Below are 71,117 nucleotides of genomic sequence, written 5' to 3'. Positions count from 1 at the left end.
GTGGTAAATTTAGTAAAGCTTCTATGGACACTCGCATATTTAAGGACATTTTTTACCCCAAAACTTTAATTGACCCCATAATATACCTCCATGCCAATTTAGATTGTCTTACTTCACCCAAAACAATCAGTAATATTAAATACAAATCTGACGGTTTAATGTTAGCATTACCACAGAACTGTGCCCTATTTTAAAGCTCAAAAAATCTGTATATCCATCAGAAAAGTAATCTATAAGACTCAATGTGGTTAATGTATAACTTCTAAAGTGAGAGACTTTTTGCGCGAGTAAAACAATTACAATATTTTCAAAAAGAATTAAAGATCTATCATTTTTATTTTAGGTTTATTTTAACTGATAGAGACAAAATCAGGGGAATTTTTTGATATAAAGGTTAATAATGTTTTTTGCATTTCAGTCATGGAAATAAGTATTTGATCCCGGAGCAAAACCTAACTTGGTGGAGAAACCCTTGTTGGCAAGCACAAAGTACATAAGTCAGACATTTCTGAAAGTTGGTCACCAGGTTTGCACATGTGTCGGGATACATTTTAGTTTTACATACACAATAAGCTGATTTAGGAGTACTTTAATAAAGTGACAGGACTAATCTGTGGTCCATATAGGGACAAAACCAATCTGCCAGAAGTCTTGCTGGTTGGTAGGGGATCAAAAACTTATCTCACTGACTTTAATGCAAATCAATTTATAAACTTCATATACATTTTCCCAGATTCTTTGGTTAATATTCGGTTTCATTCATTCATTCATTTTCTACCGCTTATCCGGGGCCGGGTCGCGGGGGCAGCAGTCTAAGCAGAGATGCCCAGACATCCCTCACCCTAGACACTTCCTCCAGCTCTTCCGGGGGGACACCGAGGCGTTCCCAGGCCAGCCGGGAGACATAGTCCCACCAGCGTGTCCTAGGTCTTCCCCGGGGTCTCCTCCCGGTCGGACGGGCCCGGAGCACCTTCCGGGGAAGGCGTCCAGTAGGCATCCGTAACAGATGCCCAACCCATCTCAGCTGACCCCTCTCGATGTGAAGGAGCAGCGGCTCTACTCCGAGCTCCTCCCGGGTGACCGAGCTTCTCACCCTATCTCTAAGGGATCGCCCAGCCACCCTGCGGAGGAAGCTCATTTCAGCCGCCTGTATCCGGGATCTTGTCCTTTCGGTCATGACCCAAAGCTCATGACCATAGTAATATTCGGTTTCTATCAGTTAAAATAAACCGACCATAAAAATTATAGACCCTTCTTTTCCTTGTAAGCAGGCAAAATTACAAAATCAGCAGGAAATCGGAAAATGATTTCCCTCACTGTATACACTCAGCTAAAGGATTATTAGGAACATCTGTTCAATTTCTCATTAATGCAATTATCTAATCAACCAATCACATGGCAGTTGTTTCAATGCATTTAGGGGTGTGGTCCTGGTCAAGACAATCTCCTGAACTCCAAACTGAATGTCAGAATGGGAAAGAAAGCTTATTTAAGCAATTTTGAGCGTGGCGTGGTTGTTGGTGCCAGACGGGCCGGTTTGAGTATTTCACAATCTGCTCAGTTACTGGGATTTTCACGCACAACCATTTCTAGGGTTTACAAAGAATGGTGTGAAAAAGGAAAAACATCCAGTGTCCACAAAAAAAAGGGTAAAACACAGAACATGAATACTTTAACTTGTTATTAAAAAGACCTAGTAAATAATATCTAATGTCAGCAGTCTCCCGGTGGTTTATTTAGCATATTTTGCATTAAGGGAATGCTTGGCTGAAAAGATGCGTCTTTAATCTAGACTTAAATTGGGCGAGTGTGTCTGATCCTCGAATAGTGTCGGAAAGGCTATTCCAAAGTTTAGGTGCTACTTATGAGAAAGCTCGACCCCTTTGGTGGATTTAGTTATTCTAGGTATTATCAAAAGTCCTGCGTTTTGAGATCTTAGAGAGCGTGATGGGTTGTAGTGTGATAGAAGCTCTGTTAGGTAGGTAGGGGCTAAACCCTTTAAGGCCTTATAGGTGATTAATAGAACTTTAAAGTCAATATACGAAACTTAATTTTGGGTTGATAAAATTGGGGTTATGTGATCGTATTTTTGATTAGAGGCTTAATGACGGCCATCTTAAAGGGTCCTGGGACATGGCCTAGATTTATTGACGAGTTGATAATGTTATAAATGGGCTCAATTGCAACAGGTAGTAACTCTTATAATAATTTAGTTGGTATGGGGTCTAATAAGCAAGTTGTAGGTTTAGATGTTGCAATAAGTTTCATTAAATCTTCCTGTTTTATAGGTGAAAAACGCTGTAGCCTTTCTTATGGAGCGATGGTTGGTGCTAATTCATAGGACAGATTTGGAGGTCGAGTTTTTACTATTTTGTCGCGAATGTTTTCGATTTTCTTTGTAAAAAATATCATGAATTCATTGCTACCGAGGTGCGGCGGAATAGCCAGGTCGGTTGATGTCTGTTTATTTGTTAATTTAGCAACGGTGCTAAATAAAAACATTGGATTGTTTTTGTTGGTTTTTATGTTGCAAAGTTACGAAATATTCAATGTGTTGCTGACGCGGAGAAGCTTATTAATGAATTATGACCTCAAGACTTGACTACTGTAATGCGCTACTTAGTGGTTGTCCTGCATCATCAATAAACAAACTACAGTTAGTACAGAACGCAGCTGCCAGACTTCTAACCAGGTCCAGAAAATACGATCACATAACTCCAATTTTATCAACCCTTCACTGGCTACCCATTAAGTATCGCATTGACTTTAAGGCTTTATAGGTGATTAAAATAACTTTAAAGGGTTTAGCCCCTACCTACCTAACAGAGCTTCTATCACACTACAACCCCTCACCCTCTCAAGGATATCGTACAGTGGTGCAATTTTTTTCTCATGAATCTTTTTTTACTTCATAGGTGCGACAGCTTCTAATGTATTAGAGAAAATAGTTCCCAATTTCCTAGTCATGTCATCGAGCGATTCTTTGTTTATTGGTATGGATATTAAAAGAGTCAGATCTGGCAAGCTCTTTGTGAAACTTTCTTTAGTAGTGGAGGTAATTGTACTACCCTGTCGATAACGAGTTAAAGGGCTGATTCCTGCCGTGCGCAAAGTACCTGTTATAAGATAGTGATCGGTGACATCGTCGCTTTGAGGCATAATATCTATATTGGTTAGATCGACTCCGTGAGATATAATCCTATGGGATGAATTTCGACTCAAAATGATTAACAAATGCACGCACAGTCATACGTGAACGTGATACACGTTTCATTTGTATTTTACGATTCACAAACAAATGCCTTATGATTTGATTCTGTGAAATTTAGATTTGAATAAACACGAAGCGATTTGTACAAATAGAGGCAGATTTGTGATCGCAATGTTTTATTTTGTGTTCATGTATATTGATTTTGCGCATACCAATGAGAAGTTGTGCATTTGTGGATCCTGTGACGCGCGTTCATACATCCTGTTCTGTTCATTTGGATTTTGAGACTTTCTTTACGTGGTTTTGCATTGGACAATCCACACACAAACAACTGCAGATCCATGCGCAACCGTGCAGAAAATAAGAATTACCACTAGATGGCAGGCTTAAGGACACCATAGGTGCTGGTCATATCATTAGAATATCATCAAAAAGTTGATGCATTTCACTATTTCCATTAAAAAAGTGAAACTTGTAAATTATATTAATTCATTACACACAGACTGATATATTTCAAATGTTTATTTATTTTAATTGTGATGATTATAACTGACAACTAATTAAAATACCAAATTGATAAGGCGTTTTAATCTCAAAGACAAAGCATTTTCTCATGAAGTTAATAGATGTAGTTATTACAGTTACAGTGCAGTAGATGAGCTAATGCAGTTATTACAGTTACAGTGCAGTAGATGAGTTAATGCAGTTATTACAGTTACAGTGCAGTAGATGAGTTAATGCAGTTATTAAAGTTACAGTGCAGTAGATGAGTTAATGCAGTTATTAAAGTTACAGTGCAGTAGATGAGTTAATGCAGTTATTAAAGTTACAGTGCAGTAGATGAGTTAATGCAGTTATTACAGTTACAGTGCAGTAGATGAGTTAATGCAGTTATTAAAGTTACAGTGCAGTAGATGAGTTAATGCAGTTATTAAAGTTACAGTGCAGTAGATGAGTTAATGCAGTTTTAACAGTTACAGTGCAGTAGATGAGTTAATGCAGTTATTAAAGTTACAGTGCAGTAGATGAGTTAATGCAGTTATTAAAGTTACAGTGCAGTAGATGAGTTAATGCAGTTATTACAGTTACAGTGCAGTAGATGAGTTAATGCAGTTATTACAGTTACAGTGCAGTAGATGAGTTAATGCAGTACCAGTACACAGTTCTGTAGTGCAAAGGATGCAGTGTGTGTGTATGTTTATCTTGCCTGAATCAGAATCTACTGCACTGTAACTGTAATAACGGCATTAACTCATCTACTGCACTGTAACTTTAATAACTGCATTAACTCATCTACTGCACTGTAACTGTAATAACTGCATTAACTCATCTACTGCACTGTAACTTTAATAACTGCATTAACTCATCTACTGCACTGTAACTGCATTAACTCATCTACTGCACTGTAACTTTAATAACTGCATTAACTCATCTACTGCACTGTAACTTTAATAACTGCATTAACTCATCTACTGCACTGTAACTTTAATAACTGCATTAACTCATCTACTGCACTGTAACTTTAATAACTGCATTAACTCATCTACTGCACTGTAACTGTAATAACTGCATTAACTCATCTACTGCACTGTAACTGTAATAACTGCATTAACTCATCTACTGCACTGTAACTGTAATAACTGCATTAACTCATCTACTGCACTGTAACTGCAATAACTGCATTAACTCATCTACTGCACTGTAACTTTAATAACTGCATTAACTCATCTACTGCACTGTAACTGTAAGAACTGCATTAACTCATCTACTGCACTGTAACTGTAATAACTGCATTAACTCATCTACTGCACTGTAACTGTAAGAACTGCATTAACTCATCTACTGCACTGTAACTGTAATAACTGCATTAACTCATCTACTGCACTGTACATTAACATTTGGGATTTTAAAAAGTACAAATATGACACACACACATACATATATACAAAAGTAATTACAGGGTCACATCTCTCTCTGTTTAAAGGTCTGTGCTGATATATATATACATACATGCATACACATATAGCACAGATCTTTAAAGAAGGAAAAATGTGGCCCTAATAACAGCTTCCATGTCACCCAGCAGATGTAAAGCAGCATGTATGTCTGACAGCACAGCTGAGCTAACATGAAGCTAATGGTAAAATAAAATCCATGATAAACCAGCCTTATTGCATAAGGAATGTTTTCCAGCTTCTAGTCATTTATTGTGCATGCTACCTTATATTTACCGGTTCTTATTTTACTTTAATAAAATTTAGATATTTCATGCATGGCATTGGTACAATAGGGTTTAACCAAAATATAAATGTAGATATCAGCAGCAACATTATTTTGCATTAAGCTAGCATACACTTGCCAGTCAATATTTATATTTGCAAGCCTCCAAGTTTGGTAGCAAATCTATTCATGATTCCACGTCTGGTGCTCAGCAAGCTCGCTAGCTAACGTTAGTCTGTTAACATGAATATTGTATTTGCAAGAATAGACGTCACATTTTAAATCTAACCTGTTACCTTTCACCATTCACGTATTTAGCTGCTGTCGCATCCCTTGACAGGCCATATCCTTTTTCCATCTTTCTATTCTATTTTTAGCCCCCGAAGGCTTTTTTGGTTTATCCATCTTTTTCAAATTCAAATTTCAACGACAACTCACTGACGTTACTGCGTACTTAACGTAACTCACGGCGCCCCGCCCACTTGCGATATTACCCTTTGTCTAAATAAATTATATGATGGAATCTTATGAGGGCACCGGTGCCGCCTAGCCTGTTAGTCCTCTTAAATGTATATAACTTTTTATATATTTTATATATAAATTTTATAAAAATGTATATAACTTATTTCACATTTTTTAAACCATCGCGTTGGCGTCCCCGATGGTGCGGCGCCCCTATGCGCCGCATATAGTGCATACCCACTTTTTGCGCCACTGTGTAAACGCCACTGCTAATGCATCGTTAGCGCTATCTACGTGGATATTAAAACCTCAGACAATTAGTATTTTATCAACGTTAACCAATAGGTCCGATAGGAAGTCCGCGAACTCTTTCAGAAAATCAGTATAGGGACCAGGGGGTCTATACACCGTAGCCAATGTAAAAGAAAGCAATGTTTTTTTACTTTTTTTAGGAATAGTTATGTTCAACTCAAGCACTTCAAATGATTTAAATTATGCTCTGTTCTCTGAGTTACAGTAAGAACGTTTCTAAATATTGTAGCGACGCCACCACCCCGCCCAACCGGACGTGGCTCATGCATATAACAGTAACTTGGTGGGGTACACTCATTTAGACCGAAATAATCATTTGGTTTAAGCCAGGTCTCGGTGAGACAGAGTATATCAAAACAGTTGTCCGTGATCATTTCTTTTACAATAAATGCCTTTGAATTTAGTGATCTAATATTAAGTAGGCCGAACTTTATGAATTGGTTTTGGTTGTTAATACATTGTCTTCAGGTTTAATCACGATCAGATTTTTTCTCTGACTTTTGCCAAAATATTTACTTTGTAGTATTATTCGGGGGACACATACGGCCTTTATATATTTGGAAACATTTTGGTCACATTTATAGCAGTTGAGGAGCACAGACTATGATTTTAACCTAAGTTTTAACTTACCTGAGGGAGACTTACCGGAGGGAGACATAGTCAACAAGTGCGTAGCACATTCGAGATGTTGAAGGACAGGAGAGATCCTCCGATGCTGCTGGGGTACAGGCCGTCGGGGCGGAAGAGCCTAGGTCGCTCCCAGAACAGATCAAAATTTCAACAAAGAGCAGCTACTGTTCAATACAAAATGACATCAACCGTTGATTAAGCGAAAAAAGTCTACTGAACTTTTCATTCCCTCTTAGGTAGGTAGACAGCGGTCCTGATACGATGATCCTCGCTGCGGGCGATGCGTTGCGTACCATCTCGATGTCCCTCTTCAGGATCTCCAACTGCCGCATCCTGACGTCGTTCAATCCCGCGTGCAGCACGACAGCTCTGATGTTAGCATCGTCCTTCGTAATCATGGTAGCAAACATGCAAGCTTGTCTTTGCTCTTGGTTGGTAATGGAAATCCGTGAGCTATCCGCAGGCTCTCACAGGAGGATGGCACGTGACTCACGTTCAGCTGGAGTGCAGAGGAGGAGGGCAGAAAGAGACTAATTAGCGTAGCTGCTATAAATATATTTTAAGCAGAAGATAATATAATGTAATATTACTTTATCTGTAAGATTGCATAACATGCATCATGCGAATGCTTAAAAGGTCTTTAATCTAGTAAGAAGGAAATTATTTGTCATCCATTGTGTTATATGTTGGATAGTTTAGAAACTTCATCTGGTTTTGAAATATACTGTACAGCTGGGTATAATCTGCATAGCAGTGGAAACTAATTTTGTGATTTCTAATAATGTAACTTGGTATATAGAGAATAGCAGAGGCCCTAAAACCAATCCTTCAGGTAATGATAATCCTTGCTGTGGGCAATGCATTGCATACCATCTCAATCAGAGTTCTGAAGTCTTCAGGATTTGGCAGTCGAAGATCCTGAAGATGATGTTCACCCACGCTGGCAGTACGACAGTTCCGATGTTCCTAACCTAGTAGAGGAACCACATACGTTTCGCACGATTGAGTCTACGATCACCACAGCATTGCATTCAGTCTCGCGGAGGGGGGTGAAGCAGTTTCTGATGGTGATCTCAAAGGCAGGAGGTGGCTTATGTCCTGGCTCGCACCTTTCGCCGCAGACTTGTCACGGAGATGCAAATGTAAGACCAGGATTGACAGGTTGGGACTGAAGAATCCTGGATCATTAGACTATAATCTCTGGGGCGGACATGAAGAGGTCCGGGGGTCCTGAGGGCGGTCATCTGCATTATCTATTTGTTTTATCTAGGAATCTGAAATAAAAAAGTATATTGTCTGAATATTTGACAAGGACTACAGGTTTGACCTCACATTTCACAATAGACAACCAAAAGAAAAAAAATGCAGAATATGGAGCAACATAAAAACAAATCTTCTGCCCTTTAATGTTTTGAGGACATGTGTTCTTTCCCGCAGTTTTCTTAGTGGCTCATGCTTCAAAAATTGACTGGTGACTATATTTTTTCTGGGTGCGAGGAGTATAAACATCCGGGAAAAAAAATTAATAAATAACCTAAGCACACCCAACCAAAAAAATCACTGTCAAATAAATCTTAGCTGGTCTTAGGCTCAGTACCTCAAACCATTTGTGGAAAAGAACGTCTTTCAAACTAAAGCGTTGGTTTGGATCCTCCTGCAGACATGACTGGATCAAGCTGCAGCATTCTGTGTAGGAAGATGGAAAAGACAGTTATTACCTGAAATGTACCTGACTGCTCATGTTATTCCCTAAATCTTTTATCAAACAGCTTGGCAACGTTTAAGTTTTTTCTGCTATGTGTCTTTTTACTGTTTCATACAATTTGGAATTTCATTTGTCATGATGAAGATCTCACCTTTGGATAAGCCCCTTTTGGACCACTTATTATTTTTCATCTGGTCCAGGATGCGGAAGCCAGGATAGAACCCACACAGCATCGCAAACAACGACACCCCAAGTGACCACACTGTCGCTGGCTCTGCGTGGTACTGGAACTTCTCGTAATATTCAGGGCAGCAGTACTCCACAGCGCCTTAAGAAAACATATTTCATCTGATTTATAACTCTGCATTACCAAGGGATCGAATCTTAATCGGAATGGCGGTTCATAAAACTGTACGTGTGGCCTTCAGACATGTCTTAAGTGATAATACATACCTACGAACATCTTGTATTCCGATGTCTTCAAAATGTCACCACACCCAAAGTCGATGAGTTTGACATCTAGCGTGTCTGTGTTGATAAGTAAGTTATCCAGTTTTATGTCCCGGTGGAAAACGCCACGCTCGAAGCATACAGATGCAGCTATGGTTGCCTGCCACATGATAATCTGTGCCAAACCCTCTGTGACTGTTCCTCCTTTTCTGCGAACAAAGGTGTGCAAATCCTGGCATGGAGAAGGACATTCTAGGACCATGACATAGTGGTTAGATTTGTCCTCCCAGTCCAGAAGTTTGATGATTTCAGGAACTGGGCTTCCGTTAGTCGCGAGGATCAGAAGAGCGATCTCCCGTGGAAGAGGTTCAGGATGACAGGGCTAGAAGAAATTTTACAAAGTAATGCCAATAACTTTATAACTATATATGTCAATAAAACAACAAAAAATGTTTTTTAAACTATAAGTACAGCATACTTACAATGCTGATGTAATCTGTGGCCAATGACTTTTTGACCAATTTTACTGCCACCTAATCAAGAAAACAAAAAAAAATGAGAATTGAGTAGGAAAGATTGAAAATGAATTCACGCATCGTTCAAAACATTAATCCTGAACAGACCTTAGAAACATTTAAAAAAAGAATAAAAGCATAAGATACATTTCGAAGGACTGCAAAGGATAAAGTGAGATAATAAAAAGATAAGCACAAGGTGGAAAGATGTAAAAATCAAACCTTCAAGCCATCGCTCACACGGGTCCCTTTGTAGACAGTTCCATAACCTCCTTGCCCCAGCTTTCTGCCAATTTCATACTTGCAGGAGTTTACTTCCTCTACATCTGTTTAAAGATTGAATGTTTGAAAGACTATAATCAATATTGTATTTGAGAAAAAAAACACAGAAATTAGAATATATTCTTAACATGAGCTGTGTAATTATATACATTCTTGTTAAAGTTAACCAGAATTCTGTTACATGTATTCATAAATGAAAAAGTCAATCCATCCAAGTGTTTAGTAAAGATTAATGTATGTCTGAGCAGGGGCAAATATCAGAGACTCAGTACATTGTCCCTTTAGTAAAACTTCAGGATAGGAAAGACAGTGTCCAGAAGACATTAAAACAGGGACACATTAGTGCAGATACTCTATGAAAAGTGTGTATGTGTGTTATGTTTTGTCGGTTGTGATTACACTTGTAAACTCACTCTCAGCAGCCACATTCAGGTCAAAATCCTTGAGCGACACTTCAGAACTGACGGAAGGTTGGGAGACATCCCTTGAGTCGGACCCCGACTGCACTGGAGTCTGGATGCTGTCAATACTCGGGTCGGACACAGGTCGGACCAGGGACTGGGGGTTGCCGACAAGCAAGTCAGCCAGAGAAAGAATTGGTGTGTGGAAGCTATCCTCGCTCGAGTCCGACACAGACCGGACCGGAGACTGAGGGTGGCTGACAAGCAGGTCAGTGTGAAAAAGGACCGCTGTGTGTAAGTTGTCCTCGCTCGAGTCCGACACAGACCGGACCGGAGACTGAGGGTGGCTGACAAGCAGGTCAGTGTGAAAAAGGACCGCTGTGTGTAAGTTGTCCTCGCTCGAGTCCGACACAGACCGGACCGGAGACTGAGGGTGGCTGACAAGCAGGTCAGTGTGAAAAAGGACCGCTGTGTGTAAGTTGTCCTCGCTCGAGTCCGACACAGACCGGACCGGAGACTGAGGGTGGCTGACAAGCAGGTCAGTGTGAAAAAGGACCGCTGTGTGTAAGTTGTCCTCACTAGAGTTGGGCACAGAGCGGTCTAGGGATGGTAGGACCGCTACATGGACCTGCTGTACTGAAATCTCATCTGTAAAGGGCAAAGATATCCAACATGACATCAATCCAATCAAATAATATAGAAATATTATCCTTATTATTATTTATGGTGGAATTTGGTTCATCACAACATTATTCCCATAATTACGTATGTGAAATGTAATGGTTTTGATAAGTTTATTATAAAATATTAGGGAAAAAATATATTCCTAAGTGATCTGACCCTAAACTTTTACATACACTCATAACGTGATGTTATTTACCTTCGGTACTGTTGTCAGCGGGCACAACAGCTACTTCCGTAGCACTTTGAGGAGCTTTCCGGCCTTTCCTCCACTTCCAAAATCTCTTCTTCCTTTTCACTTCATCTCTGTTACTGCTTCCACCTCCATCAGGTTCACTGACAAGAGTTTCCTGCTGTACTGACCTCTCACCTGTAGAAGACATCAAACCCAAGTGATGAATGAAATCAAACAATATTCCAGAAATACTGAGAACTCACATAACTGGGCAAACCTATTGATTAAACACGTACAGTTGAGTTTTAAGGTGCAACTATTACACAAATTTCACTCAGAGAATATAAGAACCCAACATAGATAGAATAACGATTATTATTCATTGTTAAACTTGGCTAGTCACAACATAACTCAACACAACTGAGATGTTAATAGTGTTGATGATTTATACTAAAATATTAGAGCTACATTTCTTTTAGAAGTGATCTGACCCCATATGTTTACATACACGCAAGGCGTCATGATGTTTACCTGCGGTACTGCTGTCAGCGGGCACAACAGCTACTTCACTGGCACTCTGACCTGCTTTTCGACCTTTCATCCACTTCCAAAATCTCCTTTTCTTCACTCCATCACTTTTAGCAGATCCGTGTCCATCCGATAAACCGCCTGGCGGAGGTAAACAATCTCGCGAATTCGCGGTCGATCGTGCAGGTGTACTTTGGGTCGCTTCGTACACGCTATCGTCTGCGCTGTCAGCTTTAACGCATCGACAAATATTCTGACCCATCTTAACTTCAAGTCAACAGAAGTTAGTCAACGGTAAACAAGTTAGTCAACAATAAGCGCGCGAGTTGTAGAAGGAGTAAAGCGAGACGAGTTCTGTTTGACTTAAGATCAGATATGACCGTTACGTAACAGTGGGACGCCAAATGGAGAAACGTGATTGGCCAATTCCCACGAGAAGCACAACGCGCTCATTGGCCTGTTTGTTTTCGCGTTTTTAAAGAGAGAAGGAGTCTTGGATTTATTTGCTTTATTTAAAAGCGCTTTTTCTACATAAATAGACTGGAAACGTTGATTTATGATTTAGTTAAAAACAAGAAATCATTTTACATGATCATGGATTGCAAGTAACTTACAATACAGTCGAGTGAAAAATTGTGTTGTGTCAAGTTGTGAAAGTTACATTTTTAAAGTGCTTATCAGGCTAATATAAGACACACCTCTTACTATATTGGAATAAGCTTATAATATGATTATAATGTGACCGAATCTTGGTCCCATTCAAAATATATATATTTTTATTAAATGATCATACAACTAAATTCAACAAATCGTTTATTTACTAAAATTATTATGGACTGAAATCATAACATACAGTAAATTAGATATAAATAGTTATTATTAGACACTAGCCAAATACAAACAGGAAGTTAACTGGGGGTGATGCGCGCGCGCCCATCCGATGAAACGGTCTATAGACAAGACAAGCAACAGAATGAATAACCAAGTTGCAGTAGTCGAGAATAAAACACAGACATGTAGAAATTGTTTCTGAGATTTATTTGAATCATTGAACAAAACACCCTATGAAATGTTTAATTTAAACATTTTAATTTAGGGATGGTGAAAATAAAGGTTTTCTGAGCATTGAGGCTTTGCCCTCAAGTGTCTCATAAAATGGTTCGAAGCTTTTCAAAATGGTGCCCACTAGCGCTATTGTCTGGTCAAAGAGTGGAAAAGCAGTCTTTGTGTCCATTTATATTTGTAATGTTCTCACTAAAAGTTGTTAACAAATAATGTATTATTGTTTTATGACATTTTTAACTTAAACTTATAATAACTTGCTTTAAAATTGTTCGAGTTTTATGGTTTATTAGACATGCTTTTCGCTTAACACACCACTCTTGTTTGAATACAGTCTTTTTATTGTAATGGTTCTGTTATTCCACATGGTAGTATTGTGCGGTGTGAAATTTGGATGAATATTATTTTTCCAACAATATAAAATTTGTTTGTGGGATTTTGAACATGAATTTATAATTACAATGTAAAAACAATTTGGTTTTGGGGAAGGGTTTTGCAAGGTTATCAAAATGTTGTATAACAACATTTTTAGTTATATATCTCTTAATCCAGGTGTGACTCCTAGAATTGAGATTTTGCGTGGAGGTTGTCCAATCTCTCCAAGAAATGTGTGCATTTCTTATTTAATTTTCCCCAATTAAAGGGAATAACCATTTCAGATTATGAGTATCGAATAAATCAATTTGCGGATGACACAGCAATATTAACATAAACATTATTTCAGTTTTTTCTAGACCATCAGGACTATGTTTAAATAAAAAAGATGCGAACTCTTTCCCTTGATTTATGTGATGAAGAAATTATATCAATTTCTGTTAAATCTGAAGTGAAATACATAGGCGTTATATTGTCGAAGGAATAGGTACGAGAGAACAAGTAAACATTGAAGTGAAAATGGACAGTAGGAAAAAATCTTTAAATCATTGGCTTATGAGAGATTTGTCTATAGGCAGAATTCTCTTGACTAAAGCAGAAGGCCTATCTAAAATAATTTACCCATGCTACTCCCTTAATGTTTCTCCTCAACTGATAAAAAAGGTAAACTCTATTATGTTTAGTTCTATATGGAAAAACAAAACCTCTGAAAAGAAAGCCTCTGAATTAACGGTTGGAGTACTTTAACTGATATGGATCAAAACCTATTTAACAGTTAAATTCAATGTGGTTTCATATACCAAGATGTGTATTCAAAAAAGTCGGAAGGTTAGGGGCAGCTGAAATTTTACAGCTGAAACTTTGGGTAAACATTCTGGGCAAAACTGGATGATGCCTGGCCTGGGTAACTTGTTTGTAGCGGCGTCATTTCTCTTTCCTAAATGATGGAATCACCCGTGTTTTTCGTTTTCCGGAAGCCCGATCAGTCTAAGATCCCATCTCCTCTTGTACCTGGCATGCTTCAAACGCTGTTATCTGAGATGTTCTCTTTTCTCAAGTCCACTATTTCTTTCTTTACTTTCTTCGATTTAACCGTGTTTGCATTCTCCTCCATTGTCTTTTCAATTATTTTCAGGCGTTGATCTTGGTCATCAAATCTTTTAATTAGAGTTTGAATTTCATGGAAGATCTCTTAATTTGTTCTTTTGCCTGGTTGCCTTAGTCCTTAGTTTGTTCGTACTTTCTTGGGATTCGGGCTGGGCAATGGTGTATGGTCATATCTTGTTTTAGCAGTTTCCATCATCATAGCTTCAATTTCATCACATGCCCCTGTTAGAGTCATGATGATCCACTTGGCCGGTAGCGTTATCTGCTTGATTGGAGTTTGGAGTGCCATCACGGAAAAGGAGAATATATGTTTAGGCAGCGTTACAAACGTGAAACAAACGAACTTAAGTAGTTGTCTTTTAAATACTACTGGTTAAATACTATTTTCTTTAGAGCCTGCATAAACTCGACCACTCACTTCCCCATCTTGGAAATCCCCACACGCACCGATTTGAGCTTGAACATACCCCAGGTTTACTAGAAACGGCGTGCAACGGTGTGCATCAGGGTTTGAATAATTGTTTTCTTCTTTGGTGGGTGTGTCAAGAATATCAGCCCAATCAGCAGCAACTTGTATTTAACCCAGGGTATTAAAGAGACAGCTGGTACAAGTAAAGTCGTTTAGATATTTGTCCGCTGCAACTCGGTATACAAAAAGTGAAGATATAAGAAACCATAAAAGAAGACAAGTTGTTGTTATTCAAGCAATTAACGTGGTTATCCAGTATTCTGCTGTACTTCCTTAAATAAAAGTTTAGAGAAATGTGTTGTGTGTTATTCTAGGCACTTCTGATCTTTCTCTGTATGTTTTTAAAACTGCTCCAAAATTCAGAGTGTGAGTGTGTACCAGGTGAAACCTGCGGTATGGGGACAAAATGTCCTCTAAAAACATGGAATATCCAAATCAGTTGTTCGTGTGGGGACATTTTTTGAGGAAACAAGCCTATAAATCATACAGAATGATCTTTTTAATAAATGTAAATGGGCAGAAGGTTTTCTGTGATTATTGGGTTTAGGGGAGAATATACAGTTTTGTTAGTTCCATTATTAAAGACTCACCCCAACACAAACCGTTTAAATCTCTGCCCTCTGACAAGAGAAGTGCGAACTGAAGGACATTGGGACTGTTAAATGGGTTAAACAAGAACTGAAACTATAGCATATCATGTTAATCTCACTTAATTGAATACACTCATGCTAGTTTTAAAATAATAATTTAACTGTACAGGCAATTACACATATAACAATAAATGCATTGAACTTCAACTGCAGTTTTCATGTGAGGATTCATCAGAATTGATTCCTTTACAAAAAATGTATAGTTTAAAATCTTTTATTCTTATCAGTGTAAAAAAAGAAACAGTACATTACAGTTTTTCTCAGTCCAAATTGCTTAACTACTTTAACTATAGTTTAACCATGGTAATTTGTATTTTACAAAATGTAATCAATCCACTAAAATGAAAATATTACCACACTTTTACTATAATAAAATACGGTTTAAACAAGATACAATTTTAACTTTATTAAGAAGAGCTATAGAAACATAGAATAAAGATTAATCAAATTGTTTAATTACACAGTGCCTCACAAATAAAAAGCAGGAACAAAAGTGTTATTTTATGAAGCGCTGATTTGAATATAAACCTGTAAACAGATAAATATGCTGTGTTATGAGTTTACAGTCACAAACAAACAGTTGGCCGAACAACCTTGCTATATTTCTTTCATTAAAACCCTATAACACGTTCCTACGTGTGTTTACATGTTGTTAACACGTACCAATAGAGCCCGGTCGACAGAGCCGGTATTCTATCGTCTTAATTACGTGTTTTCAACCTGAAGAACACGTTTGTGTCTGCTTTGCCTTTATTTAACATCGTATGATTCAGTATCCTCCAGCTAATAATTTTTTCATTCATTTAATGTCTGGTTTAGACGTTTATATGATGTAGAATGCAGTGGTGTGCGGTGGACGTAAAAAATGAGGAGGCAGATTTCTACCCATGTAATTTTTGTTCATCTCTGCACTATTAACAAGTGCGATTGCCAGAAAACCAGTGTCATTTCAGTGTTTATGTGTGAAAAAATCATTTTAATTACTACAAGTTCATTTCAGTATGTACTTCAGATTTTTTTAGTTTCCCTGCTTTGGGAAAAGGTACATCAACACCACCTTCATCTTTTTCTGGAACATTTGGGATTTCCTATATAAGAATAACATCATTGCCAATACCATCAATTTAATTATTAGCAGTCCCAGAAATACTCAAAGCATTTAAGAGATCAAATCAAATAGATGTGACTTACTTTAGCCTTGCTGCTAGCCTGATCACAAGCAAAAGTTTTTGAACAAATCTGAACCACGTAATATTCTGTCAACAATCGATAACTCCTCTGCCTCCGCCATCTCCGACACGTTTTATTTTAGATGATTATGTTAATAAAAGTGGTAAATTTAGTAAAGCTTCTATGGACACTCGCATATTTAAGGACATTTTTTACCCCAAAACTTTAATTGACCCCATAATATACCTCCATGCCAATTTAGATTGTCTTACTTCACCCAAAACAATCAGTAATATTAAATACAAATCTGACGGTTTAATGATAGCATTACCACAGAACTGTGCCCTATTTTAAAGCTCAAAAAATCTGTATATCCATCAGAAAAGTAATCTATAAGACTCAATGTGGTTAATGTATAACTTCTAAAGTGAGAGACTTTTTGCGCGAGTAAAACAATTACAATATTTTCAAAAAGAATTAAAGATCTATCATTTTTATTTTAGGTTTATTTTAACTGATAGAGACAAAATCAGGGGAATTTTTTGATATAAAGGTTAATAATGTTTTTTGCATTTCAGTCATGGAAATAAGTATTTGATCCCGGAGCAAAACCTAACTTGGTGGAGAAACCCTTGTTGGCAAGCACAAAGTACATAAGTCAGACATTTCTGAAAGTTGGTCACCAGGTTTGCACATGTGTCGGGATACATTTTAGTTTTACATACACAATAAGCTGATTTAGGAGTACTTTAATAAAGTGACAGGACTAATCTGTGGTCCATATAGGGACAAAACCAATCTGCCAGAAGTCTTGCTGGTTGGTAGGGGATCAAAAACTTATCTCACTGACTTTAATGCAAATCAATTTATAAACTTCATATACATTCCCAGATTCTTTGGTTAATATTCGGTTTCATTCATTCATTCATTTTCTACCGCTTATCCGGGGCCGGGTCGCGGGGGCAGCAGTCTAAGCAGAGATGCCCAGACATCCCTCACCCTAGACACTTCCTCCAGCTCTTCCGGGGGGACACCGAGGCGTTCCCAGGCCAGCCGGGAGACATAGTCCCACCAGCGTGTCCTAGGTCTTCCCCGGGGTCTCCTCCCGGTCGGACGGGCCCGGAGCACCTTCCGGGGAAGGCGTCCAGTAGGCATCCGTAACAGATGCCCAACCCATCTCAGCTGACCCCTCTCGATGTGAAGGAGCAGCGGCTCTACTCCGAGCTCCTCCCGGGTGACCGAGCTTCTCACCCTATCTCTAAGGGATCGCCCAGCCACCCTGCGGAGGAAGCTCATTTCAGCCGCCTGTATCCGGGATCTTGTCCTTTCGGTCATGACCCAAAGCTCATGACCATAGTAATATTCGGTTTCTATCAGTTAAAATAAACCGACCATAAAAATTATAGACCCTTCTTTTCCTTGTAAGCAGGCAAAATTACAAAATCAGCAGGAAATCGGAAAATGATTTCCCTCACTGTATACACTCAGCTAAAGGATTATTAGGAACATCTGTTCAATTTCTCATTAATGCAATTATCTAATCAACCAATCACATGGCAGTTGTTTCAATGCATTTAGGGGTGTGGTCCTGGTCAAGACAATCTCCTGAACTCCAAACTGAATGTCAGAATGGGAAAGAAAGGTTATTTAAGCAATTTTGAGCGTGGCGTGGTTGTTGGTGCCAGACGGGCCGGTTTGAGTATTTCACAATCTGCTCAGTTACTGGGATTTTCACGCACAACCATTTCTAGGGTTTACAAAGAATGGTGTGAAAAAGGAAAAACATCCAGTGTCCACAAAAAAAGGGTAAAACACAGAACATGAATACTTTAACTTGTTATTAAAAAGACCTAGTAAATAATATCTAATGTCAGCAGTCTCCCGGTGGTTTATTTAGCATATTTTGCATTAAGTGAATGCTTGGCTGAAAAGATGCGTCTTTAATCTAGACTTAAATTGGGCGAGTGTGTCTGATCCTCGAATAGTGTCGGAAAGGCTATTCCAAAGTTTAGGTGCTACTTATGAGAAAGCTCGACCCCCTTTGGTGGATTTAGTTATTCTAGGTATTATCAAAAGTCCTGCGTTTTGAGATCTTAGAGAGCGTGATGGCTTGTAGTGTGATAGAAGCTCTGTTAGGTAGGTAGGGGCTAAACCCTTTAAGGCCTTATAGGTGATTAATAGAACTTTAAAGTCAATATACGAAACTTAATTTTGGGTTGATAAAATTGGGGTTATGTGATCGTATTTTTGATTAGAGGCTTAATGACGGCCATCTTAAAGGGTCCTGGGACATGGCCTAGATTTATTGACGAGTTGATAATGTTATAAATGGGCTCAATTGCAACAGGTAGTAACTCTTATAATAATTTAGTTGGTATGGGGTCTAATAAGCAAGTTGTAGGTTTAGATGTTGCAATAAGTTTCATTAAATCTTCCTGTTTTATAGGTGAAAAACGCTGTAGCCTTTCTTATGGAGCGATGGTTGGTGCTAATTCATAGGACAGATTTGGAGGTCGAGTTTTTACTATTTTGTCGCGAACAATTTTCTTTGTAAAAAATATCATGAATTCATTGCTACCGAGGTGCGGCGGAATAGCCAGGTCGGTTGATGTCTGTTTATTTGTTAATTTAGCAACGGTGCTAAATAAAAACATTGGATTGTTTTTGTTGGTTTTTATGTTGCAAAGTTACGAAATATTCAATGTGTTGCTGACGCGGAGAAGCTTATTCGTGCATTTATGACCTCAAGACTTGACTACTGTAATGCGCTACTTAGTGGTTGTCCTGCATCATCAATAAACAAACTACAGTTAGTACAGAACGCAGCTGCCAGACTTCTAACCAGGTCCAGAAAATACGATCACATAACTCCAATTTTATCAACCCTTCACTGGCTACCCATTAAGTATCGCATTGACTTTAAGGCTTTATAGGTGATTAAAAGAACTTTAAAGGGTTAAGCCCCTACCTACCTAACAGAGCTTCTATCACACTACAACCCCTCACCCTCTCAAGGATATCGTACAGTGGTGCAATTTTTTTCTCATGAATCTTTTTTTACTTCATAGGTGCGACAGCTTCTAATGTATTAGAGAAAATAGTTCCCAATTTCCTAGTCATGTCATCGAGCGATTCTTTGTTTATTAACTGCATTAACTCATCTACTGCACTGTAACTGTAATAACTGCATTAACTCATCTACTGCACTGTAACTGTAATAACTGCATTAACTCATCTACTGCACTGTAACTTTAATAACTGCATTAACTCATCTACTGCACTGTAACATATAATAACTGCATTAACTCATCTACTGCACTGTAACTGTAATAACTGCATTAACTCATCTACTGCACTGTAACTTTAATAACTGCATTAACTCATCTACTGCACTGTAACTGTAATAACTGCATTAACTCATCTACTGCACTGTAACTTTAATAACTGCATTAACTCATCTACTGCACTGTAACTTTAATAACTGCATTAACTCATCTACTGCACTGTAACTGTAATAACTTTATTAACTCATCTACTGCACTGTAACTGTAATAACTGCATTAACTCATCTACTGCACTGTAACTGTAATAACTGCATTAACTCATCTACTGCACTGTAACTGTAATAACTGCATTAACTCATCTACTGCACTGTAACTTTAATAACTGCATTAACTCATCTACTGCACTGTAACTGTAATAACTGCATTAACTCATCTACTGCACTGTAACTGTAATAACTGCATTAACTCATCTACTGCACTGTAACTTTAATAACTGCATTAACTCATCTACTGCACTGTAACTGTAATAACTGCATTAACTCATCTACTGCACTGTAACTGTAATAACTGCATTAACTCATCTACTGCACTGTAACTGTAATAACTGCATTAACTCATCTACTGCACTGTAACTTTAATAACTGCATTAACTCATCTACTGCACTGTAACTTTAATAACTGCATTAACTCATCTACTGCACTGTAACTGTAATAACTTTATTAACTCATCTACTGCACTGTAACTGTAATAACTGCATTAACTCATCTACTGCACTGTAACTGTAATAACTGCATTAACTCATCTACTGCACTGTAACTTTGATAACTTCATTAACTCATCTACTGCACTGTAACTGTAATAGTTGCATTAACTCATCTACTGCACTGTAACTGTAATAACTGCATTAACTCATCTACTGCACTGTAACTGCAATAACTGCATTAACTCATCTACTGCACTGTAACTGTAATAACTGCATTAACTCATCTACTGCACTGTAACTTTGATAACCTCATTAACTCATCCACTGCACTGTAACTGTAATAGTTGCATTAACTCATCTACTGCACTGTAACTGTAATAACTGCATTAACTCATCTACTGCACTGTAACTGTAATAACTGCATTAACTCATCTACTGCACTGTAACTGCAATAACTGCATTAACTCATCTACTGCACTGTAACTGCAATAACTGCATTAACTCATCTACTGCACTGTAACTTTAATAACTGCATTAACTCATCTACTGCACTGTAACTGTAATAACTGCATTAACTCATCTACTTCACTGTAACTTTAATAACTGCATTAACTCATCTACTGCACTGTAACTGTAATAACTTTATTAACTCATCTACTGCACTGTAACTGTAATAACTGCATTAACTAATCTACTGCACTGTAACTTTGATAACTGCATTAACTCATCTACTGCACTGTAACTTTGAGAACTTCATTAACTCATCTACTGCACTGTAACTGTAATAACTGCATTAACTCATCTACTGCACTGTAACTGTAATAGCTGCATTAACTCATCTACTGCACTGTAACTTTGATAACTGCATTAACTCATCTACTGCACTGTAACTGTAATAACTGCATTAACTCATCTACTGCACTGTAACTGTAATAACTGCATTAACTCATCTACTGCACTGTAACTGTAATAACTGCATTAACTCATCTACTGCACTGTAACTGTAATAACTGCATTAACTCATCTACTGCACTGTAACTGTAATAACTGCATTAACTCATCTACTGCACTGTACATTAACATTTGGGATTTGAAAAAGTACAAATATGACACACACACATACATATAGAAAAGTAATTACAGGGTCACATCTATCTCTGTTTAAAGGTCTGTGCTGATATATATATATATACATACATACATGCATACACATATAGCACAGATCTTTAAAGAAGGAGAAATGTGGCCCTAATAACAGCTTCCATGTCACCCAGCAGATGTAAAGCAGCCTGTATGTCTGACAGCACAGCTGAGCTAACATGAAGCTAATGGTAAAATAAAATCCATGATAAACCAGCCTTATTGCATAAGGAATGTTTTCCAGCTTCTAGTCATTTATTGTGCATGCTACCTTATATTTACCGGTTCTTATTTTACTTTAATAAAATTGAGATATTTCATGCATGGCATTGGTACAATAGGGTTTAACCAAAATATAAATGTAGATATCAGCAGCAACATTATTTTGCATTAAGCTAGCATACACTTGCCAGTCAATATTTATATTTGCAAGCCTCCAAGTTTAGTAGCAAATCTATTCATGATTCCACGGTCGGGTGCTCAGCAAGCTCGCTAGCTAACGTTAGTCTGTTAACATGAATATTGTATTTGCAAGAATAGACGTCACATTTTAAATCTAACCTGTTACCTTTCACCATCCACGTATTTAGCTGCTGTCGCATCCCTTGACAGGCCATATCCTTTTCCCATCTTTCTATTCTATTTTTAGCTCCCGAAGGCTTTTTTGGTTTATCCATCTTTTTCAAATTCAAATTTCAACGACAACTCACTGACGTTACTGCGTACTTAAATGTATATAACTTTTTATATATACAATAACTTATATAAATTTTATAAAAATGTATATAACTTATTATTTCACATTTTTTAAACCATCGCGTTGGCGTCCCCGATGGTGCGGCGCCCCTATGCGCCACATATAGCGCATACCCACTTTTTGCGCCACTGTGTAAACGCCACTGCTAATGCATCGTTAGCGCTATCTACGTGGATATTAAAATCTCAGACAATTAGTATTTTATCAACGTTAACCAATAGGTCCGATAGGAAGTCCGCAAACTCTTTCAGAAAATCAGTATAGGGACCAGGGGGTCTATACACCGTAGCCAATGTAAAAGAAAGCAATGTTTTTTTACTTTTGTTAGGAATAATTATGTTCAACGCAAGCACTTCAAATGATTTAAATTATGCTCTGTTCTCTGAGTTACAGTAAGAACGTTTCTAAATATTGTAGCGACGCCACCACCCCGCCCAACCGGACGTGGCTCATGCATATAACAGTAACTTGGTGGGGTACACTCATTTAGACCGAAATAATCATTTGGTTTAAGCCAGGTCTCGGTGAGACAGAGTATATCAAAACAGTTGTCCGTGATCATTTCTTTTACAATAAATGCCTTTGAATTTAGTGATCTAATATTAAGTAGGCCGAACTTTATGAATTGGTTTTGGTTGTTAATACATTGTCTTCAGGTTTAATCACGATCAGATTTTTTCTCTGACTTTTGCCAAAATATTTACTTTGTAGTATTATTCGGGGGACACATACGGCCTTTATATATTTGGAAACATTTTGGTCACATTTATAGCAGTTGAGGAGCACAGACTATGATTTTAACCTAAGTTTTAACTTACCTGAGGGAGACTTACCGGAGGGAGACATAGTCAACAAGTGCGTAGCACATTCGAGATGTTGAAGGACAGGAGAGATCCTCCGATGCTGCTGGGGTACAGGCCGTCGGGGCGGAAGAGCCTAGGTCGCTCCCAGAACAGATCAAAATTTCAACAAAGAGCAGCTACTGTTCAATACAAAATGACATCAACCGTTGATTAAGCGAAAAAAGTCTACTGAACTTTTCATTCCCTCTTAGGTAGGTAGACAGCGGTCCTGATACGATGATCCTCGCTGCGGGCGATGCGTTGCGTACCATCTCGATGTCCCTCTTCAGGATCTCCAACTGCCGCATCCTGACGTCGTTCAATCCCGCGTGCAGCACGACAGCTCTGATGTTAGCATCGTCCTTCGTAATCATGGTAGCAAACATGCAAGCTTGTCTTTGCTCTTGGTTGGTAATGGAAATCCGTGAGCTATCCGCAGGCTCTCACAGGAGAATGGCACGTGACTCACGTTCAGCTGGAGTGCAGAGGAGGAGGGCAGAAAGAGACTAATTAGCGTAGCTGCTATAAATATATTTTAAGCAGAAGATAATATAATGTAATATTACTTTATCTGTAAGATTGCATAACATGCATCATGCGAATGCTTAAAAGGTCTTTAATCTAGTAAGAAGGAAATTATTTGTCATCCATTGTGTTATATGTTGGATAGTTTAGAAACTTCATCTGGTTTTGAAATATACTGTACAGCTGGGTATAATCTGCATAGCAGTGGAAACTAATTTTGTGATTTCTAATAATGTAACTTGGTATATAGAGAATAGCAGAGGCCCTAAAACCAATCCTTCAGGTAATGATAATCCTTGCTGTGGGCAATGCATTGCATACCATCTCAATCAGAGTTCTGAAGTCTTCAGGATTTGGCAGTCGAAGATCCTGAAGATGATGTTCACCCACGCTGGCAGTACGACAGTTCCGATGTTCCTAACCTAGTAGAGGAACCACATACGTTTCGCACGATTGAGTCTACGATCACCACAGCATTGCATTCAGTCTCGCGGAGGGGGGTGAAGCAGTTTCTGATGGTGATCTCAAAGGCAGGAGGTGGCTTATGTCCTGGCTCGCACCTTTCGCCGCAGACTTGTCACGGAGATGCAAATGTAAGACCAGGATTGACAGGTTGGGACTGAAGAATCCTGGATCATTAGACTATAATCTCTGGGGCGGACGTGAAGAGGTCCGGGGGTCCTGAGGGCGGTCATCTGCATTATCTATATGTTTTATCTAGGAATCTGAAATAAAAAAGTATATTGTCTGAATATTTGACAAGGACTACAGGTTTGACCTCACATTTCACAATAGACAACCAAAAGAAAAAAAAATGCAGAATATGGAGCAACATAAAAACAAATCTTCTGCCCTTTAATGTTTTGAGGACATGTGTTCTTTCCCGCAGTTTTCTTAGTGGCTCATGCTTCAAAAATTGACTGGTGACTATATTTTTTCTGGGTGCGAGGAGTATAAACATCCGGAATTTTTTTAAATAAATAACCTAAGCACACCAAACCAAAAAAATCACTTTCAAATAAATCTTAGCTGGTCTTAGGCTCAGTACCTCAAACCATTTGTGGAAAAGAACGTCTTTCAAACTAAAGCGTTGGTTTGGATCCTCCTGCAGACATGACTGGATCAAGCTGCAGCATTCTGTGTAGGAAGATGGAAAAGACAGTTATTACCTGAAATGTACCTGACTGCTCATGTTATTCCCTAAATCTTTTATCAAACAGCTTGGCAACGTTTTAGTTTTTTCTGCTATGTGTCTTTTTACTGTTTCATACAATATGGAATTTCATTTGTCATGATGAAGATCTCACCTTTGGATAAGCCCCTTTTGGACCACTTATTATTTTTCATCTGGTCCAGGATGCGGAAGCCAGGATAGAACCCACACAGCATCGCAAACAACGACACCCCAAGTGACCACACTGTCGCTGGCTCTGCGTGGTACTGGAACTTCTCGTAATATTCAGGGCAGCAGTACTCCACAGCGCCTTAAGAAAACATATTTCATCTGATTTATAACTCTGCATTACCAAAGGATCGAATCTTAATCGGAATGGCGGTTCATAAAACTGTACGTGTGGCCTTCAGACATGTCTTAAGTGATAATACATACCTACGAACATATTGTATTCCGATGTCTTCAAAATGTCACCGCACCCAAAGTCGATGAGTTTGACATCTAGCGTGTCTGTGTTGATAAGTAAGTTATCCAGTTTTATGTCCCGGTGGAAAACGCCACGCTCGAAGCATACAGATGCAGCTATGGTTGCCTGCCACATGATAATCTGTGCCAAACCCTCTGTGACTGTTCCTCCTTTTCTGCGAACAAAGGTTTGCAAATCCTGGCATGGAGAAGGACATTCTAGGACCATGACATAGTGGTTAGATTTGTCCTCCCAGTCCAGAAGTTTGATGATTTCAGGAACTGGGCTTCCGTTAGTCGCGAGGATCAGAAGAGCGATCTCCCGTGGAAGAGGTTCAGGATGACAGGGCTAGAAGAAATTTTACAAAGTAATGCCAATAACTTTATAACTATATATGTCAATAAAACAACAAAAATTGTTTTTTAAACTATAAGTACAGCATACTTACAATGCTGATGTAATCTGTGGCCAATGACTTTTTGACAAATTTCACTGCCACCTAATCAAGAAAACAAAAAAAACAGAGAATTGAGTAGGACAGACTGAAAATGAATTCATGCATCGTTCAAAACATTAATCCTGAACAGACGTATGAAACATTTTAAATGATAGAAAAAGAATAAAAGCATAAGATATATTTAGAAGGATTGCAAAGGATAAAGTGAGATAATAAAAAGATAAGCACAAGGTGGAAAGATGTAAAAATCAAACCTTCAAGCCATCGCTCACACGGGTCCCTTTGTAGACAGTTCCATAACCTCCTTGCCCCAGCTTTCTGCCAATTTCATACTTGCAGGAGTTTACTTCCTCTACATCTGTTTAAAGATTGAATGTTTGAAAGACTATAATCAATATTTTATTTGAGAAAAAAAAACACAGAAATTAGAATATATTCTTAACATGAGCTGTGTAATTATATACATTCTTGTTAAAGTTAACCAGAATTCTGTTACATGTATTCATAAATGAAAAAGTCAATCCATCCAAGTGTTTAGTAAAGATTAATGTATGTCTGAGCAGGGGCAAATATCAGAGACTCAGTACATTGTCCCTTTAGTAAAACTTTTATATCAGGATAGGAAAGACAGTGTCCAGAAGACATTAAAACAGGGACACATTTGTGCAGATACTCTATGAAAAGTGTGTATGTGTGTTATGTTTTGTTGTGTTGGGATAACACTTGTAAACTCACTCTCAACAGCCACATTCAGGTCATCATCCTCGAACGACACCTCAGAACTGACGGAAGGTTGGGAGACATCCCTTGAGTCGGACCCCAACTGCACTGGAGTCTGGATGCTGTCAATCCTCGGGTCGGACACAGGTCGGACCAGGGACTGGGGGTTGCCGACAAGCAAGTCAGCCAGAGAAAGAATTGGTGTGTGGAAGCTATCCTCGCTCGAGTCCGACACAGACCGGAACGGAGACTGAGGGTGGCTGACAAGCAAGTCAGCCAGAGAAAGAGCTGGTGTGTGGAAGCTATCCTCACTCGAGTCCGACACAGACCGGAACGGAGACGGTAGGACCGCTACATGGACCTGCTGTACTAAAATCTCATCTGTAAAGGGCAAAGATATCCAATAATAAATTAAATCAACCTTATTATTATTTATAATAAATAATTACAACATAATTCCCATATTACGTATGTGAAATGTAATGGTTTTGATAAGTTTATTATAAAATATTAGGGAAAAAATATATTCCTAAGTGATCTGACCCTAAACTTTTACATACACTCATAACGTGATGTTATTTACCTTCGGTACTGTTGTCAGCGGGCACAACAGCTACTTCCGTAGCACTTTGAGGAGCTTTCCGGCCTTTCCTCCACTTCCAAAATCTCTTCTTCCTTTTCACTCCATCTCTGTTACTGCTTCCACCTCCATCAGGTTCACTGACAAGAGTTTCCTGCTGTACTGACCTCTCACCTGTAGAAGACATCAAACCCAAGTGATGAATGAAATCAAACAATATTCCAGAAATACTGAGAACTCACATAACTGGGCAAACCTATTGATTAAACACGTACAGTTGAGTTTTAAGGTGCAACTTTTACACAAATTTCACTCAGAGAATATAAGAACCCAACATAGATAGAATAACGATTATTATTCATTGTTAAACTTGGCTAGTCACAACATAACTCAACACAACTGAGATGTTAATAGTTTTGATGATTTATACTAAAATATTAGAGCTACATTTCTTTTAGAAGTGATCTGACCCCATATGTTTACATACACGCAAGGCGTCATGATGTTTACCTGCGGTACTGCTGTCAGCGGGCACAACAGCTACTTCACTGGCACTCTGACCTGCTTTTCGACCTTTCATCCACTTCCAAAATCTCCTTTTCTTCACTCCATCACTTTTAGCAGATCCGTGTCCATCCGATGAACCGCCTGGCGGAGGTAAACAATCTCGCGAATTCGCGGTCGATCGTGCAGGTGTACTTTGGGTCGCTTCGTACACGCTATCGTCTGCGCTGTCAGCTTTAACGCATCGACAAATATTCTGACCCATCTTAACTTCAAGTCAACAGAAGTTAGTCAACGGTAAACAAGTTAGTCAACAATAAGCGCGCGAGTTGTAGAAGGAGTAAAGCGAGACGAGTTCTGTTTGACTTAAGATCAGATATGACCGTTACGTAACAGTGGGACGCCAAATGGAGAAGCGTGATTGGCCAATTCCCACGAGAAGCACAACGCGCTCATTGGCCTGTTTGTTTTCGCGTTTTTAAAGCTCGCTTTATTTAAAAGCGTATTTTCTACATAAATAAACTTTCACCTGTATTGACTACAGGTAGGAACAATTGTATGTTTAGTCATGTTTGTCGTGTGTAAAAGTAATGTAAGTAGGTTCATGTTTTATCGAAACTGAATTTACCGAAAATGTTAAAGCTTTAAAAGTTATGAGTGTATTCATTTGAACACTCGGTATTTTAAAGAAGATAATATCTGTGTTCAGTAGATATACATTGAAAACGTCATCGTGTCCGCCATGTTGGGAGACTGGTTTTTCAGAATAAACAGCACAAAAACCTTACATTTCTCAAACGACACCTTCTGTTACTTATTCATGGACAGAAAAAAATGTGTTATGACTGGAAACGTTGATTTATGATTGATTTAGTTAAAAAGAAGAAATAATTTCACATAATCACGAATTGCAGGTAATTTATAGGCCTATCTACACACAGTCAAGTGACAAATTGTGTAGTGTCAAGATGTGATAATGTGAAAGTTTAATTTTTAAAGTGCTTAACAGGCTAATATAATACACACCTCTTACTATATTGGAATGATAAGCATTGCCACTTAAACTGATTTCTCCCGCCAAGTGTTTGCACAAAGACTTTCCTCAAAAAGTCATGTACACTGGTACATTGTAGGTGCTGATCTTTAAATGCCTACCAAAGATAATTGAAAATCTTAAGAATGGACAATCAGACATCACACTTCTGCTTAAACCAGTAAAGTTGTGTAACATTTCTGTTTTGATGGCTGATTCACTTCCTTTGACCACTAGTTTTTGGTTCCGTTTCAGTCCCTCGAAACAACAGGAGTTGCTTCTGCACATAAAACCTAGAACAACCATAAATGTAATTGTATGGCCGTAAGTGGAGTGGAATTATAATATGTTATATTTTAATGGGAATTGGTTAATAAAGTAGTCTCAATAATAGAGAATAACAACGAACAATAGCCAAACAATATGTATGCAATATAGTAAGCAGGATGTGAAGAAAAAAGATGTGACCATAAATTAACCCGTTAACCACCTGTTTATTTTTTATTTTTACATTTATGCATTTGGCAGACGCTTTTATCCAAAGCGATTTACATTGCATTATCCTATACATTTGTTTCTTAGTATGTGCAATCCCCTTGGGACGAACCCATGCTCTTACCACTGAGCTACAGGAAAGTGTTAATGTGTTTGTAATTATATATATAAAGATCAGACCAAAAACATAGATATCACATAAGAACAGGTTTATAGCTTGTAAACCTGCAACAAAAAGTCCAAGGTGATCTTAAAAGTAAAACGATCATCTTTAAATAAAAGAAAAATACTCTTATGCACATACAAAATGTGTTTGGCCAGCTCAGTCACAATAAGGTAGTGAGGAATAAAACTAGAATATGTTCCTGTTCCCAAACAGAAGATACATTTATGAAAAGGACAATATTGAAAAGTCTGTCAAAACCTTGTGAAGCTTTTATCAAGATTACAAATAACTTCAGTCTTACTTAAACAGATTGTGTGTCACATTTTAAGACCTGCACAATTTCACAGGATTTACAGCTTTAAAAGAAATGGTGCAATAAGTAATAAACATTGACTTTAGGGGAAATAATGAAACTGCATCTTCAATTTATTGTGGCTGTCAAACGATTGTGATTAACAGCATCCAGAATAAAAGTTTGTGTTTACATAATATACGTCTGAGCTTGTAAATTTTGTATTTATAAAAACATACCCATACATGCAAACATTAAATATATTATTTAAGAATGAATAAACATGTACGTATGGTTTAAATTAGTGAATGTAAATAAATACAAAGTGTACATATTTCTTAAATATATATACACATGTATTTATATGTGTTTATACATATAATTTATAAATAAATTAATATGCACATTACACAGACATATATTATTTAAACACAAACTTTTATTCAGGATGCGATTAATCACAATGAATCGTTTGACAGTCCTAATTTATAGATTCATAGTCTCCACATTAATGATTTACTTTTTTACTACTGTACATTAAGGCCAGAAATCATTTACATCTCCATTCAAATCTAAATCATTTAAACTTCTTGTGTCAGCATTTAGTTCCTAACTGTCTAGTATCAAACATAGATGTTTTATTCTTACTTTCTCTTTATACAAGCCTTGTTACTGTACATACAAATTCAATTCATAACTTTGAGAAATGACCATAACCTCATATTTCTACAAACATTTTAAAATTAAGATCTGACTTTATCATTCATCCATATGACAGAAGCACTCTGGTCCTTCTGTAAGTTGTACCAAACTAAGACTGGGTAACAGAATTTTGCCCAACACAAACCCGTTCAGGAGCTCGAGGCCATGGGAAGGACGAGTTTCTTTCTGAGGGTATATCGAGGTTCGGGCATCTGCTTATGGCCCTTTAACAACTTGACGCTGACTTCACAATTCACCTTTGTCATAATAGACAAGATGTCCTCTTTTCTGCAAGAAAAGCAGATGTTACATTAATAAGTGAATAACCTTTTTACTAGAATTCCGTAATGGTTCTAAATGAGAGTGACTAACAGTAATGGGCGATCAACAGCCAGCAGTAGCAAATAAATGGTACACAAAATATGCTGGTTATTGAATTATTCAGACATTGACTTCGCAACTTGACTTTGAAAGTCAAACTTTCAAGTGGAACATAAGTTTATAATAAGATCACAGACTTTGCATTGCACAAGATGGCACCACTCTGGAAACATCCCATTTTCAACTCACTTGGGGCAGAGATTCTCCAGCTGTCTACAGAGCTCCTGGATATAGATAGACCCTTCCTTGATGTGCCGGAAGGACTGATAATCCTCTACCGTGGCCATTCCAATAAGAAAATCAGCTTCTTTAGGAAGGCTGCTTCGCAGAACCATACTAGCATCCTCTTCATACCTTTCTTCTTCTGTACTGTCCTCCTGTCCATCTGGCACCCACACAGCCTCCTGACCCAGATTACCTTGGCAAGCCTGAATGAAAAACAGCTTGGGCTTGCTGGCCAAGGACTTGCATGTAGCAAAGGGCAGTGTGAGGTCACGGATCTCAAGCAGTTGGCCATCTACACCCATCACTCCACCTTTCTCTCCGTGGGAGAGGACACAGCAGGCGAAAACATCCATTTGAGTGTGATCCCTCTTGGCAAACTTCTTCACCACATCGAGCATGTCTGAAGCCTTCAAATCGTTGTGCACCTCGACCTCAAAATGCATTTTCTTAAAAACTCTTATAAGGTCCTCTAAAACAAAAATTATCATATTTTGAAGTTTTCTTCTGTAAGAAATACAGTTGTCATTAGTAAAGTTACAGAATTGTATTAATTACCCTCATCCTTCTCTGTGCCTCTCCTGTTGCCCAACTTCACATTTTGGCACCTTTCGAAGTTGAAGTTATTGACAATGAGACAGTATCCTACAGGCAGATGGCTTATGGCATAGTATTCCTTCAATATGAATACAAAAGAAAGTAATAATTTCAAAGAGAATATGTTAGAAAGAAATGTCTTATATAAATGTATATGTGTGTATAACAAATGAAATGTAATCTGTCTTTACATCTTCAAGTTTTTCTGGAGGCTGTGAATCAGAAACAAGATTTCCAGAAGAGTCTAATAGCAAAAAAAGAGATTCACAAAGTCAGTGTGCTGTTTTCTCGATATTCTTTTGAGTACTTATTTCTGAAAAAACAAGAATGTTCATTTGGTGAGCAAACGTTATGAAACATAATAGGAGAGTATAACTTACGTGCAGGTACCTCTGTCTCTATAGGCTGTGTTAAAATAATATAAAAGGCATTAAAGAACATACTGATCCCTTATAGATATGAAAAAATGCTCTTATGGACCTGATTAAACCTAAAAACATATGTTCCTGAACTAAAGATGTACAGAAATGGCAGTGCATCATCAGTTTTGGTGACCTGATTAAGCAATCTGACCTAAATTAAAAAGTTGCTAAATGTATTAACACACATCTGAATTTTACTGTAACATTAATGACCACCGTCACACTTCCATCTTACATTAGCAATATTTACTTTAGGATAGTCGGGTCTGGAGGGCTGGCGGTTAGAAACTTCCTGTAGAGGAGGTCTGCCCCCTACTGGACAAAAACATTTGCATTTTATATAATTTAAGAAACATCTCAAACACATTAAGATTTACATGATCATTGAAAACAGAAAACAATTTGATTTTTATTTGTACCTTGTCTTTTGTGAATTTTATTGAAATCTTGTATCATGTCGGCCAGTTGTTTGTCACACTTTTCCAGAATTCTTTGCAGATTATCTAGTTTGTCTTCTCCGAGGATCTGCTGCTTTTCCATCTCAATCAAAATGTCTAGTAATGACTGTATAATAAAAGGCACATAGAGTTACACAAAGTGAAACTTATAATTAATAATAAAACACCTGTTATTTACAAATAACATTATCAGCCTTACAGCTGAATTCAGAAAAGCTAAATTCAATATTCAAAAGGTCATTTTTACACAACTTACAGAAGATGTTGCTAGTTTTGATTTGGGAATCTCCTCAGAGAGAAGGAACTTCACGGTACTAAGGTTTTCATCAGTCATGCCTTCAGACAATTTATAAAGCATTTTTCTGTGATGAACAGAGAGACAAAAATGTAAGATCAAGAACTAACTATAGAAAAAACTGTAGCATTTCTGAAAATAACTATTTGACAGAGGATACAGCCCTTGAGAATTTACTTCTGCATGTGTAGTAAATAAAGATCTACTTTAAAATCTATTACATAATAAAATAGTGCTTTGAAAGATTGCTTAACAACCTAGAGTTCATTTTCTTCATACCTGTATGGTGAGACCCCCTTTCTTGTGTCACTTGTTTGCAGGTGCCTCTCCACCTCCTCTCTAGACATATCGAGGATGACGAGCAGGTCAAAGCGCCCAATTGTGATGAGAAGCTCAGGGATGAGCAGTCCATCATCGAGCAGTCCCTGCTCTTCCAGTCGTAAAAAAAGATCTTTGGCATCACGTACTGTCTCCAAACGCTTTTTCTGAAGCAGATCCGTGCCCGTGCAAAGAAACTTAAGCTCGTCCACTTCCTTACTTGTGAGGTCCTCATCAATCTCAAGCAGCTTTAGAGTATTCATGTTGTGCTTAAAAATAAGAAGATACGTTAAAGGAATAAAGATTATAGGGAGAATGAAATATAAATGCACACATAAACTTTGTCAGATCATAAGCAAAAGTATGTATTCATGTATGTATGTAAAAATAGTATTATATGTATTTAATATTTTTATTAATTTAGCGCTTAGGCTATACATACTGTATGAATTACCGATATGACTACAATAAAAAAATCAATAAATGGAACAAAACTAAATAACTTTTTTATAATTGTGCTTCGATCACCAAATGCAGTTTTTCAGATACTTTTGTCTTAGTCCTGAAACGTCGTAAGCAAGGCTCATTTAGATATACATGAAGAAATTAAATAATCGTAGAAGAACTGTGACGTGATTGTGAACTGGGGACTTCACATTTTATTTTGAGGGTAATAGAAAAATCTAAAGATTTCTACTAAGGAACAGGACGTGTTCAACAGTGCGAGGCTACTCTATTTCCTTATTATTGCCTACTTTTGCTGCCTTTGGGATATTCCTTCACACATGACAGCTGTAGCAGCTGTAGTAGTGTAGTAGTGTAACAGCTGTAGTAGTGTCCTAATTCACCATTGACAGTCACTATAAGACAATCGAAAGCAGTCACTTCGTGATTCAGGCCACCTATCATCAGTGTCTGAGGGTGAGCACGTTGTTTTGTTTGAGTAATAAAAGAAAGCCAGTTGGAAGAGTACAACGTATCTCGTGTGTTATGTGAGTGCTGTGCTAACAAGAATTGCAAACGTTATGCTTTTAATGACGAAAAAGCGCAGCTCGCCCGTTTCCTTGCATTTGTTTACATGCTACTTTGCCATGACCAATATGGCGGCGCCGTTGACGTATCGCTTGTTATTTCTTCTGACTATGATTCTATTGGTTGCCCTGTCAACACGTGACCTGCATCAACGTAAGGTTAATTATTTAATGTTTTGTTTTTAGGCCCCAGCTTAATTCCCTTTTTTGATGTTGCTACAAATTCGGTTCAATTGTTAATATTTTAAACTTGAATCTGTATTAAGAATTTTGTGTTTATTTTTAATTTTGTGAACCCAGTATTGTCTATTATGAACAAGTACAGACATGTAACATACCAATGAGCTTTGTTTTTCCCCCAACATCAATACATGACGTTTCGTTTAGGCTAAGTTCCCTTGAGGTCATTAACACTGTTTTTAAAATACAGGATAAGAATATAAAAAAGTTTTAAAAAAGTAAATTAAACATCGCTTGTCACTACACAAGTGTAACGTTACACCGCTGTCACTTCTTAAACTTCCCGGCAAAAACCCTTAAACACTGAGCACATTGACAGCTAACGTTTTCTACTGCCAACATTCTACTAAAATGTCTAAAACTCATCTTACCTTTATAATTGTACAACAGCCAACTGAAACCAACGTAGAAATACGTAAAGTTAACGTACATAAATCAAGCAAGTCCGGCACATTTTACTACTCGATTGCTTTCGGTTTCAGACAAAACAGCAGCGTTTCCAGTTCGAAGCAGGAAGTAACAACATAACAATTGTGATTGGTGCTCATGTTTTTCGTCACCGTGGGAATCCCCATAAACATGACATTGAGTCAAGGAATCCTTACTCAATCGGGAACTTCATGCCCTCCCATACTCTTTCTAACCTTGGTAATATACATTTTCTTCTTAGTTGTAATTATAATATTGATAAAGTACCAGTGAAACTCTCAAAACTTTTTATCATGGTCATTGATTTTCAAGCATAACTTTTCACCACATACATTTTATATATGGAACAATAGGGATATATTATATAAGCGCAAATCGTTGTTTATGAAACAGTGGTTTGATAATGGCATCATTTGGTGGATCAGCTATATAACTCAAATGGTCTTCTTTTCACTTACAATGAGTTTTTGGCGCATTATAAGATTCCTGTAACACCAGGGGAATATGCAAAAGTTTTTGGTGCAATTTCTCCTGTAATCAGTATGCTGTTAAAACATCAAAAAAAGAATTAGTACTCAACAATTGTCCCCACTTAATATAGTAAGTACTTATGTAGCCAATATCTGTTTTTCCCTAAACACAAGGAACAGATCTATAAGAGAGTTCTGTGACTTTGCCTTATATTTACTCATATTAGAATATGAGTATTTAATTACAAACAAAGTTCAAACATTCAAATTAATACATACAATATACCATGTAAAACATTACTTTATAAAGTTTAAAAGTGATATTGATGTTAATTGCACCTTTTGTGACAGCTGTAAAACTGAACCCTGAAACTGTGGTTCACTTATTCTGGCACTGCCCATTTGTAAGACCATTTTGGCAAAATATATGTGATCTTATCACAAGAAACATTGATAAACACTTTATGTATCTATTTCTGTATTTGTTAATACATGAAAAAAATTATTTCTTCCGACAAAAACTTGCATCTAATTATTTAATCATTAGATTCTAATGCAACGACATGCATGCACCAAATACTTACTTAAATACAACATTACTGCAAAGGCAGCATGATTTAATTGGGGAACATTTTTATTTAAATTCTCTGGTACATAAATCGCTGGTTAGGGTTTGTTATCCAGCATCTCTGGAAACATTGGATTTTGTGATTCTTTACAGGGATTTCCGAGGACTTTGAGAAGCAAAGGGTGCAAAGAAGTCACGTGCAAATGAGAAGACATCTGATGGTTTCCTCAACAGCATGAATTGCAGGAAATCAGCCAATAAAGCTTTTAGTTCCGGGTGCTGTCTGATGTAGGAGGTGTAATCCGCTTTGAGCTCCTCCTGTGACGTAAATAAAAGCCAAAGGAAGAGCTCTATATTGCATAGTGTACAAATATTGTACGTATAAGGTGTAGATGTGAAAACACAATGTTTTTTGACGTGATTTTAAATGTGTAAAATATTTATGTGATCAGTGTGAATGGACATACACACCTTTCTGTCAAGAAACTTTGAGTAAAGCTCCATGTCTTCTTCCCAAATGAGTGGCTTCTTCTCAAACACAGGAATCTGGTCTTTGTCCACTGAAAAACAAATCTTATTTACTTACATATTTTTTTATATATATTTTTTTAATGATCAAGAGGAGCAGACTGCATAATAATTAAGTCTTCAAACCTCCATCTAGCAAGAGAGGCAAATGCAGTAGCTTCATCGTTGCAGGTGAACCCAACTGTACTCTGCTTACTAGATGCCTGGGTGTAAACATATTTTAGGAAAAGTTCATGTTTTAGGAAAAGTTCGAGTCGACATGAAATCAAAACCGACTATTTAATCTCATTGCAGAAACTGTTTCATTCAGATATAGTTCAACATTCTAAAGAAAATACTACCCCAATGTTTCATGATATTTAAGGAATGTTTTGAATTTAGTCAGAAGTTAGATGTACTTAAAAATGAAACCTGCTGTATTTCTTTAAGATAAGGGTGTCCTACCCATCAGGCAGAAACAAGCAATGCCAAGTTGAAGAGGTGTCTTTTGCAGAAAATAAAGTTCTTTCTATTCCAAATGTGTTGATCAGTTCTTCACCAATCTTCTGTTCCTTCCACCCGAAAGCTCTCTAAACCGAACAAAGTTCATCACTGTTAAAAAGACATCAAAGCCTGACAAATATGACAAAAACACTGCGGGGAGAATGAAATACAGGAAATACAAGCAAGCTCAGAGGACTTACATAGGTTGACTTTGATATCACCGTATCTGCATCAAATGATAGAAATGTCATGTTTTCTGGAACAATCTTTTGCCGAGACAGTATGCGCAGGATCAGAAAGTTGGAAGCCTCAGATACAAAGCCTATTAAAGAGCTCAATGGAAATGTGTGGGTTTGCGTCTTAATTCCCTAAAGATTCAGTTAAAAGAAAGGCGTTATTTCATATTGGCACAAACTATCAAAACAAGATAGTATAAATAAGTATAGATTTTTTATTTTTAATAAATTCATTGAAATCGTGCATTAATGGGTAAAAAGTAAAGCACTAAACACCAGTTTTAAGTGTGGATCAGAATCTCTATTTCAGATTCTCAAATCTTTTGCACAGAATTACTCAAAATGTTTAGAATGATACTTACCTCCTTCTCTGATATCATCTTGTTAACCACAAGTTGATCATCTTGTCGAACCATATGTACCTTCCGGTCCAGCATCTGATGTTCCAGCTGAAACAATAACAAACTGTGATATTACATTATACGTTACACTTAAACAAGGGTAAAAGCATAATAAATATGTCTATTGGGAAATGTTCTTGACAAGAAAAACATACCTTTACATATTCATGTTGATTCTCTTCCAATATCTCAAGCCTTTCAGATATATAAGCTGTCAACGATAAAAGAGAACATACATAAATCAACCAACCGAAAAAAACAATGACTGAAACAACATGTGCATCTTACATTATTAAATAAATTGTAAAGTGGAAGGTAATAAGAAAGTTTATCTCACCCACAATCGATGTGCCGCAAGGGACTTCATCAATCACCCCGTGACTGCTGGCATGAAGGAGAAAGCAGAGCTCTTCATTGTAGCTCGCCCTACTGACACTCACAGAGAAATCTCCCAGTTCTCTGCCCGAATCTGACACAATCACCAGTGAATCCGTAAACACACATTGGTCCACATCCCTGGGTGCTGACAGTGAAAGTACAAAGTGAATTCCTAACATATCGAATCATATATTGACCTCCCCTTTCTTGTCCTGCTCAGAAAAAACTAATATAAACATATGAAGAGTTTGTTTCGAAAATGAGATAAGTAGGCCTATATATTTTTTAATTTTTCATAAATCATGTTTTTATTGTGTTAGTTAGCTGTGTTTTTTAAATTATTATGGCTTAAATTAAAACAAACCGACTGTTGGATTGATATTAATTGGAATGCACAATAAAAAACGTTTTTGAAAATGTTTATAAACTGAGTTGTGTGATTATGGAAATAAACTCTTCATCTGCATACATATATCATACATCACACTATTAAACTCTGGAATAAGGCCCAGATATACACAGTACATAAATACATTTTGCAATGGTTATGATGGTACAATGTTTTTTATAATGAAGCTTTTAAAATTAGTAGGCCTATTGTTTCTCCTCAGCAGGGTAAAACAATTCACTGTAGAAGATTATCATATAGGATCTTGTTATAAAAGACACTAAACGTGACTGCACTTACTTACGGCTGTCACAATGCACTTTTTGAACGCAGCGCCTTTTGATGGCATTAACAGATGGTCCCGACCCTAATGTAGCATCTCAGACTCAGGCACACTAAAATTGTTTTATTTAGAAAAGTCATTTGCTTAATGCCACTCATGTGTGAAATTACTTACCGATGTTTTTAATAAACTCAATAGCATTAACCGAAGCTTCTTGCTCTTCGGTTTCACTCGGAGTTGTTTCGCTGTCCCCCATGTGTCTCGGAAAGTCCAGAAAAAACGATATATTTGAAGGTCGAATGAACTAAACACCCTTTACTTTTGAAGCGCAGAATGTCAGATCATACACAGAAGACACCTTGCTAATAACACTGTTTAACAGCAAAAAACGGAATCATTCAATAAATGTATAAAGCTTTTCAACCATTTTATTTATGCCCCGAATTTATTAGCATCTGTTGTTTCCACGGTAACGATGCTGTCATGTACCGTAAACCAACTAGACGCGGTGCACGAAAACGTGTTAAAGGGATAGTTCACCCAAAAATAAAGATTCTGGTATCATCTACTCACCTTCGAGTTGTTCTAAATCTGTTTACATTTCTGTTTTGAATTTTGATGAACAGAGAGAAAGATATTTGGAAGAATGCTTAAAACCAAACAGTTCTTGGGTGCCATACCGTAGTGGAAAAAATAGCTACTTTATCTTTTTTTGTTCTGTTGCACACAAAATAAGTTATTTTGAAGAATGTTGGACTGCAAACAGTTCTGGGGCACTTTTGTCTACCAAAGTATTTTTCCTACTATGGTTGTCAATGGGGTCCAATAACTGTGGGGTTGCAAGCATTTGCACAAATATCTTTCTCTGTGTTCAATGACTTTATACAGATTGGGAACAACTAGAGAGTGAGAAATTCAATTTTTGGGGGAACTATCTCTTTAAAGGCCGCCATGAAATCAACATTGTTTTGTCACTTTTAGTAGGTTAGATTTAAGGTTGTTTAGTTTGTTTCAAAACAAAGCATATTGTCAATTCGCATTTATAAGATTTAATTCTGCGGCTTCTCATGGCAACAAAATTTTGATTACAAAGAATGCATAAAATATGGTTTTAAGATAAACATAAAATTACTTGTTTGGTATATGTTTCCAATGTGATATAGAGCCTTTGTATTGGCGAATGCTTAAAAGCCACCTATTCTTCAATATAAATCAAAAGTGGCCCTTCTTGCATCAGGTCATTTAACAAAAAATACTGCATTGCATGCTGGGCCGGTGCCAACATCTTAGAAGGATTTCTTTATGCTAGTGTCATTGTTTTGGTACTTACCCGTTTGTTGTTTTGTTTGCGTAAAGCTCTGAAATTTTAATGGAGAAGATAAATTCAAAGCACAATAAATAATGATGCGTGTTCTAAGGCATTTCAGACAAGTATGAATGATTTATGAATTTAATATCACAAAACGATGATAAATATCAGTGCTTGCAGTACCACATGTATTACAAAAGTTGATAGTTCAAATGTGGTATTCACTGCACATTTTCAACACACCGGCTCAATCCCCCCACAAATTTTAACTAATTAATTAAATAAATATTTTGTTAAACCACGGTTACTACATATTTTATTTCACTAGAGTAACCATAGTTTAACCATGGCATTAGTTATTAAACAATGGTGATACAAACTGAAACGAATCCTTGAAAACAGTGTTACTACACTTAATGTAGGTAATAAAATACTGGCATGCTATCCTAACTATAGAAATGTAAAACTTCAGACAAGGGCAAATGTACCAAATCCTTTTAAATGTTTTTGTATAGAAAATAATGCCCAAATCTTCCTTACTATCAAACTCTTGCTATACACTTCATATTAATTTAATTTAAAGTGATGCACTTAAACATGGTGATTACCACATGTTTAGCTTGGAATGGTTACTCCTTTCAAATATCAGTAAATCAAAGTCTTATCGGCCCTTAAAAATGTCCTTGCGTCTGCGTAACTCCTCTAAAACACGGGCGCGGTATGAAGTCCAATCTTCATCTTGCTTCTGCTGCAGGCCCAGAGCCCGGTGGAGATCCTGGGCATGGCTTCGTAAGAAAGGATTGTACTGTTTCTCCTCTGCCAGAGTGGATGGACACTGCATGAAGAAATGGGAAAACGGCACAAGAGTTTAAACAGACATAGACAAGCAGTATATATATTTTCATACAAGTCACTTTTAAACTATATCACAACGGATACACCTGCTGACAATTTTTTTCACAGCAGACTTGGCCTTCTTACCGTGCAAAATCTCTGAACCCTCTGTTGCAGCACCCACTGTAACTTCTGCTCCCGCACAACATTACAGGGCTCCACCTCAGCAGCAAACAACAAATTATCTTCTGCATACTCGTGTCCTGCGTAAAAAAAGACTTGCATCAACAAACACAGTCATTTCAGAATTCACACCCTTGTTATAAAAGTGTCGACTGCTTTTTCTTACCAGGCCAAAGCAGAGTGTTATCATTTAGTGATCCCACTGTGTCCAGAGATGACAACATTGTTAAGGCATTACCCTCGAACATTCTCCCTACATGGCAATGGAAATGAGTCAGAGCTTAGAATAGAACTGGTGGGATTGAAGAATGCCACATTCCTGATTGATATACTTTGCTGTGCACCGATGTACTGAGAATGTCAAATGTTTTTAGCAGATAATTACTACAACTACAAATAATCTGAACAGAAACATTCATCTGCACTACTTTAAAGATAAATGCACTCACCACATCCAGAGAGGAACACCAGATCCCCTGAAAACAGGCTGCTGGGGCCACCGATGGCCCGGCCATCAAGCAGATAGATCATGTGACCCACTGTGTGCCCAGGAGTGAAAAAGGCCCGGAACTGTAGCTGAGTGCCGAAATCTATTGTGTCTTTGTCAGAGAGGGGACTGAATAATCCAGAAAAACATCAATCTAAATGATCTGCTGCACATTTAGCACGCTTTCTGTAAAATCATTATAATTCAAAGCACATAACATTAGAAGATATTAAGAGGGACTGACTGTGTAAGTCCTGGAATGTTGTCCATAGCATTCCCATACACTCGGCAGGAACTGTAGCGTCTCTTCAAAGCCCTGTTCCCTCCACTATGGTCCCTTATGAGGGAAAAGTAAATATACAAAATACATTCTGATTCAATTTGTGTGAAGTAAACACCTCATTTAGTCAATCCATTCATAGTTCTGCATTCGCAAAACTGATAAATGGCAAGGAGCAATATTTGCAGATTTTTTTTACCAGTGTTTGTGTGTGCAGAGAACAGCTTCCAACGTCACTCCCTCTTCTTCTAGGCATGCCTGTGTGGGTGTAAAATCACACCATTATACTAGAGGTGTGTTTCAATGTCACATTATAAGAAGTCTGTGAGATCGTGTCAAATATCTCTTTGTGTGATAAAACTTGACCATCATATTACTCATCCATTCATGAAAAACAACACACCTCACAATTACTAAACACTACTTTTGAGCCTTAAAGACACTGGATTGGAGATCTTTTTTATGATTATGACTGATTTCCAATGAAAATAACCAAATGAAAATGACTCCTCCTTTGGCGGTCTAGTAAACCAAAGGAAAAGGAAAGCATCACCACAAAACCACTTGTGGCTTGGCTATTTTACTTTGCTAGACTCGGAATTCATCCAAACTATTTCGGAAACCACAGCAAGGTTGCTTTAAACCAAACCTGAACAGGCTGGGGGTCAGCAGGGTCCACCACAACTGCCAGATTCGATGCCGTGTCAATGACCACATAGCTGTAGTTGTCTGATAGGATGGGTACTGGTATTATTTTGATCCCTGTCTAATACAAGAAACTACATTAGGTACAGCAAATCAATGGTGAAATGTTTGATAGAATAGGTATTTCTGCTCACCGTTTATTGTAGTGGGTTGAGTTCTGGAGTGGCCGGAGGGGTATTTCTCTCTTGCTTTCCTTATCTGCCTCTTATGGAACATATACCCGAGTTTGGTCCGTGTATAAAGAGAGTACCTGTGTGCATTTTAAAAGCAAACCTTATTCAACATAAAAGTCGACTATGAATTTATTATAGTAAAGCTTAGTGTAATAGCTTAAATGTAAGCAGAAGTTTTCAAACAGGCGGGGTGATAGTAAAGAGTTACTGAGTAAGTTATGCACATGTAAGTGACAACAGGGATGCATTATTTTTCATCCTTAATGGCGATAAATAACAAAACATGTGCATCATTTGCAGGTACTAAATGTAAAGGAGACAAACGTTCATGTTTCAATTCAAAGGTTAAACTGTTCGCATGAACCGCATAAAAACATCGAAAGAATGAATGTACTAAAAACAATATAAAGGATGCGAAAAATGTGCCACTTACGCGATCCAGAACAGTGGTTTCTCTGTGCGAGCCATTAGTTTAGCGATTCGAGTATTTTTCCATTGAGTTTTACTGACACATTTAAAAACACGACAAATGTAGACCCCCGCAAACACTGCAGCGACGCAAATCAAATACACCGTCCAGTCTGGAAGCGCCATTACAGTGGGCGTGTTGAAGATGACGACACTTAAACGGACAACAACGATTGGCCAGATGTAACACTCACCGTAAAGACTCGTGTGGCTTCGAATCAGTTCCACTCAAACACGTCATAACAAAAATTCATGATCGTTGTATTAATAGTATCATTAGCGAACGCCGTGTATTTGTATATATTTGAAAATAATTTTATAGGTAAACAGACGGTGGTGCGCATTGATACCATTTAAACAATTAGAATCTGTATTTTGTTAAGCAGAAAGACGGTTCTATTTCGTCATATGCATAGTTTTATGCGTAATGAAAGAACTATCTTTCAAGGATGGCCAAGTAAAAAGACTGCAACTTCTTCCGCCACCTAGTGGAATATAACGAAAGCGACCGCACACACTTCCCGCTTGTTATATGATGTTGGGTGGGTCTAGTTACCACACACCCTAACATTTCCAGGGAAGCGATTCACAAAGAGAGGAAGTTGGTAGGAATATTGTTTATTATTTGTATTTTAGAAACTTGATAAACGCAGTAATGTTCTTATCATTTAGGCTATTTTAAAGCCACCTGCTGGTTACTGTGTACAAGCATGTCGACTACGTCATACGTCATCGCCTGACTGCTAGCTTACATTGGTTGGGCAGGAATTGAAGAACAGAAGGTGGAACAGGGTGTCGACGATCGTGTTTTTATTAAAACAAACTCAGTCTGAAGGACATTAATCTCGAACGTTTCTTTCTTCAAGATCCGACATCGTCATACACAGTTTCAGGATTTTAGACACCGCGTGGTAAGAGCACTTTTGTTTTATTATAACATAATCGTTACATTGCCCTCGTTTGGCATAGCACAGCACAACATTTCTTTGTGACCATGGTAATGACAGTTCTCATTCAAACACTTATAATGCCAAAATGTTCGAGTCCAACATTTTCACTACTATGGTAAACAGCTGTAACTTGGTTGGTTCGTAGCGTCGTAAATAAATAAAATGCAATGCTAAAAGATACACATGGAGAAGCTGTTTAGCAGCATTTTGTATGGGGGAGTGACGACGATCGACAGGACAAAACGTAGGAAATGTGTCAGTTTAGCATAGCATGACGTCTATAGCCTATTCTTTATTAATAAACTTTCAACTTAAGTCAAGAAATAACAGTCAAATTTAAAAACAAATTACCTTGTAATGTAAAAGTATAGGAGTGGGAATTTCGTAAAGTGCTCCTCGGATGAGACGAGAATTTGTGGCCGTGGCCCAAGTGTTTGTGATGCCAAAAATTATAGTTAATCCAGACAATTCGCATTATAAATTCAATATTCAACATTGTTGATTCGCTGTGTCTGATTTATGGCACAGTGGTCAAAGCTTTTAGCCTAAACATGGTTCATTGCGTAACATTTTGGCCACGTTTCTCACGCATCACGGTGCACTAGGCAGGGTGGGGAAAAAGTGTCATTTGTTTTAAGGTTGCTTAGCAAAGTACATAATGATATAACAGTGTGCGCCAGGCTTGTTTGACTCATGTTGTCCGTTTTAAACCCGAATTGGACATTATTTTCCATTCCGTCTTGCATTACACAGCTGATTCTCTGCACATGTTTTTGTTAGCATGTGAAGAGACGATTGACATCTGATCGTTATCCATCCACGTACTAACAAAAACAGGGAGGGACAGCTAAACATGGAAACTCTTCAATATGTCGTTTTTCTGCATTGCAAATACGAAGTGAAAGTAAATGTGACTTTGTGCTGTTTGTCACATGACCTGCAGTATTGTCTGTTTAGTCTATGACTCCGTTTAGTTGCTCTGTGAATTTGTCACTCTTATGTAATCTAGAAAAAACACCTTTATCCAAGAAACTTTCTTAATATGTTAGGGCGGTTATGAGTCATTTGTTAATGCTGACCTTACATTGTGTCTGTGTGTGTGTGTGTTTGTGTGTTTGACAGCAGGAAGTACCGATTCCTTCCTACAGATATGTGGATAACTTGTTTAAAACTTCTAAATCTGTCTTTCTAAGATAAGCATAGGAAAACTTGGTCGATGAGGGAATACTAGTTGCATTCACATTACTCACTGTAAAGCCTTTCATAGGTTGTGCCTGCGTAACTGTTTCCAGGAAGACTACGTGTGGTTGGACGTTTTTGCATTGCTTACTATTTGAGAGCGAGGTCACACAGTGGCGAAAGTGAGAGCCATTAAATGTTTGTCGCAAAGTCTTGGTAAGGCAAGTCAGTTTAGTGGCAATACCCTAGGGAAAGATATTTCCAATCGGACCTTATTATGAAAATTCAATCATTATTGCATGACCTCTTGCCATTTCAAACCTGTATGACTTTCTTTCGGCAGAACACAAGAGGTATTTTGAAAAATGTTGGTAAAAGAAAACCGTTGGTCCCCATTGACTTGCATTGATTTGTGGCCATACAATAGAAGTCGATGGGGACCCACGTTTTGTTTTTGGTTACCAACATCTTTCAAAATAGCTTATTTTTTGTTTTGCAGAAGAAAGAGAATCACACAGGTTTAAAATGACCGCAGAGTAAGTAAACCATGACAGATTTTTCATTTTGAAATGAAAAAGGTGGGATGTTGTACTACACATCATTTCTTACTAGGGTAGTATGGATGAGCTCACTGAGTTCAGGATCGCAAGTTAGCATCACAATGTTTTGAACAAAAAACATAATTCTCTGAGAATGTATTGTTACCCATTATTGAACAATCCGTTTTTTTACTAATATGTTGATAAAGTCAGAAAAATATCAGAATTTCTGTTAATTAAAATGCACACATTTCGTTGGAAAATATCCAACAAGTGAAGACGAGATGGCTCATAGGACATAAAATAATATTTGCCCAATTTTCGGTGGGAATATTGACTGTAATGGAAGTGACAATTCTGAAAGCAACACTTACCGACCTGACTATGAAAAATCATGCTTAATAAATAAAGAATCTGTAAAAAAGACATGGCTATTTAAATCCCCAAACGTTACGGGGGTTTCTTGCATTCTGACTTCTTAAAAATGTTAAATGTGCTTCTCATGCTTAACTTGTCAAAAAACAAGTTGGACGTACTATGTAGTATTTCTGTGCTCGATACACTCCCCCAAGGTTCGTATAGGTTTTTCTGAAAGATTTTTTCTGTCGAGGTAAAGTGATGGCAAACACTTCCACGCCCTCTATTGGGAAACCTTTCCGTAACGCACGCCCACGGCAAGGCGAAATCTATTTCTTCACGCGTCAACCGACGACGAGCAATAGGAAGACAGGAAGTGTGCCGTTTTCTGTCCACTCGTCACTTGTTTAAATCCTGAACCGGTCAAACCCTCGCATAGTGGGTTTCTATTGATAATGCTGAAGTTTTGGTGGGAACAGATGTTTGACATGAATCAGAAAAGGGGGATCTATGAGAGTATACCAGAGGCAGTTAAAGACAATTTTATTCATGTGTTGTCAAATAGTGTACATATTTTTAACACTGTACAATATTTTGCTTAAAAGTTACGGTTGAGCCCACATACAAGCAGAGCTCGCAGAACTTTGCAGATATGAACACATGTCATTCTTTAAGTTATAAACACTCCCCTGCTTTTACACAATTATGCTATGATCTGTCCAAAGAATTTAGCACTTCCAGTTCTGAAGTTGGAATCCATTAGCCAAACCACCAGCGCAATAAAAATGAGAACAGTCTTCAGACCTCTTCCAGGCCTGTTTATAGTACTTAGTAATTGACAGAATGCATCAAAGTGTAATTCCAGGCGAAGTATTAGAATGTGTTTGAAAAGAGACTCTAGCTTCGATTTTAGAGTCATTACGGTATTATTTTGGACTGGATAGAAGAGTTTGCTTGTTGTTTGGAACTGGTATCATGTGTCACTGGTATAAAATAGCATTTACTTATGTTTAAAAAAAACATATTGTACAGTACATTTTTGGTGTGGTGCAAACCTTAACTCTGGTATGTAGTTGCACAAATGATCCGAATGTCTTTGTCTTCTCTACCAGGATTTATCGAGGCAGCATGTCAAGGTCTGATTTTCCTCCGGGTTATGATGAATCCCGTCTACTCTCCCACCCTGATCCTCAGAGTGGTTATGGCTTCGGCTCATATGGGGGACCACCACCTTATCCGCAGCCCAACACATACCCCGGACAACCTGGAGGATACCCCCCGCAGCCCAATAACGCTTACCCTGGACAACCTGGAGGATACCCCCCGCAGCCCAATAACGCTTACCCAGGACAACCTGGAGGATTCCCCCCGCAGCCCAATAACGCTTACCCAGGACAACCTGGAGGATTCCCCCCACCAGTTATCTGTCCCATGCCAATCCCTGTTGTTCTCAGCGATTCAGGTATGATAACTACTGATTCTAGTATATACAAACTGGAATCTCACACTGGAATCAAACCCTAACTTGCCACATTAAATATCGCCACAAGTTTTAGTTATTTAGTCACTATTATACGAATATCCTTAACTACAGTGAAAATGTAAATATGTGAATATTGGATGTATCGCTTGGCTGAACAGTATGTTATGAGAGTCTGTCAAACTCATAAATATGTCTGTTCAGAATGCCTTTAGTCTTGACTAAAAGATGTTACACTGTTACAGGTGACAACGAAGGATTTACCACAGCAGATGGATGGGACAGTACTCATATCCGACACACTTTTATACGGAAAGTAAGTAACATTTCCTTACATTAGAATAAATAACATTAAGTTCTACATTTTTGGTTTCAGCAGCAACAACATAAACAAATCCAGTCGACAAAGACTCAATAACTTTTGAGTTTTAATTTGAATAATTCATATACAAAAGAAATGTAAATATAGATTTCAGATTTGCTTAATAGGACAGGGTGTTATAATCCCAGTATTTCAGCACCGTTGAATGGCCCTATAGAATATTATCAATATAAATTCCATATAAAATAAATTGTTATATTATAACATTAGATTTAGTCATTAAGCAGACGCTTTTATCCAAAGCGACTTGCAAAGAATTCAGGGAGCAATAAGCGATATATTTTGTTATAACAAAACACAGGCCGGAAGTTAACATTCAGGCCAGCTCGTGCATCTGATGAAACCTCCTATAAGAATGTAGTATCAATGTACCGTTGTATGATTCCGAATGGATGTGTCTTACAGGTTTACCTGATCCTCGCCGTACAGCTTCTCATCACATTCGGCATTGTGGCTATTTTCACGTTCGTGTAAGTCTCTGTGTTCTGACTTTTATTACTTCGTCTTGTTTGTTGTCACAGAAAAACGAATTATGCAGGTAGACTCTAATCAGATAATTTTGTTTTGTTCATACAGGGAATCTGTAGCAGGGTTTGTGAGAAGAAACCCAGCAATTTACTGGAGTTCATAGTAAGAACAAGGCATTTATGTAAAATACACATTTTGACAATATTGAATAGTGGTCCTGTTAGTCAGAATAATAAAAACAACGAAAAAATAGCATGAAGCGGAAATATAATATGGCACCTGCAACAGTGTAATTGACTGGTGAAATGTTTTTCAGCGCTGTCTACTTTGTCACACATATGATGTTGGTTTGCTGTCAGGGACCCAGGTGAGATTTTTCCTTTTTCTGAACCAGCTTCATAGCAGCTCTAGTAAAAATAACAGGTGGTGATATTTTGTACCATGTGCTTTCACTTATGTGAATTGCTACACAAGTCTATTTACACACAAACACATCAAAGTTGAACCAAAACCAAGGTAAAGCTTAAGCTGGCATGAAATGAGCCGTAACACAAACATGCGATTTTAATGTAAACAATTTGGCTTTAACATTTGTTCTGCTCTACTTTTTGTTTAGGAGACGTTTTCCATGGAACATGATCCTGTTGACAATTTTTGTGAGTCAGATACTCAGTCACTGTGACTAATGGTGTAATGAAAATGCTTATTGAATTTTGTATTCTTCTTTTAGACATTGGCATTGTCATACATGACTGGGACAATATCAAGGTAAGGCAGCTGTTTTAGATTGTGTCTGTTTACCTTAAAGCTGCGTTGTAACAAGAAGAGTGAAATAGCTTAAGATTTTAAAAGTAATGTACGTAACATTTACATATATTTTATGATTTTTAAAACTCTAGTTACTATAGTACTAAAGCGGTATTCCTGGCCCTGGGGATCACTGCTGTCGTGTGCATTGCTGTGACCGTGTTCTGCTTCCAGACTAAGGTAGAGTCACATTTACTATGTTTACCAGTGCCACGACTTTAGCCTGTACCTCAAGACCTAGTATCATGCTTTTCCATCATTCTAATAGGTGGATTTTACCAAATGTGCTGGACTCTTCAGCGTGCTTGGAATCGTGGTTTTTGTGACCGGCATCATCACAGTTATCGTGCTGTCATTCAAATATGTGAGCAGAACTTTTATATCAAGCTACTTTTATTTATTTTTACATTTTTTAAATATTTATAAACTTTGCTTATAGTATTTCAAAGTATGTCAATAGGATAGTTTACCCAAAAATGAAAATGATGTCATCATTTACTCACCTTCGAGTGTCCAAAACTGTATAAAAATCTTTATTCTGTTGAATACAAAAGATATTTTAAAGACTGGACTAAATAGTTCTGGGGCACTATTGACTACAATAGTAGTTTTATTCCCTACTATGGAAGTCTATAGTGCCCGAGATCTATTTGGTTACAATCATTCTTCTGCATATCCTTCTTCGTGTTCAGCAGAACATAGAAATTTCGACTGGTTTGGAACAACTTGAGGGTGAGGAAAAGATGACAGAATTTAATTTTTTTTCCTCTTTAATGCCTTAAACCCATAGTTTGCATGCAAAAGGGGACTGGCAAGAAAGTAGTAGGGAAGGGAACTGTATTCACAGATGTTTACAGTAACCATTATAACCTTATGCTATTTCAGATCCCATGGCTTCACATGTTGTATGCAGGTATAGGGGCCATTGCATTTACTCTGGTACGTGTATCAATCAAACATAAGCTCCAATTTGTCTTACATTTTTTTAAAGTATCTGTTCAAGCACTTTGTCGCTCATCTCTTTATGTGTTTCTTTTAACTAGTTTCTGGCCTATCACACTCAGCTCCTCATTGGCAACAGGAAACACTCTATCGAACCCGAGGAATATGTTTTTGCTGCTCTCTCTCTTTATGTTGACATTATCCAGATCTTCCTTTTCCTCCTGCAAATCATCGGATTTGCAGAGAGATAGAAGCTTTAAGCTGGTCGGCCGGCCTGCATTGTCATAATGGCTTTGTTTTTATGCACTATGCAACGTCTTCTCAGTCCAGTTATGTGTACTCAAATAATTAAACTACTGATCTTAGAACATGATTCTGATCATTTGCTATTGGCTGTTAAGGGATGAATACAGTGCTTATATTCTCATCAAATGAGGGATTTGTATGTGATGTGTTCCATAATTTTGTATCAAGTCACAATATGCCGTTATTGAAGAAACATTATATGTAGCATCATATGGATGTACAGTGTTCAGTGTAGTATGAGATCACTCATACTGCCTATTCGATTCAAACACCCTCCTCCACTTAAACCTCCAAGTTTTAACAGGAAAACATGAATTGGTTTAGAGGGGGACTAAAAATGATGGAGAATTATACAAATAATTGTATCTGTATTATGTAAACCTCTACTGTATAGTTACGTTATAGCTTTTCTGCTGTGTACATAGATCTATCATTTCATTTATAACTTTTAAATACACCTTTATCTCGCAGACATCTCTATATTTATATAAATGTATATCTATTAAATTTTAACACCAGATCACAGTGCTTACAAATTTTATTTTCTTGATTAATTTGATACTCCTATGTGGTGCCTCCTTTGTTTGTTTAGTGTTAAATATACACCGTAAATACAATAATAAAATATAGTATTAACAACATAGATGGAATATCACATTATGCAGTTTTTTTTCCGAGTGCCTTTGTCATATTGTTGAAGAATTGCTTAAGTTTCAGATGTATCATTGTTATTTTGGGAATGGTCTTATTAAACACTGTTAAAACTCATATTTGGTGGACTTGAATATTTAACGTTGGTTGCACATCAGTTTTTATTATGTTAATGTTCAACCATACTTCAAACATGGTACCATGACAAGCTGCAATTACACCAGTCTCATTTTCAGACAAACAGATTTTATCTAACAAAGAAAAAGTTTTGTTCCAACTCCTGATCAAAGGTCTATCATCATCATACAAACTATGCTTCAAAGTCTTTGTTATATAATGTTTCCATCGCAACCCAAGCAGAAGTCCTCAATGAAGACATCTTCCAGCACGGAGTAATTTGTTAGCGATGCTTTCACTGCGTCCTGGTGGCCGGTTTATATCGCTCACTGTCGTAATCTCCCTCATTAGAGTTTTTCATTCTCTGTCTGACTTTCAGCTGCTTCAGTCGGTTCTTGTCCACCTGTCTCTTTGCCAGAATAAAGCCAATAACTCCAGTGGGAAGGCCAATCATCCTATGAGAAAACATTTTAGTATAGTAACTTCTTGATATTTATACACTAAAATAAATTCAATCGTTCCATTGCAGGCAAGGCTTACCACGCATATCCAATCTTCATCATTGGATTTTTGGCCTTTCTTTTTGGAATGTACTCAGGCCTGTTATCGTCTTCATCTTCTTCTTCTTCATTCTCGTCTTCTTTCCTTTGTTGCTCTGTCTTATATTCATGTTCCTTTGGTTTCTGTGTGCCTGTTATTTCTTGTGTCTTGCTGGTGGTTTGTAAGGAGTAATGCCTGCAGTGTGGAGCTCTGCTGTGTAAAACATTCGGCAATCCGAGATGGGAAGTCCTACTCTTAAAGGGATATCCTATCCACAATGTCCTCATCGACAGCTGATGCAATCCTGTCCAAAAATTATTATGTTTATACCTTGAATGTGAAATACATACATACATGCATGTACGATGTTGTTTAAAAACAACAACAACGTTGTTTTGTTAAAAACAATATTTTCATTTGAGAGAAATGTTGCCACTAGTTCACAGAATGAAAATATCTAGTAGTGTTTTTTTTATTTTAACAAATTTAAACAAACATGTAGCCACACAAACTGCTGATCAAACTATAACTTTAAACGAAAAATATATTTGTCCATGTTTATACTGACATAACAGCATGTGAATTGTGCCTTACAATGTAATACTTGGCATTATATTATGAATTGATGAATATGTCCTCAACAAACTGAAATGTCGCTTGCCTGTAAAGCTGTAAATGTTATTGCACGACCACAGTATTTTTAATTAGTAGCGGTGTTTAAAAAGATAATTAATTAGAAATATAATAATCTCTAAACCGTTTTGTTGATACATATCGCTATATGCGAAACTAAAGTGTCGCAAACTGTTCTAGAATACCTTGAAAAGCCGTCATCAGATTTCTACAGGGCGCAGCCATCTTTGTTGTGTAAAGAAGCGAGCGCGCGTCATCAACGTGTCACTTTGCATAGATGCCCCGCCATCTGCCTGACAGGTTTATTACTCCGCGAAAAATATTATTAAAAAATAACATTTAAATATTTGTTACAATCCTTTGTTGTTTTCTCTTTAACCATTCTTAAACTTAGACAATCAGTACATGCACATTGCATAATCAGAATACATTAAATGAATAGTATTTTAGGATAAACAATTCTTTTAGGTTTAACTATTACTTTGCATACAATATTTCCTTCTTGTTGTTTATTTTACATGGTGTCGATATTACAAGTCGAGATTGTACTGCTTAAATGCATCATTAGTTACAGAGCTTCGCGAACCAGGTAAACATCAGTATTTACTTTATTGCATCATGAACTTTTCTGACACTATCTTTTGACAGCTCTTATGACTAAACATTTTATTCCTTTTAAAATATACTAAAACATGAAAACACGAAATACATTATTTACAAAATTCATATTTTTGAAAAGGTCACAACCTGAAAAGTAAGATCAAATGAATTTGAAAAAATTAAAATGAAGAATTAACCAATTTACAGTAATAACCAGACCAGTTTTTACATCTCATCCGACATAAAAATGTACGCTTTGTATTAAACTGTATGTACAGCATCAAAAAAAGATCTAGTCGTCAAACGTGTAATTGGGGTTGACCACAAGAGTAACATCCTCCTGAGATTCTGGTCCACTGGACTCAACAGAACCCTTCAATCCAGACTGTGTGAGCTCAATCAGAATATAATCCTGATGAAGACAAAAACGTTTTTGTTAAAACACTTTATGTAGTCTCCATACCTTTAAACTCCAACATTCAAAAATATTCATTTATCACATTAAACAAAGATTTCCTTACACAATGAACCAGTCTGTGGATGACTTTGTCTATCACTGCCTTCTTATTCATGAGTTCCATTTCTGAATCAATCTCTGATTCAATTTCCTTCAGGTACCAGTTCACTACTGCACTCTTCTGAAGGGCGGCCTCGTCTTCATCTGAGAGAAACCACACGACACAAATCATTGAGTTTGTTTATAATAACTTGCGATATAAACATTATTTCGTATTACTATATGTAAGTTTCACTTAAAATTGATCTATTTATAAATGTAATATTTATAAAATATGATTTTTTTTACTTTTTTAGGTTTACATTTACACTCAAAATGACTCGATTTTAAAAAAGGGGCTCTAAACACTTACCTTCCTCAGATCGGCGTAGGTGTAGCACCAACAGGTTGGAAATCCGCTTGTACTCGGCAAACGATATGCGCAGTGAAGGTTTACCGGTTTCTCCATTGACTGCGTGACCGTTAATACCGTTTGTGTGCTCGTGACCGTTAACTTCTCCGTTTACGCCATTAGGAACATCATGTCCTGAAAACCACGACACGTGTGTTTACAAACATACTAAACCGGTGTCAAAATGTAAAGCAAACGTTTTGATTTCCGATTTTTTTAAATTTACAATATAAAAATGTAATAATCTGTCAAATACGTACTTCAGAAAAAACAACTCAGAAAACTCTGAAAAATAAAGGATGACTCTACCATTAATCTGTTCATCTTCCTCTTCCATGGCCTCCACTTCCTCCTGATCCAGATTAATGTCAGGGGTCTCGACCCGAATGATGGATTTATTCAGAAGTCTGAAAGCTTCCTTTACATGCTTTGGTTGAACCTGAAAGAGAAAGAATACAGATTTATATCACATTGGATTATACGTATGTTTCGTTCTTGAGGATTATCGGCAATCGTGATGATGCTCTCTCATACACACCTCATCACAGCAGTGCATCCTGGCCATGCTCTCAGAGAGCCGGATCAAGCTCTCCAGCTGGCGGACAGTGATCCTCCAGGCTGATTTAGTAACTCCAGAACCATCTCTCTGTCTCAGACGCTTATACTGCTCAACGATGAATTCCTCAGACTCCTTTGAGATCTGATACCACAAAGCAAGGCACAGGTAATGGAATGTTTAATGTACTAATAGATTTTCTAAAAACCTTTAACTGTGCCTTAAAAACTCTATTTCAGGCAGAATTGAAGGATGGGCTGATATTGTTGTCATTCACCTTTGGTTTGAACTGCCGGGCGAAGAGAAGATATCTGCGGATCTCATCCAGAGTGTAAACACGCTCCACAGAATTCTCGATCCTGGAGTGTAGGTCAACAATACGTCTGGCTATGGCATAATCGGTGACCTGGATGAAAGACATAAGCATTTATTATCAATCTATCAAAATGCTATTAAAGTGATTGTTCAATCGATCAAGTAAACGATGACAGAGTTAAAATTTTGGGTGATCTATCCAATGCAATGGAACTAAGTTCAAACTCATCCTAATATATTGTTGTACTTGTGGCTCTGAAACATCTAGTAAAAACACGCTACCTCATTACAATCGTCCACCAGGATGAAGAAGAGATCGAAGCGGGACATGATGGGTGCTGACAGGTTGATGTTCTGTTTGAGAGATTTGGTGCGGTCGTAGCGCCCGCTCACCGGATTCGCTGCAGCCAAGATGGATGTGCGAGCATTCAGAGTGGCCTGAAATGATCGAACGTTCAATGAACTACTTAATGACCAGCTCCTACATCTATACATAATAAATCTGGTGGTGGAAACGTTTCAGAAATGTTACTATTCTTTTAACTGGTGTTACGTTAACATTTTGGCCTCTTACCTTGACTCCAGCTTTGGTGATGGAGATGGTCTGCTGCTCCATGGCCTCATGGATGGCCACCTGGTCTCTGGTTTCCATCTTATCAAACTCATCAATGCAGCAAACACCCTGAGGAAAAGAGTATATTTTTACATTTGGAAGCCATTTTTAATAAACTCCTCCTGCAATTGTGGGTTCACGGTTAAAGCTGAACTCTGGACGCTCTTGATCGGAATTTATTTATTTTTATTAATTTATGCATTCAAATTATTGGTTCAAGAACAGGAAGATCTAAATAAAAGAAAAATATCAGGTACCACCGCAAAACACACAGCCCCTCTAAATATGTTTATGTTGCTGTGTATTTATAAGACTGATCACATTGTGTTTTAAACTCACATTGTCGGCCAACATGAGGGCTCCGGCCTCAATGACAAACTCGTGTGACTCCTCGTCTCTCACCACAGCAGCTGTGAGACCGGCCGCACTGGAAGCTTTACCGCTGGTGTACACTGCTCGTGGACTGAACTCCTCCACATGCCTGAAATAACACCCAAACCATTATAATGAGAGTTTTCAAACTAAAACAGGGTCTGCTGCGTTTCCAAAAGTCTCCAGAGTAGTGTAAACGCCAGGCTTAACCGTAGCAAGAATGATGTGTTTTTAAAGGAAAGGAAAGTTAAGAACTACTTGAGGATGAGTAATTCATGACAGAATACAAATTTTGGGTGAATTATCCCTTTAAAAACTACATATCCCTTCACTACTTCTATTTTGGATTAACCCTTTAAAATAACAGAAAAATGTCGACAGCTCTGTAATAATGCCACTCGTTCTTTAGAACCGGAACTCACTTTAGAAACTGGCTCTTGGCTGTGCTGGGGTCTCCAACGATGCAGACATTGATGTCCCCTCTCAGAGATGTGCCCTCCATGGTGGTTTTAGGTACACCCCCGAACAGCATGAGCAGAATTCCTCGCTTAACTTCATCATTGCCTGAGAAAGTAAGTCTTGTTAGACTTTAATGATATACTCTATACTAATAGAAATATACTAACGGTCAGAAAATAAAACAGATTGTTGTTTGATGCAACTGACCATGAATGGTAGGGAAGAGGCTGGTGCAGAGGTTGTGGTAGAGATTCTTGTCTTGGCTCATCTCGAACACCTTCTCCCACTCCAGCACTGACATCTGGTTCTTGATGCTTTCTGCAGTCTGATCCTCATCTCGAAGCTCCTTACCGCCAAACTACAAACAGACATGTTCGGTTTTAAATCAATGAACGTGTGACTGAACGCATCATAAACTTTGTACTGACAGGATGGGCTCAGATTCTTACTCTCGGATTGGTTGGGGCTACGTGGCATGCCAAGAAGGCCAGTCGGTAACCGAGTTCTCTGACGCCCAGCGCTTTCAGTCCACGTATGCCTTCGTTCTCATAACCTTGTGCTCCAGCAGTCCTGGAGCTGGTCTCAGCACGCACCCCTGGAACAAACACATGTCTTCATTTTTACTTTTGTTTGATAGTTGAGGGCGAGAGGAAGTAAACATATCGGTGAAGGTGCAGAGATGCTTCACAAGAGGAGTGTACCTGGTGTGGCCATCTGGGATACATCAGGCACAACGATGAGAGAGCCAATGAAGTCACATTTATCACCGGCCTGTGCTGACTCCACAGCCTCTGCTCGCAGAATCACCTCCAAACTGCGCGGTATAGACCCTCGGGGAAGTTCTGCCTGCGTCTCCTGAACCCGCACCTGGAGTTAGAATATGATAAATGTGTTATAGAAAAACCATAATTTAACACATGCACTATATAAATTGATGACATATAAGGGAATATTAACATAGGACATAAAATTGTCTTTTAAAAAGTATCTGCAATACCTTCTGAAAATCAATGAACTTGGATTTGTTCGTATCAAGGAGAAAGCGTCTGCGGTTGTTGCACACCGGGTTGCGGCAGATGCTCGGTTGCGTGTATTTAAACTGTTGCTCCACGTCTTTTATCATTCCCTGACAGTCCAGACACAAGAAGGTCCCGCTTACCAGCTCAGGGTGAACAGGGTGAGTACGGACGACCTGACCGCTGATCCGCACCAGCGAGCCGACCTTCAGCGCAGTCAACTCACGGATCCTGCAAAGACCCAGAATAAACATAACATGAGATGTTTGCGTTAAAAATGTTTTAGCTTGAAATGATTAATGTACATAATAAACTAAATGTTTTATCATTGTTACACATTTTTTTTTTCTTACTTGTGTCTAGTTGGTAGATCCTGGAAGGCAACATAGAATTCTTTTGAAACAGGAACCTTGCCATGATCTCGAGCAAAGCTACGGACAGCTCGGCACAGGAAGGGGTAAAGTCTAAGAAAAAAGATATTTTAGTATCTTCAAAAACATTTATTTCTATTACAAGTGCAATACGTATCCATTTTATTTAAACTGCTCAAAATCCATATGTTTCTACTCATTCCAAAAGAGCAGTAACAGTAAAATATAAGACACTTTCAAACAAACAAAATCACATTAACTACACAGTGTTTTCAGTGATACAAGTCACATGTATGCTAAAACTAAAAACAACTATTCTGTCATCATTTGCTCATCATTTCTAACCTATGACTTTCTTCCGCAGAACGCACAGGACTATATTTTGAAGAAAGTTGGTAACCAGCACTGGCCCCCATTCACTTATATTCTATAGACACAAAACCAATGCAACTGAATGGGGGTCCAGTTAACACGTTCTTCAAAATATCTTCTTTTACGCCCTGCGGAAGAAAGTAATACAGTTTGATATGACAAGACTGTGAGTAAATTATGACAGAACTTTTATTTTTGGGTGAACTATCACTTTAAGTGCATCCTTATTCGTCAGTTATGCTGAGTACAACATGAAATGCAAATAAATATCATGCATTAAAAGCAATGATGAGGTTTTGGTTTGTATTCATTCACACCTGTAGAATTCCTCCTGGATTGCGGTGGCAAGTTCTTGATTAAATCCCTCAAGATCTGTAAAGCTGACCAGGAGTGTATTCCTCTCGGGCCGAATCAACTCTTCTGCGTCCCGCAGGTATTTCACCTCCCCATCGCTATTATGAAACCTGATATAAAGACGATGATAATGTAAAATAAATCAACTAAAATAAATACACAAATATTAAATACGCAAAATATAACATCTGGATATTACAGTAAAGTTGTGACTAAATGTGTGTAATTTTATATTCAAGTGAAATCATCATATGAATGTTCATAACATTATAGGTTATATTTGATATATCTGTAGTTAGATTTGAAAGGTTATCGTGTTAACTAGGTTCAGTCGTAAAGAACAAGGTGCACCGCATTTACTCACTCTTCCAAGAAAGCCTGGAATAATTTCTGACATTTTTCCGCCAGTTCGTCTTTGATCATCTGACCAGCATGTTGATCCACTCCAGGTTCCATAAGATCCATTTTTAAAATCACTTGTTATTACAAAGTTATTACAATACCGTGTCGTCTGGAAGACAAAGCCCCACGAGTTCCTGCAGAAGTTTTCGCGCGGATTGCTGTACCATGTGATTATTTTCGCGCCACCGGGAACCAATCAAACGGTTGCATCTCGGTGCAGCGGCTACAATTGGTTCACAGTAACCAATCATATTTGAGCACCGTTTTAGGGGTGTGGCGTCATGTTGGTGGAAAGTTTAACTACATCAAATAACACATTATCATGAGATGTGTTTCTAAATAATAATAAATATTTGATGTCCAATAAATATTGTTGTTACACAGTAATAAGCGGTATATAATATAAAAATATAAGTTTGATTAAAACTGAACAAATAAATGTCATTTCATTACGTAGGATGTCTTTGAGGGAAGAATAAAAAAAGCAAATAAGAGCCCAACACAGAAACTCATTCAAGAGAAAATTATTGCAAATACTAGAAAATGGTAAATATGCTATAGTTTTTAATGTAACTTTTGATTCAATTTAGAAAGATATGGTATAGTAATAAAGTTTATATTTATTTAACATTTTTAGTCAATTCATATTTTTTCTCATTTAACATAAATTCCAAAGTTATTCTCATCGTTTCGATGAGTTTATGTGATTATAAATGTGGTCAAAAAAACAATGAGCAATGAATAAAACCTAAGCCTTTGAACTGTAGCGTGTGTTTCTGAAAACTTTTGCACATACATTTTTTAATATATTTTACTATATTTAATAATGCCATGGATTATTAGTGTGTCAAATGCATTATTAATGTGTCAAATGCATATTTGTACTTTTAACACCAGATGACGCTGCTTGCATATTGTATGTAAAGCGCGAGCTCTTAATGTAGACTGCAGAGGGCGGCAGGGAGCGCAACAATGTCACAATGTCCTATGAAAAATGTCCTATGAGCAACATTTTCTTACACCTGATCTTTGCACCGAAGTTGTATCTTAATTTTTTTTAGCATATGGGATTTAATTTTTTTATCACACATCTCCCAGGATCTGGTTAAATCTAGCTGCCCTTTATCAAATCTAGCTGTGTCATAAATAATCAATTAACAAATGATATACACATTGTAGAATTATGCAGGTTTACATATCCTTAGTGCTACTGATAAAATCTATTACACTAAAATCATTTGCTGTTGTTGTGCAAAGATTGGCAAAAGGTCATTCTGTCACTCTTTTTTTTATTAATTCATTTTTATTTCATTGTAACAGCATTGTTGGCAAGTTTGAGGTTTCACATGTGTGGCTTGAGTACATTTAGGAAAGTGGCCAGTATTTATACCTGGTCAAAATCTAAAAGAAGCTGGTTACAAGAAAAACCACACTTGCTGAATGCCTATGGTAAGTACGTGCACCTTACGTGGTCCATGCACGGTGTAAGTATAGCGTCTGTAGGGCGTAAGCTGAGTTGTGGTCTCAGTAAGCAGACGTCTTGCTTTGCGGTTCCCCTCATGGCGGTTGATTTCACTCAGTGGGTTCACATGAGTTTTGCAATCACTTTAAATCACTCCTGTAACTCTGTTAAAGTAATAAACATACACTACTGGCTCAAACCCTACACACACCTGAACAAGGTAGATTGTTGTGGCAAACAGCGCCGTCTAGACAGCTTTGTCTGCAGGGCGTCAACAAATCATCACGTTTCGTAACATTTGGCACAGCAGTACGTACCAGTGCCGTCTTGCATATTTACGACGAATAGTATGAACAGAAGATATTACATTAGTCAGGAGATGTAATATCTTCACAATCACCATGACGCCCTCACACGACTTCATAGCTGCCAAAAACGGATACTGTCTTTCTGGAGTAAACATGTATTTGTCAAGGTTTTTAATGCTTGAAAAATATATAATAAACCGATATAATTCTGAATGTCAAAGCCGAAGAGAGTTTAAAGTTTAAGAATCATGTGAGGATGTTGTTGAGGGCTGGTACAGCATTGATCCGGTGTAGGCACCTCCTGATGTCAGCTATAAGAAAGTAGCTTGTTTTCTAGGGTCACTATAGAGCTCTTGTGACTGCGTTTTAGAGTTCAGTGTTTTTATCATCATAGTGGTATTTCCTGATTTCCTGAAATGAAATGTACACCTAATCCTCAAACAAAACAGTTAAAAGTATAGTTCACACAAAAATATAAGTCCTGTCATAATTTTTTCCCCCTCATGTTGTTCAAAAACTGTTTATCATTCTTGTCTTTGTGAAACACAACTCAATATGGCAAGCCGAATTAGCATTTAATCATTCTCAGGATATACCTTTTTGATATCAACAATTACATTTTTACCAGTGAAAACTATATCACTTGTAAAAATGTGAATTCTTTATATCAACAATCATGCAATCACTTGGAGAAATGTGTATTCTTGGTATCAAAAATGTAATTTCAAATAGTAAATAACGTAATACTTGATATCTTTAATTGCATTTTACTATTTAAATATCACAGGAGACTGCCATTCAAATTCAATTTCAGATATTATTTATTTCATGTTAAAAGTCTTACTCCAGATATCAGAAATGCAATTCCAACTAGTAAAAAACATAATTTTTGATATCAACAATGGTGTGGTCACTAGTGATAATGTATATTCTTGATATCAAGAATTTAATTACTACATGTAAAATTGCCAATTTTTGATATCAATAACACAATTTTCACTATTGACAATGTTAATCCTTGATATCAATAATGTGATTGTTACTAGTAAGAAAGCCATTTTAAATATCTACAATTACTCTCAGATTTATTGATATCTGAAATCTATTTCCTGATATCAGAAATACCAAATGCAACATGTTAAAATTCATTTACAAATATCAAGAATGAGAAATTCAACTAGTGAAAATGTAATTATTGATATCAGGAATGAACATTTTTACTAGTAACAAGTTAATTGTTGATATAAAAAATTATGTTTTTCTAGTAAGAATTGCATTTCTGATATCTGAAATAAGATTTTTAACATGTAAGAGATGAATTATTGATATCTGAAATTGAATTCAAATGGCAGTCTATTGTGATATTTAACAAGTAAAAATGCAATTGCAGATATAAAAAAATGTTTTTTACTATAGTTGAAATTAAATTTTTGATATCAAGAATTCACATTACTGCGAGTGAAGACGTAATTCAGGTCCGTAGCCGGCCTATTGAAAGGGGAGGTTCTTTTTTTCAAAAAGTGGACCTTTTTGCAGTTTTTCTCCTCCTTTTGTATTTAATTATGAGGTTCAATTACTTCATTTTGGTGACCTTTTATGCACTAACTTGCTGGATTAGCTTGTCTGCTGGTATCTTAACAAGCACGCTTTTTGATGCACCTAAAATATTTATTGCATTGTTGTCAAATTGCTTCCTCGTGTAAAACTTTTGTCAGTCCATACACAGTTCATAAGTTTAAAGACCACACAGAATAGATTTAATGAACTTTACTGAAATATTAATAATAATTCTTCTCATCATCATTTCTTGACACTCTATCAATACCTCTTTGCTATGTTTTATTATTATATTTACACCATGTTTATATGGCTATTATATTGTAGACCAGGGGTCCCCAAACTTTTTTCTGCAAGGGCCACATAATTCTCCCTGTCTTTAATGGGGGGCCGGGTCGGTTTGTAACAGAAAATTACATGGGCCGGAGGTACTACTTGAATTATTGTGGAGATTTAATTATGATTTGAAATGTATTTATTATGCCTCCTAATGTAGTTTATTAATAGTTAATAGTTTAGTGCTACTCAAATTCAAAACATTTTCTTATGCATATTAATTAACCTTTCTCTTTCCCAACCGCTTGGCCATTTTGTCGTCTCTTTGAAATTTTCCGATGGTTCGCGCTTCAGTTCTATCGCAATGGTACGTTATGAATTTAAGAAATAATTAGGCTATGTGAGTAACTTAGAGAAATTTGGGTCTGAAAGCCAATATTTATTATCAAATATAGACATGATATAAGTGAAACTGTAGGCCTATATTTAATTTTTTTTTAAAATGTCTCATAGAGTGTTCACACCAAACGCGGTAAATCGCGCTATTCTCATGTAGTTGGACGTTTGAACATTTTGAGTTTACTCGCATCGCATCGTTCGCACGTGAAATTCGCTTCATTACAGATGCGAATTCGCGTCATAGAAGGGGCTTCTGACGCTCGCTCACGGCTCCTGATTGGTTAATGCTACACGAATTTTCGCCAAAGTTCAGATTTTCAACTCGCACGAATCACACAAACGCTCAATTCGCGCCGCAAGTGGGTCATCACGTCTTTGCATTGACTTAACATGTAATCACTCGCGCTTAACGCTTCATTCGCGTTTGGTGTGAACACACTATAAGGCATTGTTCAGCGGGCCGGTCCAAATCTGTGGGCGACCCCTGTTGTAGACTATTGAGTGGATAAATCCTTTTAATTTAAAAAAATACATATATATATAACCCCTCCCCCGCATCATTCAGAGGCGATGCTTCTTAACTTTGTTTTGAAATGTGTATTGCGAGAACTCTCTCTGTCTGCACGTGCAGCGCACACGCGCACACACATGCGTCCTGCAACAATAATCATATTAATTTGAAACAGCAACCCAGAAATTTGTCAAAAGCATTGATTAAAACAATGATGAGAATAATCGCATGAAAAAAACGACTTAAATTCTGGACCTTTGGCAGTGAGGGGGGGTTCCTTCGAACCACCCGAACCCCCCCCCCGCCTACAGGCTTGTCATTGTTGATATCAAGAATTCACATTTTTACAAGTGAAAATGTAATTACTGATATCACAAATAGCAAGTGTTACTAGTAGAAATTCCATTCTTGATATCAAGAATTATAGTTTTCACTAGTAAAAATGTAATTGTTGATATCAAAAATTAATATCCTGAGAATGATTAAAAGCACATTCGGCTTGCCATAACTCAAAGAATCTTTTGAGAAATGTCACAAAAGGTGGTTTTGTGTGCATACAATGTAAGTCAATTGGGTGCAATGATGTTTAGGGACCAGAATTCTTCAAAATATCTTCTTTTGTGTTTTTCAGATATAAGAAAGTCATGCAGGGTTGAAATGACTCGAGGATGAGTTCATTTTGTGGTGAACTATCCCTTAAACCTCAATAGAGTTAAACCAAAACCTGTTTAAATCGGGATTAATAGCATCAGTCAGAACCACATTTCAGTTTTATACGTTTACACACTAGAAGATATTCAAACACGTCGGTCCCCAGAATTGTAGCTAAACCTGTAGACAGACACGGCACAGCCTTAAGCTCCCTTCATCAAAAGAGAGAGGGAGCAGAAAGAGAGCGGGGTACAGATGTCAGAGGTGAAAGATCAGCAAGGGAAGGTCACAGGAGCACTAAGAGCTCCTAAAGCCATCAGAGGTCACACTAAACCTTTCGGTTAGAGTTTCCAAATCCAGTGAGGATTTAGTGGGGTTGGTTGCAAGAGTGAAAATCCCCTAAATCCAGATTTTCAGGTGTGTTTTTTAACAGGCTCCCATAATAACACCCACAATAAATACAAGTAGGGACTTGTGTGCTGCTGAATACGTATGCCTTGCATGTTGGTGCAAAAGTGCACATTATTCACACTTTTATCAAGGAAATATGTGTTTTTAAGCCCAGGCCTAAAATGACATCTGTTTGTGTGTGCATCTGTATGTCTCTCTCTCTCTTTCTCACACCCTCCCCTTTGAATGTTTTGTGTTTGTTTAGGACTGATTGTGGGAATCTTTGAGCGAGCTGCTCTCTTATTAGCACACAGTGAGAAAAAGAGTGTTTGGAGGAAGATCATTGTGTCTAACAGCAGGTGTGTGTTTGGATGAGCATTTCACACAACGTGGGATGATTCGTGCAATCTCAGTGCAGGCAGGGAGCCCAATTACCATCAACTCATGCTGTTCTCTGTTTCGCTCATGGACAAGCACATGCATGTTCTTTACTCTTAACTAAACGATAGAAGTCATTGGAGTAATTTAGTAAAACAAACATTTGCGGCAACTTTTGCCTCAGTGGAAACATGCATAGTGTCTCATAAAGGTTTTGTCTTCAAACACCCATGTCTTAAAGGGATAGTTCACCCATAAATGAAAATTCTGTCATGAGTTATTACTCACTAGTTGTTCCAAACAAAACAGTTCTTGGACCCCATTGACTACCATGGTAAAAAAATTCCCAAATGGTACTCAAAAGTGCCCCAGAACTGTTTGCTGTCCTACATTCTTCAAAATACAAACAGAACAAAAAGAGCCAGTAATTTTTCCTTCTACGGCAGTCAATGGGGTCTAAGAACTGTTTGGTTACAAGCGTTCTTCCAAATATCTTTCTCTGTGTACATTAAAACAACGAAATGAATTTGGAACAACTCAAACCTTTATTTTTGGGTGAACCCCCCCTTTAAGATTCTGTACTTTCACATTATTGCTTACCATTTTGTTTTTGTTGACATGCATCTGATTTATTTCTGTTAGATTTATTGGTCCTTGTCAGGTGCATCGGGGGCACACCGACGTGTGAAAATAGGTCCAGACTATGAAGGACCCTTTTTCCCACCATTGTTACACTTGACTCACAGGAAAGCTGGTTCTTCACAGCTAGGAAGCGTCGACTCTTGCTCACGTACCATTGAGCTTGACCATGAGACCACAGCTGAAAGTGCTTCATTCACAAATAATAAAACACACCTCATATCACATTTTCCGCCGTTCATAACATTTGGCTTCTAAAATGATGCGTCAAAGATGTGAGACTGTTGCGTTGACTGACTGTATAAGAGGAGAAAGACAAACAGAGCGATAAAGAGAACATTTTCAATGAAAGAACTTCCTTTGAAAGTCTTTGAAAATCAAAGCGCTTGCTCCCTCATTTAAAAAACACGCGCTTTTCTCTCAGCTGTCTATCAGGATGTTGTTGGACTTTTGAGGACATCCTCCACACAGCTGAGATCGTGAGAAAATGAGCGATTGAATGAATGAATGGAGCCTTTACTACAGTAGATCAGGGGCCGAAAGCAAAAAGATGAGAGCACTTGACCTGGAAGGAAGCTATTATACAGAATAATCATATTGTGTGTGACCTATTGTTAGATATTTCGCATCCTGCAAACAAGTAGCATGTGCGTGAGGTATTGTGTGTCTGGCTTCCAAAACCGACTTGTATGGCACAGATGTGTGAGCTTGCATTTGTTGTTGTTTGTTTGCGTGCGTCAGTGTGTTTTGAAGTGTGTCAACAGAAGTATCTGTATCATGCGCTGTATCACAACAACATGTGTGTTGTCTGTAAGACGTTGCAACTTTCCTGAAACGAAGCGGAAAAAGGTTGTTCCTGTTGTGTTGCAGACGGAATAACAGTAGGTGTTTTATAAATAGAGGATGTTGTTTGTACTGTATCTGTATGGATTTGGTCATGTGGTAAATCCTGGCTGACACATATTTGAATACGGGACTATTTGAATATTTATTTGGGTTGTAATGTATTAAGATGCTACACATTGCAACAAAGCCAGAATGCATTGCAATGAACAAACATACCTCGCCTCAGAAATCGAATAATTTTTGGTCTATTTGTTTTGACTATGTGTGGCGTCTATGGCGGCGCCAGAACATCTTTGTATTCCTCCAAGCCTGGTGTAATTTGCTGACGGAGGTGTCAGACAAAAGAGATTCATGCATAACATCATTTGATCTCTGGGACTTGATGACCTTTTGACACCTCACCTGTCCTCAGGTGAAGGAGGGAGAAATGCATCAAAGATCTCACTTGTACACACACCGTGACATGCTTACGACCACCTACACACACTTTCAACAGGATTCCATTAACACAAGCTGTAAAAAGTGTCCTGACAGGTCTCTCCCAGTCGGTGCAGGTGTGATGGAATGCATTTCGAATTTGACCGTTTGATGAGTTATGATGTGTTTGTATTTGTTTACATCATGTCTTACAGACTTCTTTTGACTATCGGTGGAGCTAAGAGATGCAGTCAGACAGACAGACGACGACATAAGGAGACGTGTCATGGAGCGAATACCAACACGTAGAAAAAATCTTCAATCTCTTTATAAAGGCATGTTGCATGAAAGATAAACAACATTCTCACACCATCTAGGCTGATTCGTTGTACGTGATTCATTGATATTTATACAAGATGATGTGCGACAAACCGACAACAGATCAGGTTACTGAACTTCATTGTGATTCATTCTATGTCCTTAATCGGTCATGACTTATTGATATTATATAACATGTTTGTGTATTTTATTCATTTATTATACGTAAGGTCGATAACATAAATGAAACATATTGTAAATCCCTGATGTTTTGGAACATATTGTATCCAAAACGAGGAAACTAAATAACCCGTTTGACAACACCATATCTCTACAGTTAGGTCACGAGATCTGATCTTTGCAGACTGTCTGTACACTTCAGTTACAAGTGCGTACATTTATCAAGTCATCGATCTCTGTAGCTGACGCCTAAAGATTGTTTATAAGGAAATGAAAATAAAAAACGTGTTTAGGAGTGTTTTGATTAAGTGGAGGATTAGATACAATGCCTTTTTCTCGTTGATGTGATGAAATTCTGCTGGCCTGATGTCTGGAGCTGAAATGAGATTGTGAATTGTTTCTCTAAACTATGAATGGAATGGAAAAATCAAACACATTATTTAAATAGTTTGAAATTTGTACTGGAAAACAAGACAAAAATACCAAGTAAGACATTTTTTTTGCAGTGTAATATTTGAATAAATACAGATGTTAAAGTTAACATACTAACAGTTTAGATTTAAAAACAAAGTTTCTTAATCAATTTTAAGGACACCTGTAGGTTCCTGTAGCTCATCTGATGGTGGTTGTAATGCTATGGATCATTCGATTCCCAGAGATTGCATGGGCTTATAAAATGTATACCCTAAATATAAATATGCACTCATAATGGTTCAAAAAAGTCCTGGAGAAAATATTGCCTTATAATAAATAAGTTCACTTTTGACACTGGCAGCTATAGTGCTTGTTGCGTGCCTGTAAACCTGCAACACAATGCCTCGCTGATATCCCTTTCTGTAGAATAGGCCTTTGTTTGAGCGTCGCAAACCGAACCGTAAACACAGGAATTACGAAACAATAAGCATCCTCTAACTGTAACCTTCTCCTGCCTGCTGTCGTGCCACCTTTCCATTTAGACAGCTGGCTTGAGGAGCTGAGCAGGGGGAGACCTCCATCTTTCAACCCTCTCCTCCGTTTACCATAGCACTATCCTTCCTTCTTCTCTTTCTTCTGCTAAGCCCTCTCTTCCACGTCGCTCAGCCCGTTTGGGTGGACAAAAACAGGAAGCCCGAAAAAAAAACAAGCCTCAAAAAAATCTCTGAGTAAACTTCCAGGTTCTATTTCTCCTTCTTCCTGATGGGAAGTCTTTTCTGAAGCAGTGGGAAAATGCTTTTTAAACCTTCACTCAGCATCTCAATGGACAAATTCCTCTCAAGCTCGGCCCGCAAAACCATTGTGTTACACTGACGAAAGGGGAAATCGGGGGATGCATTTAAATACGATATTCCTTTCGATTCACATTTGGGCTACGGTTATGCACAGACGTTTATCACCGGGGTGGTTAGGAGTCGAATGTGCAGAGATGATGCATTCTTCACGGTTGAATGACCTCGACGGTTTATCATTTTGTTGTCATGGCATGCATACGTTTTGTGTGCGAGCTCCAGGCATTTCTCAAAGGGAAGGTCAGATTTACAGCACAAATTGGATTTATGAGTGTTACAAGTTGAAGGCACTCCAACACGTCAGGCTAATTTGACACAGCATCTGAGATAAGTGCTGCGGTGGGCAGCACAGATGTCACAAGGTTAATGACCTTCGTGTGAAAGCACGCCAAAAGAAGTGTTTGCTTTGTCCATCTGCGCTATTGAAGTTTTATACATGTTAAGGTTGGTTTGATGTTGGATCTTCCAGACATGTTTTGATTCGGTCCAGTGAACTTTGAACCTCTGATGAGTCAGAGTGTGTTCTGTTAGTGAGGTTTGTGGTTATTTTAATATTAATGTTATCATGTGAATATGCTTCTGATTCACTCTAAAAATAATGGAAAAAAAACCAACCGTTGGGTTATAAATCAACCTATGATGGCTTGTTTCAACCCACGGTTGAGTCAAATATGGATATATTTTTATATTTAACCCACGGTTGGGTTTGTCCCTTTTTAACGCAACCATGGATTAATAACAACCCAGAATTTTTAGAGTGTTGGTTGGTCATGCTTGACCGACAGTAGCTGCGTTTCCATTAGTCGGCAAATTGCACAAATTGAAAATGCGCCAAATTGAAACACTTCAATTTTGCAAAAGTTCCAGTAAAGTTTGAACGCTCACAAGTGTTTTGTCAGGCAATTTGATATAGAGTATTTTTGTAACACTGCAGTGTTTTTGACGCATTTACAGGTCACATGGCATAAGAAAGTTACATTATCATGTTCTAAAGATGGCGCGTTATTGTTGTGCTAGATGTCTCTTTACACTTCATCGCAATAGGTGGTAGTGAAACACCTCTAAAGTTGGTTCGCAACCCAAATGCTAATGCTACAAATGAAGTAAGAAAAGAAGTTTGAACTGAATGACTTGAAGAAGAACAAGAAGAAATGCTATTTCAGTCGCATAACACTGTTGAATGAAAATGTCATCGTTTCGCAATATTTTTAATCGTCTAATAATTTTGCGCAAATCTGCAGCGGAAACTCGGCTAATGTTTGAGAAAACTAGTCTGATCTCATGGTATAAGGTGGTTAATTCATATAAATACGTATGATGTGAATTGTACGAATTCTTTTTATTTAGAGATGCACTGATACTACATTTTCCCAACGATACAGATTGCCGATTATTCAGAGTGATATTTGCAAATGCTGATTCTGACGGTGATTGTTATTAATTCATATAATGACTATTAATAATGAACATCAAACTGGTAATGTTTCTTAACATTTTCTATACACAAACACAAATACATTGCGTTTTCCTGTCCTGATCATCGGCTGTTTTTAAACTATCGGCAGGTAGCTGATAACGTGATCTATCGGTGAATCTCTGATTAAACTATAAATCTAACAATCCCTGGGGCAAAAGCAGATCACATATGCAATGAGCGCGTGCAAATTCACATAAATTAGCCAGCGGGTAAAACATTTACGAATTGCTAAGACCCTGTTGAGAAAACAAATGGCGTGAGTGACCTTAAAATATCCATTAAGCAGGGGTCGCATGCACATTGTGTTATATCCATAGATATCACATACCATTAAATCAAACTTGTTTTATAGCCATATATCTCGTTTCCTAAAAGTGACCATAAATCAACTTTGCTTTGACAGATGTATGTCTGTATGTCTAAAGGGGGTGTTTAAATTAAGCAGCCAATAACATATGTGTGTAGACCCATAAGAGGAAGTGCGCATGTCTGCGTGTTTGTGGCTATTCCCACAAGACATGCCTGTAATGTTAGAGAGACTGCAGGTGGAGGAAGCGACGAATGTAAGCGAGCCCGATGTTGTGGCAACAGGTGCCCAAGCACCTGCCCGTCTGTCACTACTCCGAGTGTGTGCACGTGTACGTATGTGTGTCTGTTCGCGTGTGTGAATACAAGAGTGTTAGCCCTCTCACTTCAATACAAGTTTCTCCTTAACATCTTGACAGAAATTCTCTTCAGATCGTTTTAAAAAGCGTATAATATTTCTCAATACAATATGAGGTGAGACCCTGAGAATAAAGTTTAGATCACCACAGTGTTAGACTTGAATTATTTATGAAGGAATGAATTCAAGCTCTAAAGTGGAAGTAACTTTTTCAAGGTCGGTTGTCATGTCAAATGTAATATGTCACGGGTTTTAAACTTGAACGCAAACAAACACGCATGCACATCCATGTTCACCAGGTCTTATCCCATCATTCATCCACAGCCTTTGATAGGGGCAGCTGCCCTCCTTCAAAGCTCACCAACACCCCCCCCCCCCCAAGATCATATTTCCAACCATAGCCCCGGGTGAGAGTCTGGGGCTCATGTTCATCTAGAAATAAAGATTTTGATGCATAAGTACATAGTTTGATCCTGCAGAAATACTACAGATGCTTTCAAAGAACAAGGCTTATTTTTCGCTTTTTTATCTTCGACACAAACGAGAGTTAATCAAACCCAATCAGCATTCCAGTGTAAAGAAAAGGAAATTTGCCTACTGATCTTGCGCCAACACAAATGGGTTGGGTGTGACAGCCTTTTAAAAAGATAACACTGATTGTCTCTATTGGCCACTGAAAACATTATTACGGTAAAAGCTTTATTTTCCGGGGCTTTAGGTTACACAGTATTTGCTATTTAGTTTTTTGTTGTTTGTGACTGACTCGCCTTCAAGATGCAAACAGCATAATCGTTCAACGACAAACATATGTCTGTCGGCAACCACACAATCGAACAAAAACATCTCCTTTGCCATAGGAAAAGATATATCAAAATAT

The 71,117-nt window shown here is 37.6% G+C and overlaps 6 protein-coding genes across 15 annotated transcripts; 1 reads left to right on the top strand and 5 right to left on the bottom strand.

Annotated features, from left to right (window-relative positions):
- Positions 1-29,067: 29,067 nt before the first annotated feature.
- Positions 29,068-34,707, bottom strand: casp8 (caspase 8, apoptosis-related cysteine peptidase). 4 transcript variants are annotated; one of them, XM_079460216.1, is made up of 10 exons: positions 34,582-34,707; positions 32,901-33,208; positions 32,583-32,688; positions 32,288-32,432; positions 32,119-32,183; positions 31,827-31,851; positions 31,638-31,690; positions 31,408-31,525; positions 30,817-31,321; positions 29,068-30,534 (listed from the first exon to the last, which is right to left on the bottom strand). In XM_079460216.1, exons 2-10 carry the CDS (start codon positions 33,200-33,202, stop codon positions 30,396-30,398), a joined length of 1,458 nt encoding a protein of 485 aa, XP_079316342.1. In that variant the 5' UTR covers positions 33,203-33,208; positions 34,582-34,707; the 3' UTR covers positions 29,068-30,395. The 4 variants fall into 4 exon arrangements, with proteins under 4 accessions (XP_079316342.1, XP_079316340.1, XP_079316341.1 ...); XM_079460214.1 differs by having other exon boundaries at positions 32,104-32,183; positions 34,582-34,688; XM_079460215.1 differs by having other exon boundaries at positions 32,104-32,180; positions 34,582-34,688.
- A 1,021-nt stretch (positions 34,708-35,728) lies between these two features.
- catip (ciliogenesis associated TTC17 interacting protein) lies at positions 35,729-38,630 on the bottom strand (the record flags this gene model as incomplete). Its single annotated transcript, XM_079460061.1, has 9 exons — positions 35,729-35,995; positions 36,149-36,237; positions 36,332-36,408; positions 36,650-36,774; positions 36,889-37,056; positions 37,287-37,373; positions 37,481-37,536; positions 37,663-37,848; positions 38,549-38,630. 9 exons carry the CDS (start codon positions 38,628-38,630, stop codon positions 35,825-35,827), a joined length of 1,041 nt encoding a protein of 346 aa, XP_079316187.1. The 3' UTR covers positions 35,729-35,824.
- Positions 38,631-39,722: 1,092 nt separating this feature from the next.
- pnkd (PNKD metallo-beta-lactamase domain containing) lies at positions 39,723-44,277 on the bottom strand. 3 transcript variants are annotated; one of them, XM_079460225.1, is made up of 9 exons: positions 42,779-43,049; positions 42,307-42,422; positions 42,117-42,229; positions 41,667-41,725; positions 41,432-41,524; positions 41,150-41,316; positions 40,867-40,953; positions 40,665-40,780; positions 39,723-40,518 (listed from the first exon to the last, which is right to left on the bottom strand). In XM_079460225.1, the coding sequence occupies exons 1-9, from the start codon at positions 42,937-42,939 to the stop codon at positions 40,345-40,347; spliced, it is 1,086 nt and encodes a 361-aa protein (XP_079316351.1). In that variant the 5' UTR covers positions 42,940-43,049; the 3' UTR covers positions 39,723-40,344. The 3 variants fall into 3 exon arrangements, with proteins under 3 accessions (XP_079316351.1, XP_079316352.1, XP_079316350.1); XM_079460226.1 differs by lacking the exon at positions 42,779-43,049 and adding an exon at positions 44,115-44,277 and having other exon boundaries at positions 39,794-40,518; XM_079460224.1 differs by having other exon boundaries at positions 39,794-40,518; positions 43,008-43,283.
- Positions 43,038-50,991, top strand: tmbim1a (transmembrane BAX inhibitor motif containing 1a). 5 transcript variants are annotated; one of them, XM_079460222.1, is made up of 14 exons: positions 43,194-43,418; positions 43,486-43,595; positions 43,680-43,724; positions 46,951-47,300; positions 47,564-47,634; positions 48,106-48,170; positions 48,277-48,330; positions 48,485-48,535; positions 48,785-48,824; positions 48,899-48,936; positions 49,068-49,155; positions 49,244-49,339; positions 49,861-49,914; positions 50,019-50,991. In XM_079460222.1, the coding sequence occupies exons 4-14, from the start codon at positions 46,967-46,969 to the stop codon at positions 50,166-50,168; spliced, it is 1,041 nt and encodes a 346-aa protein (XP_079316348.1). In that variant the 5' UTR covers positions 43,194-43,418; positions 43,486-43,595; positions 43,680-43,724; positions 46,951-46,966; the 3' UTR covers positions 50,169-50,991. The 5 variants fall into 5 exon arrangements, with proteins under 5 accessions (XP_079316347.1, XP_079316344.1, XP_079316348.1 ...); XM_079460221.1 differs by lacking the exon at positions 43,486-43,595 and having other exon boundaries at positions 43,038-43,418; XM_079460218.1 differs by having other exon boundaries at positions 43,193-43,418; positions 43,486-43,724.
- LOC306896334 (uncharacterized protein) lies at positions 50,745-52,443 on the bottom strand. The gene is made up of 3 exons (XM_079460227.1): positions 52,350-52,443; positions 51,532-51,835; positions 50,745-51,446 (listed from the first exon to the last, which is right to left on the bottom strand). Exons 1-3 carry the CDS (start codon positions 52,387-52,389, stop codon positions 51,287-51,289), a joined length of 504 nt encoding a protein of 167 aa, XP_079316353.1. The 5' UTR covers positions 52,390-52,443; the 3' UTR covers positions 50,745-51,286.
- A 306-nt stretch (positions 52,444-52,749) lies between these two features.
- Positions 52,750-58,664, bottom strand: mcm6 (minichromosome maintenance complex component 6). The gene is made up of 17 exons (XM_079461217.1): positions 58,465-58,664; positions 58,064-58,210; positions 57,357-57,467; positions 56,985-57,234; positions 56,689-56,854; positions 56,437-56,582; positions 56,195-56,345; positions 55,951-56,092; positions 55,496-55,637; positions 55,118-55,225; positions 54,826-54,981; positions 54,506-54,634; positions 54,211-54,372; positions 53,982-54,111; positions 53,634-53,807; positions 53,286-53,425; positions 52,750-53,176 (listed from the first exon to the last, which is right to left on the bottom strand). The coding sequence occupies exons 1-17, from the start codon at positions 58,563-58,565 to the stop codon at positions 53,057-53,059; spliced, it is 2,475 nt and encodes an 824-aa protein (XP_079317343.1). The 5' UTR covers positions 58,566-58,664; the 3' UTR covers positions 52,750-53,056.
- Positions 58,665-71,117: the final 12,453 nt, after the last annotated feature.

The sequence above is a fragment of the Barbatula barbatula genome, assembly GCF_947034865.1.
Source record: "Barbatula barbatula genome assembly, chromosome: 7".
In the NCBI taxonomy this organism is placed as follows: domain Eukaryota; kingdom Metazoa; phylum Chordata; class Actinopteri; order Cypriniformes; family Nemacheilidae; genus Barbatula; species Barbatula barbatula.
This window is presented reverse-complemented; position numbering and strand designations above follow the sequence as displayed.

Coding starts and splice junctions, on each gene's coding strand:
- tmbim1a (XM_079460221.1), top strand. CDS start 46,967: ATGTCAAGGTCTGATTTTCCTCCGGGTTATGATGAATCCCGTCTACTC. Junction 48,171..48,276: donor GTGGCTATTTTCACGTTCGT/GTAAGTCTCTGT, acceptor TTGTTCATACAG/GGAATCTGTAGCAGGGTTTG. Junction 49,156..49,243: donor TGTTCTGCTTCCAGACTAAG/GTAGAGTCACAT, acceptor TCATTCTAATAG/GTGGATTTTACCAAATGTGC.
- LOC306896334 (XM_079460227.1), bottom strand. CDS start 52,389: ATGGCTGCGCCCTGTAGAAATCTGATGACGGCTTTTCAAG. Junction 51,836..52,349: donor TCTGATGACGGCTTTTCAAG/GTATTCTAGAAC, acceptor ATTTTTGGACAG/GATTGCATCAGCTGTCGATG. Junction 51,447..51,531: donor ATGAAGATTGGATATGCGTG/GTAAGCCTTGCC, acceptor GTTTTCTCATAG/GATGATTGGCCTTCCCACTG.
- pnkd (XM_079460225.1), bottom strand. CDS start 42,939: ATGGCGCTTCCAGACTGGACGGTGTATTTGATTTGCGTCGCTGCAGTG. Junction 42,423..42,778: donor AAACCACTGTTCTGGATCGC/GTAAGTGGCACA, acceptor AAATGCACACAG/GTACTCTCTTTATACACGGA. Junction 40,954..41,149: donor GGTGTTCCTCTCTGGATGTG/GTGAGTGCATTT, acceptor ATTGCCATGTAG/GGAGAATGTTCGAGGGTAAT.
- mcm6 (XM_079461217.1), bottom strand. CDS start 58,565: ATGGATCTTATGGAACCTGGAGTGGATCAACATGCTGGTCAGATGATC. Junction 54,635..54,825: donor TGGTGGACGATTGTAATGAG/GTAGCGTGTTTT, acceptor TCTTTCATCCAG/GTCACCGATTATGCCATAGC. Junction 53,426..53,633: donor CCTACGCCGATCTGAGGAAG/GTAAGTGTTTAG, acceptor GGTTTCTCTCAG/ATGAAGACGAGGCCGCCCTT.
- casp8 (XM_079460214.1), bottom strand. CDS start 33,202: ATGAATACTCTAAAGCTGCTTGAGATTGATGAGGACCTCACAAGTAAG. Junction 32,433..32,582: donor CAAAACTAGCAACATCTTCT/GTAAGTTGTGTA, acceptor TTTATTATACAG/TCATTACTAGACATTTTGAT. Junction 31,322..31,407: donor AGGCACAGAGAAGGATGAGG/GTAATTAATACA, acceptor TTTTTGTTTTAG/AGGACCTTATAAGAGTTTTT.